This window comes from Mustela lutreola, chromosome 11 (genome assembly GCF_030435805.1).
Source record: "Mustela lutreola isolate mMusLut2 chromosome 11, mMusLut2.pri, whole genome shotgun sequence".
Taxonomy (NCBI): Eukaryota; Metazoa; Chordata; class Mammalia; order Carnivora; family Mustelidae; genus Mustela; species Mustela lutreola.
The window spans coordinates 91252835-91322722 of NC_081300.1; the positions used below are offsets into that span (position 1 = coordinate 91252835).

General features: G+C 50.9%; 2 protein-coding genes across 3 annotated transcripts; both read left to right on the forward strand.

The window, feature by feature from the left end:
- Window positions 1–13026: 13026 nt before the first annotated feature.
- On the forward strand, window positions 13027–27334 carry TBX3 (T-box transcription factor 3). 2 transcript variants are annotated; one of them, XM_059140668.1, is made up of 8 exons: window positions 13027–14839; window positions 16458–16725; window positions 17718–17777; window positions 18054–18200; window positions 20032–20108; window positions 21203–21360; window positions 22742–23415; window positions 25193–27334. In XM_059140668.1, the coding sequence occupies exons 1-8, from the start codon at window positions 14451–14453 to the stop codon at window positions 25652–25654; spliced, it is 2235 nt and encodes a 744-aa protein (XP_058996651.1). In that variant the 5' UTR covers window positions 13027–14450; the 3' UTR covers window positions 25655–27334. The 2 variants fall into 2 exon arrangements, with proteins under 2 accessions (XP_058996651.1, XP_058996652.1); XM_059140669.1 differs by lacking the exon at window positions 17718–17777 and having other exon boundaries at window positions 13035–14839.
- A 78-nt stretch (window positions 27335–27412) lies between these two features.
- On the forward strand, window positions 27413–38672 carry LOC131811809 (uncharacterized). The gene is made up of 4 exons (XM_059140670.1): window positions 27413–30108; window positions 30750–30900; window positions 34782–34946; window positions 37960–38672. Exon 1 carries the CDS (start codon window positions 28374–28376, stop codon window positions 29460–29462), a length of 1089 nt encoding a protein of 362 aa, XP_058996653.1. The 5' UTR covers window positions 27413–28373; the 3' UTR covers window positions 29463–30108; window positions 30750–30900; window positions 34782–34946; window positions 37960–38672.
- The last annotated feature ends 31216 nt before the right edge of the window (window positions 38673–69888 follow it).

The window sequence follows — 69888 nt, forward strand, 5'->3', positions numbered from 1 at the left end:
TCAATAAATAGCATTTCAGAAAAAAAAAAAACCCATTTTGTTAATGAGGAAGCGGGGGCTACAGAGCGCAGACCTGCTGCATAACGATCCTGGTGCTTGATTCCAAGGCCAAGACGCTCCAGAACGAAATCTACCAGGGGGTTTCTCCAGCACTCTGTGGGCTGGGTGCGAGTGGGGAGTGCTCTCCCGGTCTGATGGACCCAGAGGCTTACTCGGAGGGGGCTGGAGGGTTACCCCCTCTCTCCCCTCCCCCCCATCCTCCCTTCAGTTCAATACCGACTGCAAGGATCCAGAAACTCCAAATCCCGAAAGCTTCCGGTTGGAACCCAGAGCGCGGCTCCGGCGGTGATTTCCCAGCGGTTGTGGGGGCCTCAGCGATTGTACTGACCTCACGGTAGGTCAGCTTGTCTCCTTCATCGATCAACCAAACGAAGTCTAGGACTAAAATATAGACGCAAGGGAATCACAGCCGTCTTTGCAAAGCTAGTGGGAAGTGGCCTCGCTGTGCCAAAGCGCACGGGGGACCCAAGCCGGCCCCACCCTCCGTCACCGCGTCAGGAAACGGAGCTTCTCACCTCACTCCCCTTTATTCAATCATTGTTTCATTTTTTTAGTTCTGTGTTATACTAAAAACAAAACAAAACAAAAAGGATTAGTTTATTCAATCAACAAACACTTGATAAACACACCGACTAAGCCACACTGCACTGGTCACTGGGGTACTAATGAGGGAGGAGGGTCTGCCCAAAAGCATAAAATCCTAGCTAGGAAGGGGTTGTAAAGGCTTTTCTGCTGTCACTTTTTAGCAAATGCGACCTTGGGCACGACTCCCTAGCTATCTGTCCCACAGTTTTTTGCCCATGAAGAGCGACAACACCGTCTAGTCCTAGACAAGGTGTAGGCGCTGCGTGGTAGAAACGGATAAGGGAGTGTAGAAGTTAGATCCTTCCGCACAGCCCGGGGCTCAGAGCTGCTGTGAGCAGATCTGGGTAAGTCCTTTACGAAGCCTGGAGTGGGTGTAGGCTCCTTACTCCTGAAAATTGATGGGAGCCCAAGATCGCAGCTTCCTCTTCTAGGGAACAGAAAACCACGGCTGTACCAACCCCAGCAGGCAGAAAAGCTGAGGCTGGACAGAATTTGGCCTTCCTGTCAGAGACCTTGAACGGAATCCCTCTCCCACCGCACCTTTCCTGGGCCTCAACTTTCCTCATCTTTAAAATGGAAATGTATAGGCAGGTACAATCATCACAGTGAATAAGGCTCAGGACAATGGGCATCAAACCAGCCAGGACCCAGGGTCTCCAGCGCTTAGCAGGGTACCTGGACCAAGAAGCCCCTTAGTCAATATCTGTGGGATGATCTGGTGGATGTTTCTGTCCATGACCCCAAACTTCCCAAACTCCCCTTCCCACGACCATCCTTACACTGTTGCGCTTTACATATCAGAATGTTTGCATTGTAGCCACTCAGTTTGATGCTGATTTTCTAAAAATGCACTTCTGGAGTGATCATTTGTTTCCAAATGCACGAAGAAACCCCTTTTATGCCTCTACTGAAAGATATTCACTGAGCACCTTCATTGACTTTTATGCCTCTACTGAAAGATATTCACTGAGCACCTATCAATTGCCAAGCACTGTAATCTGTGATTGAAGTTGGAGATAGGATGAGTCAGTCACTCCTCTGCTTCCAGGAGCTTACAAAATAGAGACCTAATGTTAGACACTCCTGGCTGGACCATGTGGCCAGCGAACCTCTTTGGTTATGGTGGATTTTTTTTCCCCCTTTCCTTTCTACGTAACTTTGACCAGATCATAAAGTCTAACACCGTGCCTGGAACACAGTAAGGGCTCAGCAAGCGCCACATGAATTTATTCTTCGCAATACTGTAGCCACACTCCTCCTTTGGCTGGTGCGAGAGGTCTTCTCTCTTTGGTGCCTTCAGAGACACTTCCAAATGAGGGCTCCATTAGATCGGGGCGCAACTCGAACCCTAACATTTCCAATTCCGGGTAATTCAGGCCGGTAAGGCCAGCCCCTCCGACTTCAACTGAGCATGTCTGGGCCCGGTTTGCAAAAGAGGGTGTACCCGTTTTGCATCTCCACACCTATCTGGCCGTCCTCCTTTCCAGATACGACCCCCCCCCCCCGCACACACGTACACACACACTTTTCCCGGTAAACAAGAGCTAGTACAGGTGGCGCCTAAGAAACGAGGCGCCAGTTTGCGCTGAGAACCCTCGTCCCCTGCATCCCGGTTCTACCCTAGCCTCTCGGGATCCAACTTCCAAGTTCGGCAGACTGTGAGCGACCCTCTCCCGCCCCAACCTGCAGGAACAGGCTTGACCTCTCGGCGCATCCGGAATTGGCACTGCGGAAGCTCAAAACTGAGGTCCCAACCCCGCGCGCGTCGGTGGAGATCCGCTCAGGCCCTGCGGGGTCCTCCGAGGACCGAGGTCCGCCGCCGCATCTCCCCCCGAGCGCCATCCAGCGGCGAGAAGGCAGGGGCACCTTCCGCCGAGGTTCCGGGCGAACTTCTCCAGGAGCGAGGAGCGCAGGTTTCCAAGTGGGAAGCAGCCCCTTCCTCCACCCACTACCTCCCCTCACCTCCGAGATAGGGGCACGTCTCTCTCCTCTGCCTCCCCACGTACTTCCCGCGCTGCTTGAGGCCGATTCGGGTTCACCCGGCGTTCAACACCACCTTCCCCCTTTTATTTATGCCCAACATATGCACTGGACAGGGAATTTTTTCAAGGCGAGCAGAAAGAAAAGAAGGAAGGAGGAAAAATTAAAAAGGTGTTTGCACCGCCATTGTCTGGGAACTTTCCTGTGGCGGCTCAGGGGGTTTCATCCCAGACCTGGTGACTCTTGTTCTCCCTTCGCTGAGAACGGACGTGTTAAGTCCTGCCTTCCTAATTCTACACCTATGACCTTATCCTGGTTGGAGTCAGGCGCTCTGACTCCCTGCCCTTGCATGCAACCCAGCCTGGAAACCTCCCCCGCGACCCCCATGGGCATCTGCCCCCCCCCCAAAATGGGTGTCCCAGAGTGGCAATGCAGCACGCACGGAATCTTAAATGCAGAGGGAGAAAAACACCATTCTTCATACACCCGGAATGTTATCGCTAATTTTTTGGAAAAGTGCCTGTGTACACACATATTACATATATTATGAGCGGGTTAGTGCAAGACTAAGAATACCGAACGACAATGGGGGGGGGGGATATTCTCCAATTCTCTGGTAATTTGTAACAGGCAGACTTGATTGCTCAGAGAGAAAAGGAGTAGCTGTGTAGCTGGAAAACAAATTTAATTCTGTCTATATTGATCAAATGGGAGTCTGCCCGTGGGGTGTGATTGCAATGCATTTTTTAATCTGATATTTAATTTCATATTTCGGGCTACTTGGAATGTCCATATGTACACACTTGTACCCACATAGGACAATTTGGAACCACACCTGCATATTCTATTACATTTAAATAATGCAGTGGAATATGGCCTTTAAGTCGGGCCCATACATGGTTCAGCAAGCTCCCCAGACATTAGGAAGATCTAAAATGAAGCCCTGGAAAGCCGGGAAAGCGGGGCCCTCCTCTCTTCCAGATTCAGTTTGGGGCAATCTTCTGATACCCCAACTACACAACATTTCTTTGGCCTCTTACCTCTCCTTCACCTAATCTCTCCAACTGAAAAAGTTTATAATAACTCAACTCCAATATCCCTGATATTGAAATCCGTCTCATTCCCTAAAAATAAAAAAATAAATCACAAACCCACACTCAAAAGGCCTTTCTGTGACTCCAACAATTCTCCAATTCTAGACGGAGAAATGAAACAGAGGAGTTGTCCTGGGTATTCACGGCATTAATACACGGACATAAAAGTGAGTGCAACATCGTATTTTAACTTGTCTAATAGAAAAATCCTGACTGCCTCACTGGTCTTCCTCCTCCCCACTTTCCTCTAAAGGAGCAGAGTCTTGGAGTTGGGGGAGCGGGAAGAGGGGGGAGCAGTGAAATGAAGTCGCTTGGAAAGGGTAAAAAAAAAAAAAAAGCAAGAGCATTATTTACACCTGCAAACTTGGATTGCTGTGTTCGGCCCCAATTGGCTTAATTGTAAATCTTTTCCTCATGGCCCCGATTCCTGGACGGAGCGTCTGGGTTTAATAATGTGCCCCGGCACCCCAGCAGGGCCGGGCTGAAAAGAGAGAATCCCCCCGCCCCACCCCCACTCAGCGCAGAGGTAATTAGAGCAGCCCCCCTCCCGCTCCCCACTACCCAAACCCTGCTTGAGGTACCAGAAGACCAGAGTCAGACATGTGGGGAACTCATATTTTACCGTCTGAAGACAAGAGGAGCTATTTCAGAAGCAACTATACCCTCCAAGTCAGAAGTGGAAAGTAGCTCCCTCCACCCCCCGGCCTTGCCCCCCGTTCGCTTGTAGGGAAAGAGAGGCGTCTGCACCCGTAACCAGACACAGCCTCAAACTCCCTCGGCTGGCAGTGTAGGGCTGACCTGTTTATAGAACTTGCTGTTAAGAAAACATGTAAAAACACACCCCAGCGGTGGGAGAGGAGAACGCTCCCTCGCACCCCACCCTCTCTTTGTACGCGAAGATTCTCCCAGGACTCGGCTCCGTGGCCTTGTTTTTCTCCCCAGGAGGCTATCTCCTTGCAATTGTTTTTCCATCAGTTAGAGAGCCTGCGAGGGCTATACTAGTCCTTTATTTTTGGTAACCCCCGCACCCCCTGCGCTGGAGGTCTTTACTAACCACCCCGGCTTTGTCCTTTGCAAGCGGACTGGAGGGGGGGAGGTGGGAATCACCCCTGTAAAAAGACGCTGGGTGCTGGGGCGGGGGTGCTCCTCACCGAACCCCGGTAACCCTAGTTTGAGCTCTCGAGGAGCAAGGCCTGCGCTCCGGCGGAGGGGCGGGCGCGCCTTCTGCACCCGCACCCGGAGCCTGCTCGCCCCGCCCCGGGAGCTGCTGAGGGAGAGCAGGTAACCCGAGCGCAGGGAGCCGGGGCGCTTGGTTCGGGGACTCCGGGGCCTGGCAGCACCTCCTCGCGACCGAGGGCCGGGGCAGGCCAGCCAGTGCGGGGACCCTTTTTGCTCCCCCGCTGGCCGGGCCCGGCCGGACCTGAGCCTCGACCCCGCCACCCCCGGGTGCGGATGTAATCCGAGGCAGCGAGCCTCTCCTCGGGTTCCGCGCTGGGCGAGGCCTGCAGCCGCACGGAACACGTCCAGCTTCCGTATTTGGAACCGGGGTAAGGCGGGTGCGGCGGTAGGGGAAGCACCCCGGGGCGGAATCCATCGCCACGAGGACCTGATGGGGCGCTCTGAGCGGTCTCTGCCTCACACCCCTCATGGGGGTGGGCAGTGGGGCGGAGGCGCAAGTTTTCCTTTTCCAGGGAAAAGTTGGAAAGGACATTGCCAGGAAAGGTTCCTAGATCTGGAAAGGCCGCTCCTCTCTGCCCTCCCGCCCGCCTGCCAGAAGGATTTTTAATATTTGGCTTGGAGATGAAATGAACTGAGGTTTGCGAGCCAGCAAAAGCAGCGCTTAGGAAAAGCGCTTTGACAATTCCAAACATTCCCTCTTTCTATGTATGTGTGTGTCTGCCTCTCTCTCCTTCCTCTTAAAAATAAATCAAATTTTAAAAAGAAAAAAGAGAGAGAGAGACTTCTCTAGTCCTCAAGTAGTCAGATCCCAAGCTGGAGACCTTTAAAGGCTTCTGGGGTCGCCAAGGTCAGCCTGTCTCCCAAACCTGGAGCTCAGGTTGGGAGACAGAGGACAAACGGTCCCTCCAGCTCGCCCCCCATAGCTCCCTGATAATCCAGTCTAAAAGATTTTCGTGTACCCTTTGCAGGGGGGGGGGGGAGGTGTGATGATCTGTTTGGGAGCAAGGCACCTCTGACTTAAAGACACATTGTTGAGGCCTCAAGTTTCTTTTACCCCCATGGAGGAGGCGGCAGCTACCCAGATTGTCAGGTAATGAAGACTGACACTGGGGTTCAGCGATGCCTCCCCCCAAACACCCGTTTTCTGAGCGGCCCTGGTCCAGAAGATCACAGAAGATCACAGAAGATCGAACACTGAAGGAGCTGTTGCTTGGTCCCAGATTGTGAGGAGCCTGTATGGTCAAAGAGTTTCCCTGCGGGGGGGTGGGGGGCAGCTGCTCAGGGACAGACCAGACCTGCAGTCAAGATCCCGAATCTAGGGCTCACCCCCTAGCCTAAGCAGCAGGTTTCAGTCTCCTACCTGCCCTGGGTATGCCCGAGAAGGAGGTGAAATCACTCCCTACCAGCCTGTGTCTTGGAATCACGATAAGTTGCGTTTTCCTTAGAATTGTACAAGGGAGAAGGGGTTTTAGCAACTTTCACCGGGACAGTAAGGCTTGGAACCTTAAACGCTCACACCCCGCCAGTCCTCGAAAGCCCGTGCCCACAGAGGGAAGGCAGACCCCTGCCCAAAGCCGTAGCTCCCCCAGGGACAGCTACCTCTTGGGGGCTTTGCTGGATAGAAAAGACTCTCTTGAGTGTGTTATCTGCTACAGGGTTGCGGAGACATGAAAACATGACTTTGACTACAGGTGTGGCTGGCAAGGAGCAGCTACGCATGCATGTGCACACACACACACACACACACACACACACACTCTTCTGTGTCCACTGTTCCTTTTCATTTATCTCCCGCCTTCCCTCTCTGCTCCCACCCTCTCTAATCGAAATCCAGTACAGGGAAACGGTAATGGATATTGTGTTCCAATTGAGAAAACGTGTCTGTGGCTAGGAGTGGACAGTTAGTTCAGCAGATCTGCAGGAGCCCAGCTTTTTTGGCCCTGTCAACCTTCCTGGCAGTAGCAGAATGTCATTAGCCATGCCCCACCTTGCTGACACACCTCCCTGTTCCCTGGGCCCCATCTGCTCTCGGAGGGCAAGACCCCACTTTCCCTATCACCACCCCCTCGTGCCACCGCCCCACGCACCCCTGGCACCAAGCAACACCACCCGTGTGTGTAAAACCGGGAAGGAGCGGGGAAAGATGACAGTCTGCTCTTCCAGGTCAGAGGAAACCCCCCCATCTGCCGTCGTCGGGGGGGCTGGAGAGTATCCTGTGGTGGTTTTCCTCCAGCTTTTTAAAGCATTCTGTCCCTTAGACCCCCCACAAGCCAGATTCCTGGACTGAGTCGCTGAGGGACCACTGACACCCTTACCTGTCTCGACTGAAAATCTGGAAATAGGATGTTATGTTGGATAAACAAAGGTGTTGGGTGGTCAAAAGTGCCCCAGGGCCAAGCCAGCTCTGGCCTGCGCCTTGCTGATTCTGAGTCAGATAAGATGAGGAAAAACTCCCCCAGCCTCTTCCTCGCAAATTCATTTCTGCTGGACTAAGAAAAGTCCATGCGTTTTTTTTTCTTTTCTTTTTTTTAAGTAATCGGGTAAAACATACAAAGAGAACATTGAAGATGCAGATTGGTTTGAAATTAGGAAACCACAATTAGTTCCTTTTCCTGAGAGAAAGAGAGAGAGAGAGAAACCCTTCACAGATGTATAAAAGGCACCACACACACACACACACACACACACACACATACTTCATCCCCCCACCCCCTTGTTTCCTTTCCAACTTATCTAAATCACTAGCCATGTACAAATTTGCCATTTTCCAGAGCGATCGGCTTTGATGAAAGGTAGGTGCTAATAAGAATGATGCAGAGGGTGAAATCCTTCCATTTTGTTTCTGCCAAAACCATATTTACATTAGAAGGAGGTACGATAAGCATGGATTAAGGGAATAACAGATGACGCTCTAGAAACAGCATAAACCAACTGGCGCCAAACTGAGTCTCCATACTAAAAATACTGCCTCCCCAAGCTAGACAACTTTGACAATCTTTTCTCACACACACACCCTTCAGATTCTTGCCCTGAATCGTCCTGATCAATAATTTAGAGGGCTGTCAGAGGACAGGGAAATGTGCCTTATAGGAAAGCCCCGTGCTGCTGGGGCAAGGCAGGGACGAGTAGCCCGGGCTTGAGGGCAGACGTGCCTCCTCTCACCCCGGGCTCCCGCCTTCCAAAGGAGATCGAAAGGGAAGGGGGAGAGATCCTGGGGTTGGGGTGGCTGACTTTGGGGATCCCAAAAGGAGACGGTGATACTTCCAACCTACACCAGGCACCCCAACCAATTTCTAGTCTCAGGACACCTTATCTTCTTCTTAGCCAAGGGCGTGGAAGGGAGGTGTCAGCTTGAACCCCAAGAAGAGGTAGCTCCAGCCTGTCTTGGTTACTGGCACAGATGGGGGGGGGGGAATCCAGAAACACAGAAAAGCAAGAGAGAATTCAGAGAGGGCCAAGAAAGCCAGACAAACTAGAAAAGGGGAAAGAAGAAGCAGAAAAAGTGGGAAAGAGTCCATCAGAAACAGAAGGGACAAGAGAAGTGAAAGGCTGGGAGGGGGTAGAGACAGACAAGAAGAGGAAACAGAACAAGACAGATGCAAGGGAGAGAAGAGAAAGTTCAAGGAAACAAGGCAAGAGGGATCATACCGATCTACAGTCCCAGAGTCCTGAAAGATGAACAGAGAGAGACAGGGACATTACCCAGGAAGGAAGGAAGGAAAAGAGAAGAGAAGAAGAAGGAAAGAAAATTGAAGAGAAGAAGAAACAAAAGATTGGGTCTTCAGTCTGGTCCAAGGAAGGGCTGGTACCTGCCCCCAGAGGGAGGAAAGATAGGGAGGCTAATTCCATCAAACTTCATGATCGGGCAGCCTCCTGGCCAGGGAGGAACCCAGGTCTTTTTTTTTTTTTTTTAATCCTGCTGAATTTATTTATTTATTTTAAAAGATTTTATTTATTTATCTGACAGAGAGAGAGAGAGAGAGATCACAAGTAGGCATAGGCAGGCGGGGGGGGGGGCAGGCTCCCTGCTGAGCAGAGAGCCCGATGTGGGGCTCGATCCCAGAACCCTGAGATCATGACCGAAGCCAAAGGAAGGGGCTCAGCCCACTGAGCCACGCAGGCGCCCCAGGAACCCAGCTCTTAAAGCAAGCTAGAGGCGGGGGAGCGTGCAGTGAATGTAAAGCTCCAGGAGGAAAATCTAGCTTCCCTGGTCTGTCTAGAGGTCCTCCACTGGGTTCAGAACTGCATATAGCAGAGTCAAGGTTTGGGGTGCACCGTCGTGCTAATGTGAGAGGGGTGTGCTAGCAGCATTTTGCAGGACTCACAAACAGTAAGGGAGGTACGCGTTGGGCCGGGTGGGGTGGGTGGGGGGAGCAGATTCCTCGAGATCCGGGGTCTGAAAATCAAGTCTCAAGTTAGCAGAATGGAGAGCCAAGGCGGACCGGAGCCCTCCAGCAGAAACTTAGTTTCAAAGCTGATCAATTAAAAAAACAAACAAACAAACAAAAAACCTAGATCCAAAAGGGGGGACCATTGAGCATAAACGGAGACTTCCCTACTCCGCCAGGTGACCAGAGAGCCCCTCCCCAGGAAAAGTTTATGTATTGACCGACCACCGTAGGAAACTTCTTAATTAGGCCTCAGACCCCTGGAGAAACACGGATGTCCTTATGTCAACAGAGTTTCCAATTTAGTGACACCTCGGACTGAAAAAAGCTCCGCAGCAAACGGGGGGCGAAAGTTGAAGAGGGAATAAGCGTGTAATAGTCCCTCGCCAGACCTCACACATGCTGAAGAGAATATTTACAGCAAACTTGCCAAAGTAAACCTCCCCGCCTACCCACCCCCTTTGCCCCCCTCCTCCCCCCCCCCCTTTTTGTAAACTGCAGATAAACACCATTCAGTCACCAAAGGGTCTGTTGGTCCCCTTTACAGTTGGAGTGCCATGGGGGAAAAGGAGAACGGAGCAGAGGCTTCCCTGGCAACTCTGGCAAGGCTCGCCTCTCTGCCGCATCTGTGGCCTGGGCAGTGGCTTGGTTTCGCATTTGTGTGTGTGTGTGTGTGTGTGTAGGAAATTTCCTCTGCCCCTTCCCCATTTTACCATCTGCGTACACACACACATACACACACACAGCTTGGCCTTAAACACTGCAGGCATTACAGATAGGGAGACGCGGGGCTTTTTTAATTTAAAAAAAAAAAAATCAGGCCTGCAAAAAGGCGCGAGAATATCTGGAGGACATCAGACATTCTGTGGGTTCCCTGTGATCCAAATTTTAGCCCCCCGCCTCCCTTCTCCCGCCCTTAAGGCAGGGCTCCTCGGACTCTGCCCAGGGGCAGACTCATGCAGTGTTTCCCCGAATGTCTTTTGTTGAGCACGAGGTGGGGAGAGAGTGACTACGGTCTGCAAACCGAGAGAGAAGGCTGTGTAGACCCTGCGCCTGGACCCTAAAGCTGCCCGCCGGGGCCCCAACTAGCCTGGTTCGCTGCCGCTGCTGCCAGGCCTGGCACAAGTCTCCAGAAGGCGCTGGCCAATGTTTCACCCGAATGCGATGGCCACCAGGCCGCTTTTGTTTGTTCGCAAATTAATCACCCAGCGCATGGCCGGCGCCAGAGAGGGTTTATCACCCACCGGGAGGGGGGCGCGACGGCCCTGCAGAGACAAAGAGGAGTTCGCACCTTCCTGCTTTTGATCCCAAGTTACCGCGGCCTCCCCGCAGAATACGAGCCTCCTGGGGCCGAGTCTGGGAGGTCAGTCATAATTGGCGGAAGTTTGCAGACCATTAGCAAGACGTGGACATTTTCGAATCAGAACCCCGCAAACTTTCCTCTCCCCCCACCACTTGCGAGCAAGAATGGGAGTGGGGCTATGGAGTGGCAACTGGGGTAACCCCGGGGTTAAGTTAGAACTACGGGCAAAAAATAGGCAATGGAGGGAGGGGGCGGTGTGAGGGTCAGAGATCCCGCTTGGTCCACTCTGGGGCCAAAGGCGAGTGGAGATATTTACAAGTGAAATTAGCAAGCTCCCTTCCCACGGCCAGGACCGAAGGGAGGCCTGGAAGCCGAGGACTTGGTGAAAACGTCTCTCCCTTGAGCATCTGGACGCTTGGGGCAATGAGAGAGGATGCGTCCAGTCACACTGTGCCTCCAGAACTGCTTTCCCTCTACTCTGGGCGGCCGGGCAGAGACTGGCTGGCGAGCGCAGGCAAAACCAGATCGCGGGGATTTGGGGCCGCTCCTGAAAGCGCCGCGGGGCTGCCCCGGGCTCAGGCAGCGAGCAATGTGGGGGAGGGGGTGGGTTTGGGCCTCCAGAGACTCGCGAAACCCTGCAGTGACCTCGGTGGACGGCGTAATGAGGGGGAAGGCCTGGCCTCTGGCACCCTCCAGGATCCGGCCGCTAAGGGACGCGGGAGGGGGGGACGTTGTGAGCCAAGACCGTGGGCGCCTTTTCTCTCTCTCGGCAGAGAGACCCCGAGAGGACGCCAGAAAAAAAAACAGGCGGAAAGGAGGGAAAAAAGGGGGCGAGATGGCGAGCCAGACAAGAGTTCGAAAAACCACTCCATTCTCTCCGGTGACTTCAGGGAATTCTTAGCGCTGACGCCAAGCGCTCTTAACCATGTGCGTCAAAAATGCGAGGCTGAAAAAGCTTGTCGCCTCGAAAGTTCCGCCCTATCTCGAGGCGGTTGGCTCACAAAAGAAGTGCATTTTCACCTTCCACTTGCTCCCACTTCGGAGTGTGGGGGCTGAGGGTTTGGGGGTCCGCAAGGCAAAATGAAAAAGGACGGATCTGGCTGTCTACACACACACACACACACACACACACACACACACACACACCCCAAGCCTTGGTTTTCTTAACCCCCTAGGCCCCGAAACCAGCCCTCCTTTCCTTTCCACTCGAGGAAGCTCTCCACTCAGGAAGGGTAAAAGAACATTCTCCCCAAGAATGTTCCATCTAAGCAGGGAGGGCCTAACTCACTGCACCCCCCCCCCAAAAGCGAGAAATGCGGGTTTGGGGACTCCTCTGACCCAGACAGGGACCTGCCTGCGGTAACAGATACCCGTTCCGCGACAGGTCTGATTCGTGAGTGACCTCCCTCCACTCCACCCTCGCTGACGCCCCCACCCTACCTGAACTGGAACAGCCACCTCGCCTCTGGGGTGGGGGCGTATCACGGTTTGTTTTACAAATTCACCCCCGACTTCTGGTAAGATAAGTCCCCGGGTGCCCGGAGAGATAAGTGGGATGCCTGGAGAAGATACAAAGAGGACGTACCTCCCCCTACCAGCTCTCCCGCGGCCTGGGAGGTGAGGGCAGCGGCTCCGCGGGGGCAGGCCCAGAGCCCAGTAGCTTGCTGCGCTCCTTCTGTCCGGGTCTCCATTCTCTGCTCTACACTCAAGCACACATTCAGGTGGAACTCCCGGGGAGCCCGGATTCAGATAAAAGAGAGACCTAAAAGGGCTGGTAAATCCATTCCAAAAAACCCCCGAGTCCGCCTCCCCGGGGGAGGGGGGAGCGCAGCCAGGGCCAGCGGCGCAGGCTGTGTACGTGTTTGCGTGTACGTGTTTTCCCGCGGGTGGCTGGGTCCCAGGGTGCTGGCGCGAGTCCGCGTGCAGGAGTGCCGGGGTGTTCGGGTCTCCGCCCAGAGTTTCGGGTGGGGACGGGGGAAGAGGGAGCCCCCCCCCAGCACGCCTGTGCCCCGGAACCCCACGAGCCCAGATGCCGGGAGCCCGGCGCCGAGAGCCACCCGAGCTCGGGAGCCCTTCAGCGGCGGCCGGGCGGAGCTTGGCTCCACGTGGGGCTGGGGAGCACGCAAGCCCGGAGTCTCGGCGCTCGCCTCTCCGCCGCTGCCGCCTTTTGTGGCGCCCGGCGGCGGAATGGCAGCTCGCGGGGGACTCAGCCGCCCGCCTGGCTCTCCCCGGGCCGCCGTGAGCGGGTGAGCCGCACGCAGAAACGGCGGTGCCGGCCCGGAGAGGAGAGGCGAGCCTTGCGCGCGAGAGGCGAGCGCCCCTGCCCGGCGCCCGGCGCGCTCTCCGCCTTCCTGGCCTGGCTCGCTCGCTCGCTCGCTCGCTCGCGCACTCACTCCCTCCTCCTCCCCCTTCCTCCGGGGCCCTGCCTCCTCCCTCGATCCCGGGCTGGGTGACTGAGGCATTTCAGACGTGGGCTGAGCCTGCGCCGGCGAGCGAGCTCCGGGGCTGCAGCGATCTCTCGATAAGCCACCTAGAGGCGACTTTGCGCGCGCTCCCCTGTGGCTCCCCGCCCTCCCTCTGATCATGTTGACATATTCACAGGACAGGCAGTAGTACCGATGCGGCGCTGCGACGTTACAGTTTCCGACACCTTCTTTTTATAACTCGGCTCTATCCCCCAGCACTCGACCTGTGAAAACCACGCCTATGCAGCAACACAATTGGTCCGAAAGCGTCAAAGAGCCAATCAAGAGGCCTCCGGCTCCCCGCAGCCCACAGCAGAGACCGACCTTCTAGAGCCGCCGAGCAGACGCCCGGGGAATTCTAGAGGCGGAGGAGGGTGGCGCGGAGCTCTCGCTCGCTCGCTCTCGCTCCCTCCCTCTGCTCGCGCTCCCTCTCCCACTCCGTCCCCCGCTCTCCACTCTGTTTCTCTCTCTCTCTCTCCCTCTCTCTCTCCCCCTCTCCCCCTTTCATTCCCCCCACTAAATCCTCCCTGCCCTGCGCGTCTGGACGCAGATTTAGGAAGCGATTTCGCTCACGTTTTAGGACAAGGAAGACAGGCGCGGGAGGAGAGCACGGCAGGACTCGGATTGCAACCCAGACACCCTCCGGAGGCTCCGGAGCAGAGGAAGGAGGAGGAGGGCGAACGGAAGCCAGTTTGCTGGCTACCAGCAAGTTTTGATAGCGCTGGTAGAAGAGAGCTTAAATCAGAGAGTTGTTGTTGTTGGCTTTTTTTTTTTTTTTTTTTTTTTTTTTTAAAGGCGAGAGACTTTTCCGCTCTCTCGCTCGCTGGGGAAGCCGGGTGTAGCGCAACTGCGGGCGCCTCCAGCGAGAAAAGAGGGAGAGGAAGACAGACAGGGGGGCGGGGAAGAAGAAGGAGAAGACAAGGTAAAAAGTCTCCGAGCGGAGCGGTTCGCATTTGCAACAAAGAACTGGGGGCTGGGGAGCCATTCCCGGGACCTGGGGCTGCGGTGTCTCTTTCGGCGAAGCCGCGGGCTCGGGCGCGGGTGAGACCCTGCTCGCTCCCCTCGCCCCGTGAAACCGACTTCCAGGAGCGGCTTTTTAAAAAAACGCCAGGCACAAGGACAGTCACCCAAGCGACTATGTCTCCTGACTTCTCGCCTTGTCCTCTTTGAAAGCGGCATCCCCCTCCCCAAAAGACACTTTTCCTCCCTCTTCCCTAGAGTGCTAGAGTGGTGGTTCCCCCCGTTTCTTCTTTCTTTTTCTTTTCTTTTCTTTCTTTCTTTCTTTTTTTTTTTTTTTTTTTTTCAAACTATGTGCTGCTGTTAAAAACCAAAAACAAAACCAAACAGCAGCTGAGGACTTGTCCCCGGCTGGAGCCCAGCGCCCCGCCTGGAGTGGATGAGCCTCTCCATGAGAGATCCGGTCATTCCTGGGACAAGCATGGCCTACCATCCGTTCCTACCTCACCGGGCGCCGGACTTCGCCATGAGCGCGGTGCTGGGTCACCAGCCGCCCTTCTTCCCCGCGCTGACGCTGCCTCCCAACGGCGCGGCGGCGCTCTCGCTGCCGGGCGCCCTGGCCAAGCCGATCATGGATCAATTGGTGGGGGCGGCTGAGACTGGCCTCCCTTTCTCGTCCCTGGGGCCCCAGGCGCATCTGAGGCCTCTGAAGACCATGGAGCCCGAAGAAGAAGTGGAGGATGACCCCAAGGTGCACCTCGAGGCCAAAGAACTTTGGGATCAGTTCCACAAGCGGGGCACGGAGATGGTCATTACCAAGTCGGGAAGGTAAGCAAGTGGCAGCCCCCCCCCCAAAGTATTGCACTCCCCCCCCCTTCCCACCCCTTCCCTTTATCTGTTCCCAGCACGATTGGTTTGCCGGTTAATTTGGGCTTAAAGAAAAACTTAGGTCCTCCGAACTGTGTGTAGACATTCTCCGGCCCTGTTTCTGTGGCAGGAAATTTCGGCTTACCTGGACGTCTGCAGGGGGGGTCGTTTCTCCTACCTAGCTCTGCATCCTGGATTTCCCAACAGGCTGGATAGACTCTCTTCAAGGGAGCACAGACACGATTGCAGGAAGAAAGAAAACCACCCCACTCCAGGAAATTCACTGTGGCAAACCTTTCTATGCCTATATTTTTGTTGATGTTCTGTTTGGTTTGTCTCATTTTGTTCTCAGAGAGAACAACTGGACACCCTTTTCTTTAGTGTGGTCGTGGGAGACCTGACACTAGGCTCTCTACTTGCCCTTTCTGCCCTCCAGCCAGCCTCTGGGTCTGCAGGGGCACCTGAGTGTGCCTCTGGAAGGGTCACAGAGAAATTTGGGTTTGTGTGTCCACACCGATTCACGTGTCTGTAATCCGAGGGAGAGTTGAGGCAATTTTGGATCATTAAGATTATGTTCGCAGATTCAAGGAGCCAGTGGAGACACACATGCTGGTTTTTTACGTGTGAATCTTATCAACCATATTTCATATAACTTTCACAAGGCCCTTGCCTGACCGAAACCTGCCTGTCCCTTAAAATCACTGATTCTTTTTTTATGGCCTTGAAGCCCATATGAAGGCTCAATATTACAAGAATAAAAACAAAATTCCTCTCTTCGTGTCTTGAGCTTTCAGTGTCTATCCTAGCTAAAAAGGAGGCCAGCGTTTGGCAGAAAATTTCTCAAACCCAGGAGACATTTCCTCAGTTTCACATCGAAGTGCTTCCTTTTCAGCCGAGACTCTAGAAGGCCAACACTCCTGGGAAGTAAAAGTCAGTTTGGGGCCGATCTGAGCCATGGGAGAAACGCGGTTAGCCCGCGTGTTAGGCGAATTAGTTATCAGGCCCAGGAGTCCAGCCTGCGCTACAAAATTCGTTTTGAGAACTCACGAAGGCCGCTTTCATTTCGCCAGCGGCGGGATTCCTGTTCCGTAGGGGAGGGTGGCGGTATATTTCCTTGATAAGTTTAACATATTCTCATCAGTGGAGTGGTGGAAAATTCTAGCCTCGACTGACCTCAACTTTACTAAAATGCTACTCCAAGCTATTTAAGTAGACACTCAAAGGGGAGGAGCACAGGCAAGAATTTGTCTGCAAAGAGGGCCATCTGTGAAGTCCTACAAGAGGAAAAAATTGTGGAGAAAGTATTAGACACTGCAGAGAATTGTAGGGCAATATTCACTTGTTTTGAACCTTGGGGCATTCCCGGATAGAGAAACTGGGCATTTGCAATGCTTGGGACATGGAAGGGATACGATTCTGCACTGAGTAGCCCTCCTCTGACACCAAAGCCTCATCAGTCAATCACAATAGAAAAGTTTTAAGTTTGATTTAAACATTTTAGGGTAAATAAGGAATCTGACCCCAGAGTCTGAGTGATTTCTTTTTCTTTTCTCTTGTTTTCTCTTCCCTCCAATTGTAGGCGAATGTTTCCTCCATTTAAAGTAAGATGTTCTGGGTTGGATAAAAAGGCCAAATATATCTTGTTGATGGACATTATAGCTGCTGATGACTGTCGATATAAATTTCATAATTCTCGGTGGATGGTGGCGGGTAAGGCTGACCCTGAAATGCCAAAGAGAATGTACATTCACCCAGACAGCCCTGCTACGGGGGAACAGTGGATGTCCAAAGTTGTCACTTTCCACAAACTGAAACTCACCAACAACATTTCGGACAAACACGGATTTGTAAGTTTTCACCGCTCACGCTCTAGTCAGTAAAATTTCCTCTTTCTTCACCCTAGCAAAGGCAGTGCTTCCCCTCTCTTTGCAAAAATCACCAGTTTCTGCTCAGACCTCTCCCTTGCTCTCTGTTGCTAAGCATAGCAAAGTTGTTCGATCCGAAACAGCCAGAGAGAGGATTCCCCGAGTGTTTCTCTTCGGATAATGGAAGGCCTGGCGTTCCTTTAAAAAAAAAAAAAAAAAAAGAAAGAAAAGAAAGAAAGAATCGAGGGCCAGAACACTGACCGCTCACGTTCTGTGGCAGTCCCAGATCTTGGTAAATGGCTGACAGTGAAGTTAAAAACCAGTTAAGATAACAAAATCCATTTTAAAGTTCCGTGTTCTCCAGGGATTGGTGCTGAGCTCTCTGAAAACTTCTGTTTTGAACCCAGCCATATTATTTCTCGCGGGAGTTTTAAGGTTAAGGAGTTTTAACCAAGGGCTACAATTGTTAAAGGGGTGACTGCATTTTTTGAAAGATTTCTTTCTTTTGTGAAAATAGTATATGGGCCTGAGGTGGAAGTCAGGTTTACTAGAAATGAGGCTGGAGTTCTCCAGGATGAAAATTGCTGTGCGTGTCTGTGTGTATTGGGAGTGTATAGAAATTGATTCCGTGGGAAAGTCCTTAGAAACTTTTAGGAGACCAGAAATGCTTATAAAAATCAAAACACCTTTTGCCCCCAGCCCCCTACCTCTCCCCAACATTTCAGTAAAATAAAGCTGAGTGATAAGGGAGGAATCAGCAGAGAGATTAGGCCCCAGAAGAGTGAATGGCACGGAAGTATCTTCAGCGGGCCAGGATTGCCTTTGAAGCCCTTGATTTGATTAAGGCATAAATATTCCCTCTCTAGAGTTCAACCTTTCAGGGCTTTAAGTGGATTGGGCTCGTCAATTAGTGGGCGCTTAAAGGACTGAATCATTTTGTAAATTAAAATGCATGTTTTTCTCTATCTTTTAAGACTTTGGCCTTCCCAAGTGATCACGCAACGTGGCAGGGGAATTATAGTTTTGGTACTCAGGTAGGCTAGGGTTCAAGGTATGAACGGACCTTAGGTGGTGAGGGTGGGGGGTACCCTTTGGAAATTGAAGAGCAATTTGGATTCTCCAGAAGAGGATGTCTGTGGAGCGGAATGTGCCCAAAGAGGTGCTCCGAGGAGGTGGGCTTGGCCTAAGCCGTCGGTGGGGTAGACGTCAGCCTGGCAGGGGTCCTGAGGTCCCGTTGGTCCTACTAAACCACCCCCCCCTTTTTTTTCTGATGTCTCCCTCATCCCTGCCTACCTGCTTCCTTCCCGCAGACAATATTGAATTCCATGCACAAATACCAGCCTCGATTCCACATTGTCAGAGCCAATGACATCTTGAAACTTCCTTATAGTACATTTCGGACTTACTTGTTCCCCGAAACCGAATTCATCGCTGTGACGGCATACCAGAACGATAAGGTAACCAAAGGCGCTTTTCTTTTTCAGGGTGGTATTTTTCCCCTCCCGCCAAAGGCCGCTCCGGGGTGAGGTGGAGAAAGTTAGGAAAGATTAGGGATGGCAGTCTGAGGTTTTTCTTCCGTGATTTGGCTCTTCCATGGAGCTTTTGGGGAAAGGGGGTCTGGGCCATCCCAAGAGGCAGGGAAGAAACAGAACAAAGCAAAACAAAAAACTTGACCAGCTAGGAATCCCACACGGAGCGAAAAGAGGTCAGACTAACTTTGCTCCTCTGGGCTGATATCCGCTCCCCCAGGGGGGGGCTTTCTCTTGTTTTGAGGCTCAGCCCCTTCTCCTCCAGGAGGAAGGATCAAATATCAGGTTCCAGGTTCTAAAGGAACCCCTCTAAAAATTGAAGGTAAAAGCCATTTGGGATCTTGGAAGGAGAATCCCATTGGAGAGCAGCTTTTCTCCCCTAGCCAGAAATCCCGAGTAGCTGGTCTGGTTTTTATTACCTTTTATGCTGCTGTGTTTTTTATGGTGTGTGTGTGTGTGTGTGTGTGTGTGTGTGTGTGTGTTTGGAAAAACCTTCTCTGATCACAGGGGTCATGCTAATCGAGTTGTCTGAGGCTTTTGAGATGAGATGACCAAAGTCAAAATCACTTCATTGGAAGGCTTTTCCTCCCTTGGGCCTCAGACCCGGGATTAGGAGTACCCCCAAATAGAACAGCAGGCAGCCCCTGGTATATAAAGTTATGGTGGTTTGAAGGTCATGGGCATGTGCACAGAGACACACAGAGAAAGTGACTCTTGGTTATCTGACAACACCTTGTATCTTGAACTCAGGGTCACCGTGGGTGGGTCCTCTGGCTGGCCCTGTGGGGATATTCAGGTATGTTTCCTTAATCCGGAGACTGAGACACCAGCAGTCTTAAATACAGGAGTTTATTCCAAGAAACAAGAATCCATCCAAGGGGCCTTTTTCCCACCTCTGGGGAAATCTGTGTATATCATGTGTTTTTTGACCCCCCTCAAAGGGAAGGGCTTTGAAAGATTACATACCATAGTATCCATTTTGCCCCAGCATGCAAACAAAATAACATGCTTCCTCTAGACCCAGAACCCTGTGAATGTAAGTTGTTAATGTAATAATAAAATGTACCATTTCTGATCAGACAGAGAAGCCAGAGGCCTTCTCCAACCTTCTCTGGTGGCAGAGTAGATAAATGAAAACAAATGTTTTCAGTGGTCATTCAGTCCTTCGACATCTGTAATTGTCAATATTGTAATTCCTCAACCCTCCCCCCTCCCCACAAAACCCGGCAAAAAAATCAAACCCATTCTGGCACAAGGGTAGTGAAAACCCCATAAATCATTTAATTAGATTTCATAGAAAAAGTTGGTGTGCGTGCTGTGGGATGTGTGTGGGGGGGGTAGGAAATATGCCATAACCTACTTTATGATTAATTGTGCTATATTAAAAAAAAATGAAAGCACAATTTTAAGATCTACAGGTTGTCCTGTGGACAGCTTTTGACAATCTTTCCATTTCTCAGCGCATGCTCTCAAGGCTGCTACAGAACAGAATGAGGCATTTCCTAGACAGTCTCATTTCAGTCTGCAATCCCTGGTTTGGCTTCCTATGGGAGATGCAAGCCATTGGTACAGTTGCTTTGATTTTTCTCTTTGTCCCCTCTGACTGGCAGACTGTGATGCCCTCTTTCTTGTCTTCAGCCCGGCATAGCCGGGTGAGTTCCTCGGGCCGTCAGATCTCTAGTAGAAAGAGTTGGGGGGCAACACCACATTCTGGAAAATGAGGCCAATGTCTCTTGCTTGCTTGTGTCTCCTTCTCTAGATTACCCAGCTAAAAATAGACAACAACCCTTTTGCAAAAGGTTTCCGGGACACTGGAAATGGCAGGAGAGAAAAAAGGTGAGTGGAGACACTCTGTATTATTTTCTCAGATAATTTGGAGAATCACTTTTCTGGGGCCCAGATCTCATCCTTTAGAAGTGGGATGCAGGCACATCTGTAGTAGTTGGAGGGGTGGGGGCAGTGGGAAATAATTTACTCCCACCCTTCCCCCTGCCTGTGGACCTCAAGACACTGTACTTTTTCCTGCCTCCTACTGGTTACCTTAAAGGAGATGAACTAGGCCACGCCATTCTCGTCTCTGGAAAGAAAAGTGTCAGGGGTAACAAATTATATAGAGATGCCTGTTAACTCCTAATTAATTGAGGTTCATCCCAGGCAGGTCCCAGGAAAGGACTAAACCATTCACAAAATACTTTGGAATTTTTGCAGTCTTGTCTTGCAAATACCATCAGACAGAACTGAGGCCCCTTGAGAAGTCTATGGCTCCCTCCTTCATGGGTATATGTATCATTTTGCATGAAGCAGACAGCTGGAGAGTGTATGGAGGACGCTCTCCCCTCCCCCACCAGCTTTCAAAGAATTTCTAAAATCCAGTAAATCAGTCTAGATCTTTAACCTATCCCCTTGCGGGGTGGGGGTGAGCATGGCAAAAAGAATTTCTAACATCTAAATGGATTTTTTTTTTTTTTTACTCCGGTTACGATTAATTAATGCGCTGGTAAAGCAATTAAAGTGCACCACGAAGGAAGCCACTTCCTCCCAGTCTTAGCAAGGAGTCGAGTCAGGAGTGTGTAGGCTGCTGGTGCTCACCAGTTTGGGCACCCAGGTCCCTTCCTTCTCTGTAAGGCCTGCCATTCACCTGTCTCTGGCCCATGGCTTTTCCCTAAAAAAAAGGCACCTTCCTCCAACCCCCACCCCTCCCCATCCTGTGCCATACTCTTCAGCCTAGTTACAGCGTCAAGAACCATGCTTGGGTCTCTGTGGCTGCCTTGGAGCAAGCAGGTGTCCGAGACCACTTGATGTGTTGTCCACAGGTGGTGGGCAGGGTGAGGTGAGCCCAGGCCGGGTCTTTGGAGAGGGTGAGGCAAACAAAGGGGAGGGGTCTAGATGTACCTTTGGTCTGTAATGACGGGTGTGGGCTTCTGCCACAGAAAACAGCTCACCCTACAGTCCATGAGAGTGTTCGATGACAGACACAAAAAGGAGAATGGCACCTCAGATGAGTCCTCCAGCGAACAGGCAGCCTTCAACTGCTTCGCTCAGTCCTCATCTCCCGCTGTCTCCACTGTAGGAACTTCGAACCTCAAAGGTAGGCCTGGTCACCTCTGGTTTCTCCACTCCAGGTCTGTGAGGGGAGGTGCTGGAGTGAGGGGTGGGTATCTGGGAGAGTTGGGGGCAGGGCGCCCACCAGGGAACCGGCCCTTCAAAAATGTCAGGTGCTTCTAGAAGCTTCTAAGCAAGAGCCAAAGTTCCAAAAATGTGGCCAGATATGTCCCCCTCTGGAAATTGTATACAGGAGAGCTCAGAACCCCTTCCCCCAAACCTTGATTCGGCTGAGGGTGGGGTGTCTGCATGTTTCAACTCTGTGGAGCCAGCCTTGAAAACTTGTGTCAAGCACTTAGGTCTCTGTCCCTCCACTGTCTCCAACCAAGCAACTGCTGACGTCTTGACTATCTTTGAGCTCTAGATTTAAATGTGTTGGGGGGCACGTAGGGGGAGAGGCAAGGGATTCTTTGTGCCACCTGGAACAAGGAAGGTGGCTGAGAAAACATCCAGCCCCAGAGCAGCAGTGGGCACTGGGAGAGAAATCAGAGCCCTAGGGATCTGAGTGGGGGGAGGGGGGAGAGGGGGAGGGGACAAGAAGGTTCAAATCCCCAGTTAGTTCCTGTGTTTAAAGAGCAAGCACTATTTATTTCTCTCCCTCTCAAGGGGAGGAAACCTGTTTTTAAGTTAATCAAAATGAAAGCCCATTATGACTGCCATCCTTTTAAACTTTACACATAAAATTGGATCCCTTTTTCTTTCTTTCTTTTCTTTTTTTATTTTTTTTTTCTGGTAGGACACCCACAGAGGGTGTGGTGACAGCAAAAGAGAATCTGTGATTGTCTCTGGGCAGTGAGCAGCAGGCTGCTCCCATCTCTGTCTGCGGGGACAGGGGCACACAGAAGGCTCCGCAGAGTGTGTTGGGGGAGGGGAGTGTTTTCATTTCTGCCACTACCAATTCAGATGCCAGGGTTCAAACGAATCCTTCTGAAAGAATTCACAAATTTGTGAACAAAGACTCTGAAGAGTAACTAGGTGTTCCCAAAGTGCGTTTTAGGAGGAGTTTAATTTTTAAGAAAAGGAAATACAGTGGAGTCGGGGAAAGACCGGGATGGGCGGGAAGCTTTGACACAGGAGGAGCTCAATGGATGATTGTAAAAAATAGTAAAATCCACTAGCGATTGGGAGAAGAGGTTCATTCGACCTAAATATTTTAAACTCATTCATTGCTAGTTTATTGATACATCCCACTAAAGTTGGGAGCTATCATCGCTCCCACTTTGCAGATGAGGAAACTGAGGCACAGAGAGCTTAAGGGGTGTGCGGAGGGACCACCCAGCTTGTAAATGGCCGGGCTGGAGTTCCCACTGGCCCCGATTGGAGCTCACGTCCTTCCGCTTGGCTTTTGTTCCCGTGTCCTCTGGTAGATCTGTGTCCCAGCGAGGGTGAGAGCGACGCCGAGGCCGACAGCAAAGAGGAGCACGGCCCGGAGGCCTGCGACGCGGCCAAGATCTCCACGACCACGTCGGAGGAGCCTTGCCGCGACAAGGGCAGCCCCGCGGTCAAGGCGCACCTCTTCGCCGCCGAGCCCGGCGGCCGGCCTCGGGACGCCGGGCGGCTGGACAAGGCGTCGCCCGACTCGCGCCACAGCCCGGCCACCATCTCGTCCAGCACCCGCGGCCTGGGCGCGGAGGAGCGCCGGAGCCCCGGCCGCGAGGGCGCGGCCACGTCCAAGGCCGAGGAGGCGCGCGCGCTGCCCGGCAAAGAGGCCTTTGCGCCGCTCACGGTGCAGACGGACGCGGCCGCCGCACACCTGGGCCAGGGCCCCCTGCCGGGCCTCGGCTTCGCCCCGGGCCTGGCCGGCCAGCAGTTCTTCAACGGGCACCCGCTCTTCCTGCACCCCGGCCAGTTCGCCATGGGGGGCGCCTTCTCCAGCATGGCGGCGGGCATGGGGCCCCTGCTGGCCACCGTGTCCGGGGCCTCCACCGGCGTCTCGGGCCTGGATTCCACCGCCATGGCCTCCGCCGCGGCGCAGGGACTGTCGGGGGCGTCGGCGGCCACCCTGCCTTTCCACCTCCAGCAGCATGTCCTGGCCTCCCAGGTAATAATGAGGGCTCTACCCCCGCTCTCCATGGTTTCCCAGACCCTCACCCAGAGCCCCTCGGTGAGGAGCTTTGAAGAAGAACGATGATAATAGTACTAGTAATAATTGTTAAGGCCAAGAGTTGACCTCATGGACTCGGCATAATCTCACACTCTCCCCAAAAGCTTAAAAAAATTCTTTCCTAAGTTCAGGACTGTTTATGGTAGAGTAGCTGGGTAGTAGTAATGATAGTGAAGCTGTACCTAGCACTGAGGTCACATTTGGTCTATTCTGACTTCAGTGGCCTACCGTCACCTCCACTTAATAGAGGAGGTGGCGGAGGCCCAGAGATGTTGGGTAACTTATCCAAAGTCACACAGCTGGTAAGTGCTGGGGCAGAAACTCTACCCCAGGGCTTTTTTCAGGGTCTCTGATTCTAGCTTCAAAGTGGGAATGTCTCTTATCTCTTAAATGGCTCCTAGCCAACCAGCCACCAGGAATCAGACAAGGGGGGGACCATGGCCTGGGGAGGGGAGCTGACTCTCCTAGGGTGGGAGTTGAGTCCTGAACCTTTCCTGCCAGTGGGAACCTTGTCCCCTGTCCCCCAAAGGGTTAACAGTTTGTGCCTAGTGGGAAATGTCAGGATAGGGGCAGGCCTGGCAGCCTCTGTGTGGTTCAGACAGCTGTGCTGGGGTGCAGGGCAGCTGGGGAAAAGTCCTGGGCCTCTGGAAACGCTCTGAACCCAGCGACGAGGTTCTGTGGGGTTTTCTGCACGTCCTTTCCTTTGTTTTGTCTGAGTACATTCGTCTCCCTTCTCTGAGCCAAGAAGCAATGTTGTCCTCCCCTCTTGGGGGGGATGAGGGAACTGAGAACGGGGTTGGCTGGCTTCTGGCCTTTTCCCATTGCTCTCCTGTCTGTGAGCCCCTCCTGGGTCACCTTGTCCTAAGTGGGCTGTGGACAGGTGGGCGAGAGGCTGCCTGGGCACACAAGTATTAATGGTACCCCAAGGCCAGGGTCAGAGAGAACTAGCCCAGCCCAGGCTGGGGTGCCTACATTTTAAATTCTGCTTCTGCCACCGAGGGAGGGACTTTCTGCTCCTCTGGGGCTCACCTCAGTTTCTCCATCTGAAACACCAATATCAGGCTGGGTGATTTCTTTGTCTTTAGAGCAAATGCCTTTTGCACCCTCGACCCCCAATTTCCTTTAGCTTAAGGATCATCTCTAGATTTTGTTTTTTCCCTCATTTGAGAAACTTCTGGAATTAGAGTGGGATGGCTGTGTTGGGGGTGGGGGAGGAAGAATGAAAGAAATGTATGTCCCATAATGTATGCCCTGTGGCAGTTTTCAGTCAGCTACCTTAGCTGTGGCTGGCCTAGACTGCTGCCCCATTTAACAGGTGCAACAGCTGACCCCCCAGTGGGAGAATTTCTAGCAGTTCTATTGGCCAGGTGCCCCGTGGAGCACATTGCAGGCCTCAGCTCATTTAATATCCAGAGTCCCAATCACTGCATGAACTATTTAGTATTGCTCTGGATTCCACCCCCCCCCCCCCAAGAACGCTGAGGCCTAGGGAGTCAGGTGGGCCTAGAGAAGGAAGTTTGAGTGTCCCCACCACCACCACCACCACCACCGCACAAGAGATCAAGGATTTGCCAGAGGTCCCAGGGTGGAGGTGGTGGGCTTGGGGGTTGGGGGTGGGTAGATGGACGGAGGAGATTGGCTCCTCCCCGTCGCGCAACCCCTGCTCACCGCCTGCGTTTCTCTCCTCCTGCCTCCTCCCCACCCTTCCCCGCAGGGCCTGGCCATGTCGCCCTTCGGAAGCCTGTTCCCTTACCCCTACACGTACATGGCCGCCGCCGCGGCTGCGTCTTCGGCCGCGGCCTCCAGCTCCGTGCACCGTCACCCCTTCCTCAACCTGAACACCATGCGCCCGCGGCTGCGCTACAGCCCCTACTCCATCCCCATGCCGGTCCCGGACAGCAGCAGCCTGCTCGCCACCGCCCTGCCGTCCATGGCCGCGGCCGCGGGGCCCCTGGACGGCAAAGCCGCCGCGCTGGCCGCCAGCCCGGCCTCGGTGGCCGTGGACTCAGGCTCAGAACTCAACAGCCGCTCCTCCACGCTCTCCTCCAGCTCTGTGTCCTTGTCGCCCAAACTCTGCCCCGAGAAGGAGGCGGCCACCAGCGAACTGCAGAACATCCAGCGGTTGGTCAGCGGCTTGGAAGCCAAGCCGGACAGGTCCCGCAGCGGGTCCCCGTAAACCCCTCCCTAGAAAAATCTCTTCATTCCAGCCCAGTCCAGTCTGCCGTGCACTTTGTTGGATGTAAACTAAACCACGGGCGCTCAGGGGGGTTGGCCGCTTCTTTGTGCAGTCCTGCCTGGGAAGGGGTGCCGGACTCCCTCTAGAGAATGTGCTAGAAACAGGCCCTGTCGTCTTGGCGTGGTTTATATATCCGGGATCTGGTTCAGATTCTGGGGCTCAGAAATGTCTGTTTCGTGGAGCTGTTTAGGGTGGGAGCAAAAGCGTTTTATGACCAGAGCACCTCCAGCCAGGCTGGTCTGGGAGCTATGGGAAGGAAGCAAAAGGTAGCCAGGCCCATCAGGAGGGGAGGTGTTGAAAGGCTTCTCCCCCAGTGCAGATTTATATATTTTTTTCCTTCACCGTGTCAAGTAGAAACAAAAAGAAAATTTAAAATATATATATATATATATATACTGGGGACAAATGAATACATAAACATGATTCTGTTTGTGAAGATTAAAAACTTTATAGTGACTTGCGTATCAGTTCTAAATAAATGACTGAGCAGCGTTGTGTGGGGAGGGAAGTCATTGCCACCTTGTTTGGTCTCTATTAAGGAAATCTGTGTCTTTTTAATATTCTTGTGATGTTTAGAGAGCCGCTATAGGTCTCTCCTTGCATGTTCCACAGTAATGTATTTGTGGGTTTTATTTTGAAATGCTTGCTTTTAGAGAGAAAACATGACCCCACACCTTTCTCCCCTCCCCCCCTTCTCTGCCCTCCCAACGGCAACCCCAAGGGGGAGGATTTAAAGGGAAGGGGTGGGGAAAACACAAAAAATGAATTTATTTTATCTAAGCTATGTAGCAGGATTTATGTCCTCTGTCAGTTCGTTCTCTTTCCTGTATATGCAATAACAAGGTTTTAAGAAAAATAATAAAGAAGAAGCGAGACTATTAGACAAAGTATTTATGTAATTATTTGATAACTCTTGTAAATAGGTAGAATATGAATGCTCGGAAAATTAAACCTTTAATTTATTGACGTTGTACATAGCTCTATGTAAATAGGGTCGCAGCTGTCAGGTTTTGTCGTCTTATTTTGCTTTCGTCAATTTTATTTCAAGGTAAAGGATCGCTTTTAAAACCAGAAAACACTTTCCTGCACCGACACCAACACACTTTCAAGAGTTGCCTGCAAAAAAAAAAAAAAGAAAAAAAAAAGAAAAGGAAAAAAAAGCTGTTTTTTTTTTTTTTTTTTAATGTCCAAGAGTGGTGGAAGGTGCCATTGCCTATGTCACCCCAAACTGGGGAGGTGATGCCACATCCCAGCTCACCTTAAAATTCCTTAAAACACCCCAAGTGTGGTTCTGAGATTGCTTAGGGGTGGGTTTGGGGGGGTGGGGAGTGCAGAGGCTGTGGTTTGACTTTCTAATTTTTCTTTTGTATTTGTATTTGCTAGTCTGATTTCTTCAAAACGGAGTGGGATTGACTACTGTCTTCAGTATTGGTGGTGTTTTGAATTGGTGCCTATAGAGAGTCACAGTTCACAAGTCAGGTGCTGAGAGATGGTTTAAAGACAAAAATTCATGAAGGTATATTTTGTGTTATAATTGTGGATGAGTTCTTTGGTTTTCTGTATTTCTTCTTCCCTCTTTAAAACATCATTGAAATTTCAATAAATTTTTATTGAAATGTCTCTGGGCCTCGTGTTAAGTGTTTTCTTGAGAAAACTTTGCTGCTACAGGAGTCTTTCCAACGGTGCTCGCTTCCTCTCTCCCCCCTTGCTTTGCCTTTAAGTCATTAAGACCGCCCCCACGGAACCCAAATGAGCTGTCACTCAAGTGGCAAAGCTAAAAACAAAAGTCCCTTACTGGGGCGAAGGGAGCCGCTTCAATCTGAAATTACTTTTCCTTTAAATTAGGGAGCAAAAGGAGAGACGGAAAGAGGGCGGATTAGAATTGGGTAGAACAGCAATTTCAGATACTTAAGTTCTAATGGAAAAAGAATGCTCTGCTCCCCTAAGTCCGTGGTTCCCACACGAATCCAACCAAGAATAAGTTTTGAGGACTCTGGACGATTTCGTTTTGGGCTCGCTCTCCCTTCGCACGTCGGTATGGGAAACGCAAGGCAAAGCTATCTTGAACCAGTGTGCAAAAAAAAAAAAAAAAAAAAAATCTTTTCGCTGCCAGACCTGGCTTGGCAAGGCAGGGACCCTCCGGGTTGTGGGAGAAACGGCCGGGCCCGAACGCCCCCCGAGGTCCCCGGTGTCGCGACTTGGACCCCGCTGACCCTAGGCGCTCCGGCGTGCCTGCGGAGTGCGGTCGGCTCCGCGCAGACTTAGGTGTGTCACGCGAGAGAGGAGGCAAGTTTTCCCCGCAAGGGAAAAGTATAGTTGACACCCCCTCCCAGGGACAAGGCACCCTCCTGCAGCCCTCCCCTCCAGCCAGCCTCCAGGCTGTTTGGGCAGTTGCCTTTTGAAGCTCAATTTATTTTTGAAACATTCAATAAAGAAGAGCGCGGCCGTGACCGTCTTTTGGTTTCCTAGCGTCCCCACCCCCGGCGGAGGTGTATTTGTGCGGGGGGAGGGGGCAAGGGAAGGTTCTCGCGGCCTTTTCTGGCCCTGGGGGCCGTGACGTGAGGACCCAGCCGGAGCCTGCCTGGCGGCTGCCTCCCTCCCCCCCTCCCTGGAGCCCGCCAGCCCGGCCCCAAGTCCCTGTCACCTTCGGGCCTCTTGAATGGCCTGCGAGGAGGATCGCCCTCCCCTCCCTATTCCTGTACTTGGAAGGGGATCGAGGTCGGGACCTTTTGGAGAGGGGGGCCGAGCCCCTTGCTTCTGCATCCAGGCACATGGGGAGCCCCACACCCTCTCCAGGGCTGTCCCCCGGGGTGAGAGGGCAACCAACCAGGGTCGGAGCTGGAGGGTGGGGTTCTTGCAGGAACCGGGGACCTTTGGGACGCTAGGTCCCCCGAGAGCCGGTAGAATGGCAGGGCGCGGGCCCACTGGGGCGGGCCGGGCCCAGGGGTTCCGGGCGGAGCCTGCGCCCCAGAAAGGTGGTCGGGGGCAGGGTGGGCCCAGCGCGCTCTGCCTCTGGGGGAGGGGGGCAGAAGCAGAGAGCCTCGGCCTGGGAGAGGGAGGGAAGGCTTTTCTCTCAGCCCATATCTGCTCCCCCCCACCCCGAAATTCTCGGACAGTGCTCAGACGTGTGGCGAGCCTTGTCCCCCGCCCCTTAATCTCCTGTGTATCTTATTTGTATGTAGTGATGTTAATGAATAACTCTTGTGGCGCTGATGGACCGGGGGTGAACCGCTCGCAATCTCTCTGGATTTCGTTGCCTATTACTCACCTGGCGCCGGTCGCAATCTCGCCGCGGGCTTTATGGTGGCGGCGGCCGCCACGGAGGCCACTCGGGCCGGCGCCTTCGGCTTTTTTCCGGGCTTCGAGTGCCACCTATCTGTCTGGCCCACGAATGCGCCCAGGCCGCCGCCGCCGCTGGCTCGGCATTCCAGCGCCTCCCGGGCTCCGGAACTTGGGCTTTTCACCTTCGCCCCTTCTCATCCTCCCCACCCCAGCCGGCGCGCTCCTCCTTCTCGGACCCCTGCTCCCCAGCCCCCCGCATCGGAAGAAGCCGGGCTGTCTTTCCTGGGTATCACTTTCACTCTTCTTTGGGCCCCAGATGAGAAAAACAGTCCTTCCCGTCTTTGGGTTTCCAAACAGTCAGGAAATTCCGGGAGGGGGACCCTCTCATCATTTTCTGGCCAAGCACCCTGCTTCTTGGCGTAGAAATCCCCCGCAGTCCGCCCGGACCCAGCCGGGCGGGGGATAACCTGTGCGATCTCGGTGGGCAGATGGAGGGAGCAAGGACTCCCGCCTCCCCCAAATTACATAATTCACATTCTACCCTGGATGCGACTTCCCTTTGCCTGGATGCGCTTTCTTTCTTTCTTACTTTAGAACTCTGGAATGTTTCGGTTTTTACCCTGGCCGCGTCTACAGGGACAAAGGCCGCGGCTCGAGGGAGCAGCAGTCCGTAAGGGGCCCGCGCGGGGGTCAGCTGCGGCAGCCTGCAGGGCCGAGCGACTTCGTGATTTGTAGATTTAAGGTGACAAATGCGGGTGCTGGCCGGAGCCCTCCGGCCCCAGCCCCTGGGGGAGGTCGGCTCCAAGCCCGGCTGCGCCCTGGCGTCTGAGGCCGGCCGAGGGGCGGGGGTGGGGTCGCCTTTGCTGTGCTTTGAGCCGCGGGTAAAGGCGTCCGGGTTCCTGCTGACCTCCCGGCGCTAATTGCAAGGGCCGAAGGGCGCGCTCCGGCAGAGGCAGGGGTCACGACCCTGTGCGCTCCCTCCTCCCGGATCGGGCAAGCCTGAAGGAGCGAGGTGTGTGCAAGCGGGCGTGTGTGTCTGTGCACGCGCGCGCGCACACACACAGCCTCCCTCTGGGTCTCCGCGGTCCCGGAACCCACTCTTTCTTTGTGGGGTAAGTTCCCGCGCGTGGGCCCTCAAAAAAAAAAAACCACCACCACAACAAAAAGACCTCCATCCAAGAAGGAAAACCCTTGTTCTGACCTTTCCCCTAAGCCAGCAGACAGGCAGCCGCCTTCGGGCGCTGCAAGAGGCTTGACACGCTTGGCGTCCGCGCGCTTTCTGCCTCGCTGGTTTCCAAATTCGACCTCGCGGCAACCAGCCAAGAGAGAGGCCGCGGGGGTGTGGGTGCCCGGCTGCGTCGTGGGCTCTACTATACAGAGCCGTAGATGTGTGTCCCCAGGGGTAGCTCTTTGGGTGCTGGCGCTCCAGGGAGAGGACCTGCAGGTGTGTGTGTGCGTGTGTGCGTGCACTTGTGCGTGCTCCGTCTGCAGACGTCTCTTCCAATTTAGCCCTAGAAGTGCACGCGCCAGACAGTTCCGGATGTCGATGCATTTGGTTGTTTTACAATCAAGATGCGTATAATCAAGATGTATATGTTGCAGATGTCGGCGTTCAAAGTACACGTAACAACGATAATAAAAAGAGCTGGCGTGAAAGAGGCGCGTGCGCGTGCCAGGCACTCGGTTAAGCACCCCACAAAGGTGACCTCTTTTCATGCTCACAATTCACCGGACTTTTATCCCTGTTTGACAGAGGAGGAAACTGAGGCACCGGATCGTTAAGGCGCTTAACCGAGATCAGCCGGGGGAAACCCGGAGCCAGAATTCCAGCCGAGATGGGCGCCAAGAAGCCACTTGACCGTCGCCATACGTAATTCAGGTGGCGGCGTACGTACCTGTAGTAGGTATGTCCCGGATGTGGAGAAATCTAAGGGCGCGTTCCGGATTTTTGTGTGTGTCTCGAGCGCTCTGCAAAAGAGAACACTGTACTTTCCCGGCCACCCCGGTGGTGCCGTAGAAGAGCGCCGCTCCTATTTTGGCGTCTCCGTTCTGGGGCCTTTTCTCCCCCGGAGGACCCGTCGGGGCGAGGACCCAAGGCTTGGGGCCTTTGTTCCCAAGCAGATGAAACTGAGAGGTGGCCTGGGGACAATATGCCAGCGGCGGGACGCTGAGGCCGAGACCGCGTTCTCCTTCGGGATCTGAGTCGGGAGGGAGCGGGAATGACAAAAGGGCTAGCGCGTGCCAGGGTGGGCAAGGCGACCCCAGCTAACTCCAGAGGGTCCCTTTCCCGCGGGATGGGAGAGCCCCCTTTCCCACCCCACCCCCACCGCACTCCCGGCCTCGGATCCTTCCCCACGTCCCTCCACTCTCGGTGTCCCATCTGTCCAGGAGCAAAGGCCCAGCCGGCAGTGGGGACTCTGCCCGCACAAGGACCATTCATTCTCTCCTGCTTCCACCCTGCCCAGCTTCCAGGACTCTAAGCAAATTTATTTTTTCCTGCCCTCTTCCTCTCAACTGTCTGGCCTCAGCTGGGAGCTGGGCCAGTGGGGAGCCAGATTCTGCTGGGAAGCGGGAAGAAGGGGTGTGGAGAGCACAGCCCTGCGTAGGAAAGGGGATGCCGCTTCTGGTTCGCGGCCCAGTTTCCCGCGGCCTGGGCAGCTGTAGGCCCCACGCACCTGGAGAGCCAAGGCCGGGGTCGGGAGGCAGGCCGGGCAGCGGTGGCACAACGCGCTGCCTGGTGAGGAGCAGGGACCCTTCTTCTCTGCCCCACGGGCTTTCTGCCCGGCCCCTGAGAGGCAGTCAAACTGCCTTTGGGTGTTGCATCGCTCAGCTTGAGCGCGATCCCTGGAACGGGGGACCGGTGAGGGTTTAGCGAGGGGGATATTGGTACCATCCGAGCTGTCCGGTTCTCCTCTCCGCCCCCCCCCCACTCCCGCCCAGTCCAACGTCCCCGGTCAGCTAGACTATTGGAGCGTTTGAAATGCGATCCCCGGACCACTTCGGGTTTCCCGCTAATGACCCGGGCTCCGGTTTCGGGTTGGGGAGTCGCATCAGGAGATGAAGATTGCTTCCTCACGCCCCGAGCCAGCCAGCCCTCCCCTAGGCGCTCTTCCCGCTGGCGCTGTGGGCCCAGGAGAGTGCGCCCCTCCACACCGCCCCCGCGAGGTCCCCAAAGCGTCAAGGACACCCAGGCACGGAACTGACGCGCGTGCGCCGACTTCCTTTTCGCCCCTTTTGCGGTGCGGTTCGCCCCAGTCCCCAGCGCCGGCACCTTGGCGTAGCACCCGGACAGCGCCGGCCGTCTTGGGGCTGTTACTTTAGTCCTAACAATGCCGAGGCTGAGAGCGAAGGCGTGAGCCTGTTAGGGGACCCAGCCGAAAAGTGTCCCCATCATCTCAGTCACCTCCTGGCCTCCAGGCCTTCAGCGTGGCGCCCCACTTGGATAGTCTCTAGGGTGGGTGCCCTTAACCGAGGCCAGACCTTCTGGCTTCAGTGAATCGGCAGAAATCCCACACAGAAGTTTGTTACTGTGCATACATTTGGATCTGGGGACAGTGGGGGGAACCCTACAGTTACGCTCAGGTTCTCAGAGATGTGTGAGCCCCACCAGATGAGGGACCTGTCCCTGCTCTGGGGACAAAAAGAAATGACAGGAAGTTCTGGGGTGGTCTCTGGAGACCCTTGTTTTGGCCAGGCCGAATTTAGCTTAGGGACTAACTCCATTTCTCTCACCTTCTAGAAGGACACTGTTTCCTTGCTTACTTTGAATCGAAGCTTCCAGACCCCCAGGGTCACAGCCGGATATTGTCTAATTAGTGGACTAATTAATGATATTAACTCATCAGGCAAATGATTATGAACAATCATTATCACCCCTAATGAAGTCTGTGTTCATCTCCTGTTGATAGGCTTACCCCCACTCCATGGGCTCACAGGCAATAAAAGGAAACCACTTTTCATAAAACGATTAGCTTTTACTACATTCCTCCCACCTGGAGATCTAGGGTGGGGGAGCAGTGGGGGGTGCCCTTTGTGGACAGACTGCTGGGGTCCAGGCTGGGGGCTCCTGGATCTCTGTACCCCTTCCACAGACATCACAATGATACGGATATATATATATATATATATATATATATATAGTCAGGTTTCATCTTTGTAGGATTTACTTAGTTTTTCCATTAAAGTCCCATCTGGTGGAATCAGGGGCTTGAATTTTGGAATACAGATGTGTATGTGTTGTTAGGGGGCTCTGGAATCTGAGGGTCCCCTGGACCTTTTTCTCAGGGCAAACATTAACAAGGTGAAGGCTGGGACCTTGGTGGATGCTGAGAATTCTTTTGAACTTGACTGCCCAGCTCAGCCTAGAACAAGGTGGACAGCTACCCAAATCATGTATGCGGGTCAAGTCTAAACGTGCTCAGGGACCCCACTAGCTTGGAAGGCAGAGGTGGGAGTAGGTCTGTTTTGAAAGCCCCCTGCCTCTCTACCGCGCTTCCCTCTCATGTCTTTCAGTTTTTACTCAGGCAGACGCCTCCACAGCCTGGGAAAATTCACAAGCACTCAAAGGGACATCCTAGACTTCACAAAATCTTCAAGGGGAGAGGGAGCTGTCCCTCCTTCCTCTCCTCTGATAAAATGGGATCCCGGGGGAAGCCCCCTGTCACCCCTAGTCCTGCCTAAATAAGTCCTCTTTGGTTGACCTTGGCCACTTAGGGAGGGACTTCTTCCTGGCGTCAAGACAAGATTGATTTCAAACAAGATGTTGTAAGCTGAGGCTCCCTACTTCTCTGCGTCGCCACCATCTGGGGGAGGGGGCCCAAATCAGCAAAGCCTCTGCCGGCCTCTACTTCATCCGGATCCCCCCCCCCCGCCCCCCCACACACACCCAGGGCTTTCGAAGGCACATCACAAGACAGACGGGAGGATGATGAGGCCCGTGTTTGACCACAACCTGGGTCTGTCTCAGGGACCCGCGGACGTGGCGCTTTTTCTCTGTTTGCTGATAAATGGGCCATTTCTGTGCTGGTTTTATTTGACATGAAAGCCCTTCTGGCCTTATTTCCCGGATTTCTTGATCCATCCTGGTCTCTGAGCAGAGATCTGAGGTGAGAGAGCGTAAACAGGAAGGGGGAACTGCAGTCCGTCATCAGTAACGCTAGGTTCCTCGCGGGGCGGGGGAGGGGGGGGAGTGCAGGGAGGGGGGAGTCAAGCTACCTGTTTTGCAGAGCTCGGGGAAGGGAGGATCCATCCATAAACGCAGCTAAACCCCAACGTCCTCCTGCGCCTTTGCTTGGCCGTTCCTTTGCCGCCATCTGCTGGTTGTTCGAGGAAGTGCATGCGCTTTGCAAGACCTTTTCTTTTTCTCTTTCTTTCTTTCTTTCTTTCTTTTCTTAGGTCTCGGTTCTCCTGAGATTTGCATTCCAGTAAAGCGAGCTTCATGGCCATCCCTTGAAAGTAAGATACAGAGGGAGTAAGGTGTCAGAGAAAAGAGCTGGAATTCAGAGGCGGAGAAGTGGGACTTCGCAGAATTCTGAACTTTCCCTCTATTCGCTGGGTGCCTCTTGGCCAGGCAGCTTAACTTCTCTGGGTCTCAGTTCCTCCAAGTGAAACTGGAATAATGATATGCACAAACAGGTGTGCTCGGCAGAGCAAAAGATCAATCATTTTTGTAAAGCACCTGCTCCACTCATATTCCCATTCTCTTCCCTTTTTGGAATCATGTGACTAAATTTCAACAAAAGCAGGGTTTATTTATATACTTTTTCTCTCTTCTGGGTTGTTCCAGAATACTGCTTCCTTACCTCTGCTACATGATCACCAGCAATGGAATTCAACCAGTGTTGATTGAGTGGGGATTCGGATCTGGGTTTAAAAGAGTCTAAAGGGAATGAGATGAAGCTGGTCTTCCAGCTCCCCATCCTCCTTCTGAGCCCTCCTGCGGGTCACACAGGTATGGAGAGTTGTCCCCAGTGATTATGACAGATCCAGCTGTGGTTACCATCCTTTCTCACCTGGTGGCAATCCTTATGTCTGCTCCTGCCTGCCTCTCCTCAAATCCACTGGCCACAGGGTCACAGGACTCATCTCATGAATGACGCTCAGCAGCTTCAGATTCAGTGACGCCAAGAGGCATGTCTGCCCTGACCTCTACTCATCTCCCCAACTTCACTTTGCCCTGTTCTTGAAAATCAAGCCACACAGGGCCCCTGGGTGGCTCAGTGGGTTAAGCCTCTGCCTTCGGCTCAGGTCATGATCTCAGAGTCCTGGGATCGAAACCTGCATCGGGCTCTCTGCTCAGCAGGGAGCCTGCTTCCTCCTCTCTCTCTGCCTGCCTCTCTGCTTACTTGCAATCTCTCTCTCTGTCAAATAAATAAATAAAATCTTTAGAAAAGAAAATCAAGCTATAATGGTCAAGCCACTCTACTCCTTCTACCCGACTGAAGGTCTTTGCATATACTGTTCCCTAATAGGGAATTCTCTGTTCACTACTGACATTTTTTTTTAAAGATTTTATTTATTTATTTGAGAGAGAGAGAGAGAGAGCCTGAGCCAGGGTAGGGGTGGGAGGAGGGGCACAGGGAGAGGGAGAAGCAGAGTCCCTGCTGAGCAGGGAGCCCAAAGCCACATGGGAGCCCCATCTCAGGATCCTGGGATCATGACCTGAGCCAAAGGCAGACGCTGAACCGACTGAGCCCCCCAGGCACTCCTCACTACTGACATTTTGAATTGGATAATTCTGTCATGGTAGGGGGCTGTCCTGCGCCTTCTGGGATGTCTAGCTGCTTGTGTCCCCAGTGTCTACCCACTAGAAGCTAATAGCATGTCCTCCAGTTGTAACAGTCAAACCACGCAAAAATGTCTCCAGGTGTTGCTAGGTGACCTGGGGGGTGGGTGGTAGGGCGGAAATCACCTCTCAATGAACACAGCTGCCTTCTCCTGAATGCCTTGGCCATCTGTCTCCTTGGTTCCTTTTCTTGACACTCAGATCAGTGCCCCTCCTTCCAAAAGCCTTTCCTGACCTCCCAGACCAGACTAGCCCCCCCAATCCCTTTGCAGGCGCTCAGAGCCCTTAAGCCCTCTTCCATGGATCAGAAAACAACGTAGATCACGGATTTTATTTTCCTACTTCTCTCCCCTAAGAGAATGTAAGCAATCAGAGGGGGACCTGGGGGGCCTTACTCACGGAGCTCCTCAGCCCCGTGGAAGCCTTGAAAATGGTAGGCGATTAAAAAAGCTTTCTGGTACAATTGTGTGCTACTGATAAAGGCTGGCTGGCCTCGAGGTTTGTGTTTGCAGAGTTTCACCTGCTGGGCAATTGGGACCTTTTCCACCTGACACTCCAGCCTCTCTCTGATGTCCTTTGAGGCTTCGAGGCTTCGATGGTCTAAAGCTGATGTCACCAAGGTCCACAGACTGTGGCCTGCAGGCCCTGTCCAGCCTGCCACCTGTTTTCATACTGCCTGTAAGCATGGAAAGGCATATATACAGACACACACACATATATATATATAATTTATATATATTATACATATAAATAACAGGAAATATATATAGGAATAATAATATAGGAAATATATATTTATATATTATATATATCTTTATATATTTATATATATATTATATATATATCTTTTAAAGGCATGTGTGTATATATTTATTTATTTTAAGGTTTTTATGTTTTTAAATGGTTAGGAGAAAAAAATCAGAGGTTTATGACATGTGAAAATGACCTGCTGAGCAAATTTTGGTGTTCATAAATGAAGTTTTATCGGAATCTCTACCCCCGTTCCCACACATACAAGCCACGGCTTTCTCGCTAGGATGCTGGAGTGAGCGGCGGGAGCTGCAGAAACCAACATGCTTCCTGTGGTCCTTCGGGGGAACAGCTTTCCCCACCCCAAGCCCACGGGGAGGCGTGGCTACTGCGCCCAGTTCTCTGAATGGAGAAGAGCCACCCATCCCCAGAAAGTCTGGGGTCCAGTTTCTGTTCTATGGAGGGGGAAAAGAAAGTAGAGACGGGGGCCCAGTTTCTTGATGGCTGGACTCCAAACGCATTAAATGAAGCCAATGATCATTGAGAAGTTGCTCTGAAATGCAGACAAGCTCCAGGACGCGAAGACATCCAGCGCTCAGTAAAATAGGTGTCCAGGGGTGCCTGGGTGGCTCAGTCGTTTAAGAGTCTGCCTTCAGCTCCCGTGAATCCCATGTCGGGGTCCCTACTGGGCGGGGAGCCTGCTTCTCCCTCTGTCCCTCCCCCTGCTTGTGTTCCCTCTCTCTCTGACAAATAAATACATAAAATATTTTTTAAAAAATTAAAAAAAAAAAAGTTGTTCATTCACAAAAGGTCGCCTCTGAGGGCAGAAGCCCAGGATCTTGAAGAAAAGGCAAGACAGAGGCAGTTTCCATTTAAAATGCCTCCGCCCAAGGTTAAAAAGGACAGACTGCCAGAGTCAGAGGACAGTGAATGGGGGTGGTTGGCGCACGTTCAAGAGGAAGGCAGCTTTGTGCTGGACCCCATTCTCCGCGAAGTAAAAGCAGAAAGCCTAAAGGTGCAGGACGAGGAGGAAAGCAAGCCGAGCCCTCAGGGATGATGCTCTGGGGGATTCGCTTTTCTTTTGGATGAAAGAAAACATAAAAGTTGTGTTTATTTATTTATTTCCTTTTTTTTTTTAAAGATATTTATTTATTTATTTATTTATTTATTTGACAGAGATCACAAGTAGGCAGGCAGAGAGAGAGAGAGAGAGAGAGAGGAGGAAGCAGGCTCCCTGCTGAGCAGAGAGCCCGACGTGGGGGGCTCGATTCCAGGACCCTGGGATCATGACCTGAGCCCGGGGCAGAGGTATTTCTTTACTAATGCTTTAGCAATTCACAACACAAAGGAGGCTCCAACTATGTTCTTAATTTTTTTTCTTTTCTCCCTTCCTCCCCACCCCCCCTTCCTTCCTTTCTTCCCTTCCTAGTCCAGATAACTGGCCATCACTCCAGGGAGCTCAGAGAACAGAAGGTTGGCCCAAGGCTCTGCGTCCAAGACGACTGCGTCACAAAGCGGGGGTCTCCCCTTCTGTGTCCTTTCTCTAATAATGACGCTTCGCCTCCCTCTCTGCTTCAGCCTACACAAGAGCCTCCTTATATATCGTCCGAAGCCCCAGGATTTCCAGAGCCGAAATCCAAGCTGAAAATGCAGGCAATTACCCAGATAATTTAGGTAAACGTTGGGGCTGTGTGGTGAGTGTTTTAACATCCGTGTCTGAATTATTGGAGTAATTGTTTCCACTCCTCCTTCTCATTGTGAGGTTGAAGAGGCAATTCTCCCCACGACAACCCCTGTTTGTTTTGTCTGGGTTGAGCAAGGCCAGTAGCTGAGGAGAGAGGGCTGAATAAAACTCCTGGAGAACCGGGCGGCCGGGCGAACTCCGGAGGGCCGAGCCAATTTGTGATTGAGGTCAATCACCTTTGTGTTTCCATAAAAACCCCATCCAGTTGGCACACTCAATCCCTAACCAAGTCCCCGAACATGCCCCCAACGTAGGAAACATCAAAGAAGCGAGGGCGCGTGTGTACGCATGTGTGTTTGTGTTTAAAAAAAAAAAAAAAAAATCAAGGAACTAAAGGAGATTTTTTTAAACACTGAAATCAAGTCTTTTATAACTTTTTTTTAGGAAATGAGAGTGAATTTTGGAGTCGGGTACTTAGGATCCCCTCCATCCCTGACCCCACTCCCCCAGACCCATGCTTCCAATTTCCTTATAAGCTCCGTGACCCCAAGAAAAGCTTAAACTCCTGGGGTCTTCACTTCCCTCCTCTTAAAACAGGGCTGATAATGACCCTTGCTTTATAGGGTTGCTGGGAGACAGTACAGACCCCGCAGAGAGCCCAGGACTGGTACCCTGTTAAGCTTGATACGTGCCTGCTGTTATTACCGATGGGGTCTGGGGTCCCATCTGCTACCGCGAACGTAATCACAAGCATTTCCAGGAACGAGGCAACCACCCTCCAGACCTCCCAGCCGGCTTCTTTCCCGGTCGGCACGCCCACCGACCAAACAGGAAGGCATGTGCCCCACGGACACCCGAACAATGGGAAATCCGTGCATTAAAGTTTTATAGACGGCAGTAGCCCGGTTCAAATGAAACGGGCTCTGGAGAAAAGCAAACCGGTGTCCAATGACATCAAGGAGAACCAGGAGCCCAGAGTACACAAGCTTCTTGCCTCTGTTCTCATTTATTGCTGCTGCTCAAGCCAGTCCGGGCTGCAGGAGGTCAGAGGGCTCCTTCCTGATGAGAGATAAGGAAATGAAGGCCCGGGAAGGTCAAGGCTTCATGTCAGAACCAGAGAACTTGGCGCTCAGTAAGCGCGGAGTCAACACAGCAAGCAAAGGGGAGCAGGAAAATGCTGAGCATGAATAAAGACGTTTTTGCGGTAAACTCAAGACAGGTGTACTGTCCCTGATCCCTTCATGGCCACGCCAAACTCCGATCCAGGACCCACACTCGTATCCTACTTGGGCACGAGATACATCTCCAGGACCCACCCCAGGCTGGTTGCATCGGGCATCGGGGTTCGGGGGATAATCCCTGACCTCAGTGTTTTTTTTTTTTTTTTTTTTTTTTTTTTTTGAAAGCTCTCCAAAGGGTCCCAAAGAATAGCTAAACCATTTGGAGCTATTGGTCATCCCTACAGGTACTCTTTTTTTAAAAGATTTTATTTATTTATTTATTTGACAGAGAGAGATTACAGGTAGGTAGAGAGGTTGGCAGAGAGATAGAGAGAGAGAGAGAGAGAAGGAAGCAGGCTCCCCGCCGAGCAGAGAGCCCGATGTGGGACTCAATCCCAGGACCCTGAGATCATGACCTGAGCCGAAGGCAGCGGCTTAACCCACTGAGCCACCCAGGTGCCCCACCCTACAGGTACTCTTAATGTAAGTCATGTTTAGGAGTGAAAAACAGAAAATTAATCTTTTTTTCGGCTTTTCGAGTCAAAAGATGCACTGAAAACAAGAGAGAAGCCCTGAAATCCTAGCCCTAATGTTTATTAATTTTTCTTCCCTGGGGTCTATCTTCAGTGGGTCCCCGACACCCTGGAGCCTTGCAGTTCGCTGACGATGCGTAGCTGTCCATTGTTCTAGCAAGGTGGCCCGTGGCATTCAGCAAATGCTCAACGGAAGGGGAAAGCTATGCCCTTCTCCCCCAAAGCTTCAAAGTCAGTGCACCCAGAGGAAGTCAGAGTGAGTATATTCCAGGAACAGATTGGGGAGGGGGCTCAGACTCTGTCTCCTGCTACCGAATCCACTGCTGACATGCCCAGCACAGGGCCCGAACTGCTCAAGGCCACGGCCTTACCTTCTCTGACCATCCTGGCCCCATGCATCCTTGAAGCCTCTCTGTTCCCTTGATCTCAAGGCCTTCTGGTTCTCCCTCCAACTCCACCGCCTTCCTGCTGAGTGCCCCTGTGGGGTCTTCCTCTTCGCCCATCTGTTCCATGATGTAGCCTGGAAAGTTCCACGTTCAGCCAGCCCTCCTCGGCTTTCCTCCTTGTTCCCAGGGCTCCCTAGTCATCCGCATGTCAGCCATTTCAAAACTGGTCCCTCTTTGGGCAGACCCTTCTTCTGAGCTCCCGGCTCGTGGACCTTGTCGGTCTCTACCTAGACATTCCAATCATACTTCCAAGGACAGTAGATTCAACCGGAATCCAATATCCGTGCTGCCCACTGCCCCGAACCGAGCATGTCCACGTCCGTTGGTCAGTATCCCTCCATCCTTCCAGCCCTCCAGCAACTACCTCCCGGGCCCCTCCTCTGTGCTGGGCATTATGCGAAGGGTTAGGAATCCAGCCAGAGTTGCCCCAAGCCTATATATCTCCACTCCAATGGCATTTACAGCCCACAGAAGACAGTCCTTAAGCAAGAAAACACACAGATGGCTACAGACCATCACACTGTAAGTTTCTCTGACAGAAGGGTATGTGGTCCCAGGTAAAGACACAACAGACTGACTTCACAGTCCCACCTGGGACAAACGTGTGTGCATGAGAAGTCCAAGATCAACGTGGACATCCCAGGAAGATGTGGGAAGGTTTCCTCAAGAAGTCCTTGGGGTGGCTCAGTTAAGCATCTGACTCATGATTTTGGCTCAGGTCATGATCTCAGGGTTGTGAGACTGAGTCCTGAATCGGGCTCCATGCTCAGCCGGGAGTCTGCTGGAAATTCTCTTTCTTTTCCCTCCCAACTCTCTTGCTCTCTCTCTCTCAAAATAAATAAATCTTTAAGAAAAAAAGAATAGAATGAAGTTCATTTATCTATTGATTCTGTAAGTGTTTATTGAGCTTCTACTCTGTGCCTTGCCCTGTTCAGTGATAACCAGACCCTACAGTGATGGGGCTCATTGCCTCTTCAGTTCCTGCTTAAAGGAAGGAATGTTACCCGCCCCCAAAATTCTTAATCTTGTTAAAGCCATAAACACATTGGATACATTGGGGAAGCTGGAGAACCCCTTCTCAGACAGAGGCTTTTAAGTGGACAAAATGGAATACACAGCGTTTCAAAGGAAATCACATACTTGGTTAAGTATATTGAAATACTTTTCTTGGGTGCCTGGGTGGCTCAGCCGGTTAAGCGTCTGCCTTTGGCTCATGTCATGATCCCAGGGTTCTGGGTTCAAGTCCTGTGTCAGTATCCCTGCTTAGCAGGGAGTCTGCTTCCCCGTTTCTTCCCACTTGTGCTCTCTCTCTCTCTCTCTCTCAAATAAAGACTTAAAAAGAAAGAAAAGAAAGAAAGAAAGAAATATGCTTCTTAAGAGCTTCGTTATTTGGACTTAGAGGATATGTCCAAGGTGAAGGTGATGACCAGGCTGTCAGCCCTGTGAATCCTGGTGCCATCTCAACTCGTCCACCTGACTCCATGCTCTGAGTGTGCGATTACCAGGCAACTTCAACTGTTCAACTCCTTCCCCCAGGAGTTGTTTTTGTTTGTTTGTTTGTTTGTTTTTCCAAGAAGAGGATGGTTTGCACAGGGGACCTAGATTCTTTCCTTGGCAACTGTGAAGGTCCTCGTGGATTCATAATTTCTGATGGACACATCTGACTTGGTGACAGTCACTCTTGTGAATGAACACGCTGGGTGTTGGGAGCACCTGTCACACGCCCTAACTCTTAGCCTTCCCAGTGACCCCGTGAAGACGGGAAAGCAGTTAGTTCTCTTGTCTCCAGGAGAAGGCGGGGATTGGAAGAACTAGATCGATTGTCCAAAGCCACATGGTTACAAAACAGCGTCAAATTCAGAGTCCCTGTTTCCACCTTGCTTCCCTCTGTGGCACGGTCACGATTGGACCAAATTTGTTCTGTCCACAGGGAACATGAAGCGTGACAGAGAGCTTTGGGTAGGAAACACCTGTTGACGGAAGCAGGCATTGTGCTTTGGGAAACCAGAATGTACCAAGTGCTGAGCTCTGGGAGGCAGCCTCAAGGAAGCCCTTCTTCTCCTCGGAGCCTCCATTTCTGTCCCTGGGAAATGGGCACACTGGACCAGTGAGATTCCCAAAGCTCTTGGCGACAAGACTCCAGGCCAAGTGTCTTGCCCGTGTCAGTTAGCTACTGCTTCTAGATTTGCCGCAGTGACCCCCAAACTCCGGTCTCACTCACGGAGCTCCGTGTTTCACTGGCTGCCCCGCCATGGGAGCTCTGACAGAAAAAGGAAGGCACACATTTACAGCCAAGGAACCCCGTAACTATCGTGTGCTCTTTCCTCCTGACTTCAAAAACACCCCCGTGCCATTTCCTTTCTGGGGCAGTATTCGTTTTACGAGCCCGGCAAGGACTGCGGGTCGGGGCGGGCGGGAGGGGGGGGTTGCCGGGGCGGGGGTGGGGGGTGAGGGGGGGTGTCTCCTCCCTCATCAGGAATGCCAGGATGGGCTTTGTTGTTGAATGGTGGGACGGGCGCCCGCACATGGGGGCGTCTTTGGCAGGAGGTTTAATGAGTTTTCCGTCTTCGGGGTGGTGGGTGCTTCCTTGCTTCCCTACCCTCTCTCTCCCAGGCTTGGATTGTGTGCTCTGCCGCCAGGCGGGAACCCAGAACAATCCATCCTTTCTGAACTGACATCAGTTAATGGGAGTGGGGAGGAAGTGCCCGAGAGCAGGGGTGAGGGGGTGGGGGGGCGCAGGGGAGCAGATCCTGCTGACACTGGGAAGGCCACTGAGGCCAGCATTACAATGTCATCCCCCTGCCCCCCAAGGGGCTTGTGTTGAGTCCCTTTTCTGAGGGTCAGGAGAGACACAGGCTGGAGCGGAAGTGGAGTAAGAATGCTGTGCCTTTGTCCATGCTGGGGAGGCTCGAGTGGGCCCCCTGGGACTGCCCCCCTCAACGAGCCTCTTGACATCCACTTCAGACAGACTCCGGAGTCTTCAGAGATGAGTGAAAGGCAACTGGGAAGTGGGGTGAGAGCTCCGGGCCCCGCCTCAGGGCTCCTGAGGGCGCGAGGTTTTGACTTGGAATCAAGAAGCGCTCACACTGTTCCCTTTTTTTCTTTTCTTTTTTTTTTTTATGACCTCCCTTCCTCACCCTTGAGATCTCAAGACGTGAGGCATCTGGGCCAAGGACCAGACTCAGAAATGATACATGTCTGGTATTAGGGACAAATCCCACTTCCTGAACACAGAGGGCTAAATGTGCTCTTGGGACAGGACCTGTAGCTAACGAGGGTCTGTATGTTTTAGGGGGGCAGGGCAGCCAAAATATCCCTCCACCCAGCTCCCCACCAACCAGCATTAGCACAAGAGTGAAGGTAGTGAGCTCCGGGCATGTGTTCTCAGTGGGGAAGAAGACTGATGGATTCCAGGTGAGGTGCCGGGAGGGGGGGCAAGAATCTTACTGTTTATGTATAAAGCACAAATATGCATATAGTTCGTCAGGCCACTATCTCCGACAGACGGGCTCCGTACCTCGGGAATGTTCCCCGTGAAAGCTTGAGCACTTCCGGCGAGGGGTTCTCCCCACCTCGCCGATGAGGACACGGTCTAGTAAGCGAGGTGGCAACGCCTCCCCTCCCGCCCCCGGCCCCGCAGTCACGCATCTGGTCCAGCGAACGAGATCTGAACGAGATCTGAACCGGGATGTCCCGGGTTCCCCAGCTCGCTGCACAATGGCATCTTGCATACAGGCTCCGAATGAGCGAGTTGAACCAGAATGACGATAACTCCCCAGTAGCGACACGGGAGGCCCCTGACAGCTCCTGAGGACCGAACCCCTGCGTCTTCAGACATGTGCTGAACACGGGAGCTCTGGGATCGTGAACTCTCAAGGCCAGCCTTTGGGTTTCGTTTTTCAGATGGAGAAACTGAGGCTCAGACAAATTGAAGTCATTCGCCGATGATCACAGAGTCACAGGGAAGCAGGAGTGATGGGGTGTGAGTCTCAGCCGAACCCCTGAGGGCAGACTCCCGGTCATTTCCCTCTGTTGCGTCCTTGGTCCGTTCATCTCCCCTTCAAGCTAGTCTGTCCTGAGCATTTCAGAGACTGTGAGCTTCCCAGAGCTTTCTCTCCCTGAGACTTTTCTTTCTTGGCTCCTCGTGTCTCTCCCCCTCCATCCCGAATGTGGCTGGAAAGTGAGAAGTCCTGTTGCGCGGATCAGAGGAGACAAACATTCTGGAAAAGGTGTCCCCTTCTTCCCTCTGACTCGAGACGCAGGCCAGGCCTGGAGCCCCTGTGTTGGTTCCATGAATGGGAACAAAACACTTTGCTATTTTGGGTCTCTGCTTCCTCATCAGTTAAAACAAGTGTGATAATATTGGTCCCCAAGCAGGGAGGGGTGGGTGGCTCAGTCATTGGGCGTCTGCCTTCGGCTCAGGTCATGGTCTCGGGGTCCTGCGATGGGGCCCCCCATCAGGTTCCCAGCTCGGCGGGAGCCTGCTTCTCCCTAACCCACTCCCTTTGCTTGTGTTCCTTCTCTTGTTGTGTCTTTAAAAAAAAAAAAAAAATTGGTGCCCAAGAGTCATCATGAAGGGCAGAAGGATGGGGTGTGTGCCAAGCACTGGTGAGAGGTTCTTCCTTGGGGACAGAGACCCGCTCCTACTGGCATTACTCGATCGGAGTCAGCTAAGAAGGTGGAGGGGCCTGGGGAGGTGGGCTCCAGACTCCTGGGATGTCCCTCTGTCCCTCATGTTCTGACTGTCCCCCGTACACAGCAACCCGGTCTGGGAGAGCCCCGCATCGCTGAGCGATGTGCAGAGGGTCCCGCCGACGTCCAGTTCCGCTCCCTCTCTCACACACGCTCATTCGTGTCGTCACCCGCTTACTTATCCTAAAATAGTTAATAAACCGCCCTTCATCACTTTATACATGACATATGGTGGCTCAGGACTCTCTGCCATGAACACGATGGTCAAGGTCAGTGCTCACACTGCAGAGGGGGCAGGGAGAGTGAAATACCAAGTGAAAAATGCACTTGATAAACACGGATTGTGATAAGTGCAAAGCAGGACGTCAACAGGCAGGCGGGAGGCAGGGAGGGGCCAAATCCCACAGAAGGGCCTCGAGGAGATGACGTTGGACGTGATGTCGCACCACAGGAGATAGCCAGGGGAAGGGCTCAGATCAAAATCACAACACCTTACCGATAACTTCCCTCTTCGTTGTCATTAAAATGCCATTCAGGATCTTTCTTTTAAATCTGAAAACAAAAAGGTTTAATAAAATAATGCATCAGCAAGTGCCTAGTACAAGCCTGGCATGGTTTATTTTTAGTAAAAATATTACTGATTTGCAATCAAATTTCTTTCCTTTTTTCTTTTTCTCTTTTAAAGATTTTATTTGACAGAGAGAGAGAGAGCACACAAGCAGGGGGAGTGGCAGGCAGAGGGAGAGGGAGAAGCAGGCTGCCTGCTAAGCAAGGAGCCCAACTCAGGGCTCAGACCCCAGGACCCCGGGATCATGACCTGAGTTGAAGGCAGACACCTAACCAACTGAGCTACCCAAGTGCCCTGAATTCTTTAGAATAATAAAACCATTTTTTCCCAAGTCCACACCTGCAAATGCCTCTCCCTCTCCATCATTTTAACACTTGCAAAGCAGGGCAAGATCAGGACTTTTATCTAAGTATTATACCCATAGGAATAGTATTTACTTTGCAAGTGAATTCATTTTTCTCCTCTTTAAATGCCTGTCTGCTTCCTTTTGGCAGTTCCACCTAGGGGATCCCTCCAGGGATCAATCCCAAGAGGTGGGGGAGAGCAGGAGGTGAGATACTAGGTTTTGGGTTTTTTTTTTAAGGTTTATGACACGTTTCACCCAACTGACCTTCACGGGTTTACCCTCCCAAAGGAAGAGAATGTCCAGAGAGACCTTTCTCCCTTCATTCCCTTTTTCCTACTAAGGAGGGAAGGAGTGAGTTCTTTCCTCGGATCCCAGGATCCCCATCAGTCTGCCTGCTGGGGAGGACTAAATTAGGGCTAATGATCTCCTGTCTTTGTCAGCACAGGCGTTGCTACTGGGTCGGGTCTCCCAGGGTGGAGGGACACCTTCCTTGACATTGAAATGCAACCACCAGTCTTGGAAAACAAGGGTGGGATCGCTTAGTTCCTAAGGGACTGGGCTCCAGAGTCTTAGAAAAACAAAGGTAAGAGGCTGCTGGGGCTAGTGGTGGCTCCTGGGTCCCATCCTGCCAAAGGGCTTCTCATTTACTCATTTGCCACCTCGTGCCTTCCGGAATTTTAAAAGAGGAAGAAACACACATTTGTTTATTCATTCTTGTCTCCTGCGATCTCAAACCCAAACCGTGTTTAGGTTTAGGAGCGGAGGAAGAGACTCACCAAAATAAGAAATACGTCAAACTCCACTAAGCTGAAGGTCATTTGGAGGGAAGAATGGGGAGGGGTTGGAATTTAGGGGACAAGGGTCTTTTAAAATACATTTTGGAAAGTCTGAAACATTCCCAAATAGAATGAATTCCCCAGTGCCTAGCAACCAGATATTACAGTCATCCTAACTTTGGACGAAGACCTTTTTAGCATTCTGGCTTTGGGTGGGGGGACCCTCACGCCACACCTTAAAATGCACACGTTACATAATAAATACAGTTTTCTGTGGCTAATGAAGTTGAGTTTTGGCGAGTGGACCTAAAGCCCCATCTTCCTCATACCCGAGCATTCATTTCCATTTGGAAAAGGACCCACCCTGTGTCCAGAGGTGAGATGGGCCCCACTTCAGACATACAAAATGACATCCAGATCAACAAAAAGAGAGATTTTACAAACTTAGAACGTCTTATGATAATAGGGCTTTAGGGCCGAGGGGCCTAGAGGAGGAATTGTCAAAGACTCAACCCAGACTTCTAGGACCGATGAAAAAAAATATCAAAGCTGGGAGATTTTCACCACCTTTATTCCTTTATTTTTTTAAAGATTTTATTTATTCAACAGACAGAGATCACAAGTAGGCGGTGGCCATGGCGGCAGCGGGGGGGGGGGGTGGGCGTTGGGAAGCAGGTTCCCCGCTGAGCATAGAGCCCGATGCGGGGCTCCATCCTAGAACCCTGAGATCATGACCCAAGCCGAAGGCAGAGGCTTTAACCCACTGAGCCACCAAGGCACCCACCACCTTTATTTTTGCTATACTATCTTGAGCGCTCGGTGCCATGGATTACGCTAAAGTCCTGGCCATCACCATTTTATAAACAGATGACAATCCCTCACCCCTGCTGCTAGGGGATATTATTACTCTTCCCATTGTGTTTGTTGTTCTTATTAATGAGCCTGCGTCACTATTATGTCGCATCTTCATAAGGAAATATGGGCTCAGAGCATTAGACTAGCCCGTCTAGATCACACAGCATCTGCTGGAGTTGAATCCAAACTCTGGTCTTACCCCCTCACTGATAAGCTCTCATGTGATCTCCGCCGTCAAAAACCCAGCCCCTGGGTTCAGAATTTTGTCTCCTCTGCTTGCAGATAAACCTGTCATTCACCTTCCTGTCTCTGAGTTTTTGTGTTCTTTTTGTTTAAGCAAAGATAAAAGTAAGACCTACGGACGCAGTGGCCCACAGGCTTGCCACAGGTCAAGTAAGTTGCCTGGAGTCCCCTTGTAGTCGTGATGTCTCCCTGAGATGTTACTTATTCTTTGATCTTGGTTGCTGCATTCACAAAGGCGGCCAGAAGTAGGTGAGCAGGGGAGTATGACGGAGAAAAGAATACTGAATGCTAGCAGGTGACCCTCTGATGGGGACTCTGGCACCTGACCTACTCGTGGTCTGGAGCCTACTATGTGCTCAATAAACATTTACCAAGGGAAAAAAAAAAAAAAAGAATTTCTAACTGCGAGCAGGAAGGAGTTCCTCACTTGTGAGCTCCGAGAGGTCGGGGGAGGGTGGTCAGTGGTGGGTTTTGGGGGGTGATAGCTATGAATTTCTGCTGAAGGGGAAGCCCCCTATCTTCTGGGCTCTGAGAAAGGGCATTTTCTTGCGAGGAGAATGGCAAACCTTCCTGGGGGTCTTCAAAGGGCCTGCGACGCCCCAAACTGGGGAATGAAGCCATTCCAGCAACATTTTTTCTACAGAATTTGCCCCTTGGCAAACTTCCTCAAAGTGCAAAGTGGTAAGAGCCGTTGGACAAGGTTTCAGAAATAAATATACACGCACACACATAGATCTGCAATTAGAGAGCTGTGTGTGTGTGTGTGTGTGTGTGTGCAATTGTTAGACCTTATCCAGCTCATTGATATGTGTGAATCTAAATATTACACATTAATTTCATTTCTTGTAAAAAAAACAAACAAACAAACAAAAAAAAACAACCACCTAACAGCAACCCGAGATCCATAAACAATTTTACCAAAAACTCAGGGGTCTGCCTTTCTGTGTTTCCTGTCCTGGCCTTCAGAAATTCGAAGTCCTTGACCTGGAGTACATTGGATTTTGCAATTTACTACTTTTGTCATTTTACTCAGTGTGTGTGTGTCCCTAAACAATGTTCACATCCATCAGGCCATCATTTTAATCACGACACCATTGTCCCCCGCCCCTTCTGTAATGACTCGTTTAATACAGGGGTCGTTATGAGACCGAAGGAGAAGTGAGCCGGGAACAGGATCTGGCCTATGTTGACCGCCCCCTAGAGAATATCACTTTTTAAAAAAGATTTTATTTATTTATTTGACAGACGGAGATCACAAGCAGGCAGAGAGGCAGGCAGAGAGAGAGGAGGAAGCAGGCTCCCTGCTGAGCAGAGAGCCCGATGTGGGGCTCGATCCCAGGACCCTGGGATCATGACCTGAGCCGAAGGTAGAGGCTTTAACCCACGGAGCTACCCAGGCGCCCCGAGAATGTCATTTTAATTTCATTCTCACGACAACTTTAGGAGGTACGTGTTCTGATCGCATTTCGCAGAGGAGAAAACGAAAGTGTACGGGAGTTCGGGAACTCGTCCCGGGTCACCCGGCGAGTCAAGAGAGAGGCCCAAGAAATCCGCCCGGGAAAACAATTTCTGAATTCCTGAATCTTCCTTCTGGCCCACCTCTCACCTTGGGGCAGGACTCCCTACAGGACAGAGAACCTAGCTTTTGATGTGCTAATCCCATTTGTTTGCCTGGAGATCAGAAGGGGATACTTGGATTTATTTATGTAGAACCTGATTCCTGCAGGCCTCTGGAGATTACAGAGATTAGAGGTTCGAATTGTGTTGTTGGGTTAGATTATTGGCCAGCAAGGTCAAGAATCTCCCGCTCCCTCTGATGGTTTGACGACCTCAAGGCAACACGTTTAATTTTCTCCGTTTGACTCACCCATTCTTTTTCTCTAAGATGGGTACTTTCTCCCCGGAGGGGCTCCACGGTCACCAGCTACCTGGGTCTGGCTCCCTGTCCCCTCCCCCTTCACCCATCCAGCACCCCAAATTGAAATTCATATCCCAGAAACTCCATACCCTCCTTGCAATGGCTTCCTGTAATCCCAGGAGTAAATACCCTTTCCTCATCTCTTTGTTGAAGCCAGGAATGCTCCTTCCGGGCAGAAGTTTTGTTTTTTTGTGGGTTTTTGTTGTTGTTGTTGTTGTCTTGTTTTTAAGATTTTATGTATTTGAGGGGCGCCTGGGTGGCTCAGTGGGTTAAAGCCTCTGCCTTCAGCTCCGGTCATGATCCCGGGGTCCTGGGATCGAGCCCCGCATCGGGCTCTCTGCTCAGCAGGGAGCCTGCTTCCTCCTCTCTCTCTACCTGCCTGTTTGCCTGCTTGTGATCTCTCCCTCTCTTTGTGCCAAATCTTTTTTTTTTAAAGATTTTATTTATTTGAGAGAGACAGCATGAGCCTGATCAGGGAGAGGCAGAGAGAAGGAGCAGCAGTCTCCTTGCTGGGCTCCAGACACAGGCGCTCAAGCCTCGATCCCAGGACCCTGGGATCATGATCTGAGCCGAAGGCAGATGCTTAACTGAGCCACCCAGGCACCCCCCGACAGAAATTTTAATGAGGATAGAATGATAAAATAGATTGAAAGCACAATGTGTTGCACAAAATTGCTACTCAAAGTAAGCGGAGTGCCCTCATTCTAGATGGGGAAGGATTTTCTCTTCTCCTGAGAAAGGAAAAGACAGTGGTGGGGTTGTGTGGGAAGGTAGGGGGTCGGGGGGATTAACAGGCCATCCAAAAGTCAAAATCCCAAAGAAAACCACAAGATGGTCCTCCTGAGAGGCATGGCTTCTATAAAAGCCAGCCTTGTTCATCCATGCCTTTCCTTGCCTCCGTCTTAGGATTCTGGGGTCCCCCTCCCCCAGCCTCTCTGCGGCTCTGCCCCCTCAGGCCTGTGCATCTCTTGGGAAATGTTCTGGGGTTTCATGGGCTTTTCTCGATTTCTTGCTGGACAGGCATTTTCAGGGCCCTGACCTCAGACTCTCTAATGTGGGTTGTTTTCCAAATTTCTAGTATGTGCATATGCAGAGGGTGCTCCAGATAGCTAATCACTGCCTCTCACCAGCCCTTTCAAAGATGGAAAGAGATGGAATCCAAGAATCCCCCAGTTGTCCCAAACCTCAAACGCCTGGTGAGCTACGCTGGGGAAGACAGCCTCAACCAGCTCTCTTTTGGGTGTTCCCGGCATTCGGGCTGATAAGGGATTGAGGAGCCTAACCGGCCTGCCCAGAGGGCAAAGTGGGTAGAAGGTGTGACGGTGATCACCTCCTAGCAGGCATTTTCCAGAACTCTCCAGCTTCCTTTGTCTCTCGCTACTTTCACAACAGCCTGCCGGGGCTGACCGTAGACCCCTGGGATAGGGGAAGATACCGAGGCTCAGGGAGGTTAAGAAACACACCCAAGATCAAGTGGTGGAACCAGGACACACGCCCAGAATTTCTCCACTTAGCCAGTGGTTTCCAACTTCTGGTCCTTAGTCCTCTGTGTGACTGCCCCCACCCCACATCCTACTGCCCACCATCGTCCCCAAATTGTCTTGTATTTAAAATCTGCTGTTGGAAACCAGGACTTTCAAGAAAGAGCTGTTTCACCTTTCACTGGTTCTAAAGAAAACAGGTCCCAAGCTGTGTGCAGGTGACAAGGAATTCAGGGACTGTGGTGCTGGCGCCAGCCTCTCTGGCATTGGCGTGCATGCAAAGATTCTGGAGAGATGGGAAAAGCTGTGTAGGATAGGGTCCCTAGTGGTTCCTGTGCTTTGGTGGTTGACTTACATTGGACGAACCCAACTTGAGAACCACCTAGAAGTAACTAGGGAATATATACTATCTCTCTTCACGCCATCACGGATGGATTCCACAGCAAGAGCCTCTAGATTTTTTTTCTTAAAACAGCAATGCAGTCAATTTAGTCATGACCAAAACGTGAATGAATGAGCCATGGATTCAGTGCTGGGCAGAGAAAAACCACAGAAGTATAGTCCCGTATTTTTCTTGGAAATACGTTATAAGCAGCCATTAAAGTTAATATGCGTGTGTGTTGTCACTGAACGATTCTAGGATTGATGTCCTTAGCTGTGGCCAAAAGACTTTTGGAAAGATAAGTAAATCGTCTTTAGAGGTTTATTTATTTTATCTTGGCTCTGGATTTTATTTGTAATGCATTTTTTTTTTTTTTTTTGGTTTTGCCATTTAAAGATCCCCCCCCCGCCCCATAATTGGATGCTCTCCAAATTATATCCTGTAACTGCAAAAGCAATGTGTGTCTTGTTATTAGAACCCCCCATGTTCCAGTTTCCTTGGAGTAACAGGGGTCCATGTGTGAAGAGGATCTTTTTAAAAATTGGGTGAATTCAGGGGTGCCTGGGTGGCTCAGTCATGAAGCATCTGCCTTTGGCTCAGGTCCTGATCCCAGGGTCCTGGGATTGAACCCTGCATTGGGCTCCCTGCTTGGCGGGAAGCCTGCTTCTCCTTCTCCTACTCCCTCTGCTCGTGTTCCCTCTCTTGCTGTGTCTCTCTCTGTCAAATAAATAAAATCTTTAAAAATAAAATAAAATAAAATTGGGCAAATTTGGGTAACCCTCTCGGGTCTCCTCCCTCTTTGGGAACTTTGTACTGTTGCTCAATAAACTTTACTATCACTCAATAAAATAACATTAAAAAGTGAAATGAAATAAAATAAAATAAGGTGAGTTCTCTTGAATGTAAAATTTTGCAAACATTCAAACACCTTCAACATGCAAACAGAAGTCTAGACTCTTCTCTGGGGCACTTGAAGATCTCGCTTTTGGGGTGCCTGGGTGGCTCAGTCATGAAGCATTTGCCTTTGGGTCAGGTCGTGATCCCAGGGTCCTGGGACTGTGCCCCACATGGGCCTCCCTGCTCCACGGGAAGCCTGCTTCTCCTTCTCCCGCTCCCCCTGCTTGTGTTCCCTCTCTCACTGTGTCTCTCTCTGTCAAATAAATAAATAATACAATCTTTAAAAAAAAAAATCTCTCTTTTATCTTTGTAATCCACACGTCCATCACTTTCACTTTTGAAAAAAATGCCTAACACCTACCAAGTGCCTACTGTGTGCCAAGCACTAAGTATTTCTCCATATAGTTCATCCTTCCTGCAAGCCTGGAATGTGGGTGCTGGTACTGTGTCCCGTGATACCGAGTGGGAAACTGAGATTTAAAGAAGTGAAGGTTTTCTCAAGATGCTTTAGGGACAACGTGGCCCATCCCAGATTGATCCCATGCATCTGCCCTTGGGAGGACCCTGGCCTCCTAACCTACCTCTCCAGGCCCAGGATTTCTCTGTCTGGATGCTCTTAGCATTTTGGACCAGATCATTCTTGAGCATTGTAGGATGCTGACAGCGCCCCCCTCCCCCCATCAAATACCAGCACCAACACCCTCTCCCCAGCATTTGGGAGAACCAAAAATATGACCAGACACAGCCACATGTCCCCTGGCTGGGGGTGGGGGTGGGGGTGGGGGCAGGGGTGGTGGTGGGAATCCTCTCACACAAAAAAAACCAGGACGCTACTCCAGGCGAAGATCTCATTCCCAAGGAGCTGTGTGTGATCTGCGGGGTGAGCCAATCACTCATTGAATCTTGAGCTGGTTTATGAGTCTGACCCCTGGGAGGACCTCATCCAGATACCCTGGACCCACTGATAGGCTCCCTCTTACCTACAGGGCAGCAAGACATGTTCCTTTCATTTTCCTTTTATTTTTATCCTTGCTACACTTAATCCATGTTCCTGGGGTTAAGGTCATGTTATGGCCTTGTCTGAACCTTCCCGTCTTGGCCGGACATGAGGGGCAAGGGCGCCGTGATCCTTACTTTCCTTACATATTTTTGATCCCAAAGTCTAGGGCAGGATCTGGCAATGAACATAGGTAAATATCTGTCTGGTCAATGGAAAGAAAGATACAAGAGGGATAGCCAGTGAGGGCACCCTGTGGGAATAGGGGTGAGGGTCAGGGAACAGTGAGTTTTCTCTTTCACTTGCGTATTTTTGCATATTCTTTGACTTGAAGTGGGGGGAGAAAAGTATTTTTATAACATTAAAAGAACTCCAAAAATATTCAGTAACTCTGAATACACCGTATGCTACCAAACTAATTTTTAAAAGAATGTGTATGCAAAGACATGGGAAAAAATACAGCAAAATGTCACCCGGGGTTGTCCTTGGATATAGGGTTCATTTTTCTTCTACGCGTCTCAGGGATTCTCAGGTGATGCATTCATTGGAGGTCCCTGCCCTTGTTTGGGAATTGGGGGTGGGGGTGGGGCGGATCCTGGCCTTGAGTGCGGCGCTGCGGCTCCCTCTGTGGGTGAGCATAGGCAAAGATCATCTTCTGAGCTTGGTTCTATCATCTGCTAAATGAGATGATAATGCAGGGATCCCACAGTGAGGATTTGGAAAGATTAAAAGGGGTAATAAATGGAAAACAAAGCATGTTAATAAAGGCTCCATAAATGGCAACAATCTCATCAAAATGCCTTCTTTCTCAGGGGCCCTTGGATGGCTCAGGCGGGGAAGCATCTGACTCTTGATCCCAGCTCAGGACATGAACTCAGGGTCATGAGTTCAAGACCTGTGTTGGGATCCACATGAAGCCTACTTTAAAAAAAAATGGTGTGTATGTGGGGGAATGTATACTTTTTCTTTTTAACAAGAAAAGATCAAAGCCAATAAAATTTGTCTTTTAAAAAATCCTGGAGGAGGGCTATCAGACCAGATATCCCCCTCCCCACTTCTGAGGTTGGGACAGTTGGTCAACCAGTGCCCCAGGGGAGGCCCCTAAGAAGTGGTCAGGGAAGCCTGCGTGTATCCAGCCTCACAGCTGAGGCTAATAAACCCAGAAGCTTTATATAAATACACTTGCACTCATCGAGGAGAACCAGCGTTGCAGAGAATCCCCCAAGAGTCAAAAGTCTCAAATGAATTCTTTTTCATTCTTTTTTTTTTTTGTCGTTGAGGTCAACGGGCTGATATTTTCTTTCCTTAGCTGTAGTCTGTTAAGGAATCTGCTGCTCGCCACCCATCAGCCCGAGTGGAGACCCTGGGGCCACCGAAAAGCAGCTGGATTTGGCCATTTAGAGCCAATGAAACAAACACCAGGGCTGCTGTTGGTCATGTTCTGACGGCCTGACTTAACATGATCCCGGAGCAACCCCACTGAGATCGGTGCTTTTGGCCTCTAGTACCGGTGAGAACAAGGAAGATGAACTTGGCAGTGAGACGACCGAGGCCGTGTGCTGGTAGACAGAGCCAGGGTGTGAATCGAGTTTAGTGGTGCTAGAGACACCTTCAGGATACCTGGCACAGACTGCCCAGGTCGTGCAGAAACTAGCTGCAACTCCAGGTGTGGTCCCCGGACCAGCAGGAGAGCTCCCCGGACCAGCAGGAGAGCTCCCCCTGTGCTCCTGCGGGGTCTGTAAAGGTGGGAATTCTCAACCTGCCTCCCCTGCTGAGTTCGAATTATGTTCAGAACTGGCTTCCTGGGGTGCCTGGGTGGCTCAGTTGTTAAGTGTCTGGCTTCAGCTCAGGTCATGATCGCAGGGAGCTGGATTCGAGCCCCGCATCAGGCTTCCCGCCGAGCAGGCTTCCCCTACTTGCATTCCCTCTCTTGCTATGTCACTCTCTGTCAAATAAATAAATGAAATCTTAAAAAAAAGAAAGGAAGAAAAGAACTGGCTTCCTTTGCCTTTTCTTTCCCAGACTCCCCATCTCCTTCTGTGGCCTTAGACCAAGCCATTGTCATCTCTCATCTGAATCACCCCACCACCCTACTTCTTGCTCCTAAACCCATCAGACACCCCTTGCTCTATCACCTGCCATGGCTCCCCATTGCCTTCGCATTAAGCACTTCCTATTCTGGGCCCTCCTTGCCCTCTGCGCTCCCGTCTCTCATGTCGCTCCTCCACTACAGCGCACAGCCGGTGGTCCAGCCTCATCAAATGACCTGCCTTCCCTGCCCTGCACCCCGTCCCTGGAAATTTTGTGCACTGTTATCTCTGCCTGCGGCAGGTTCCATTTTCTCTATCCTGGGATTCACTGCGCTGGCTCTTTCGCTCTCATCGGGTTGTTTCTTCTTCAAGGCTGTGTCCCAGCTCTTTGAACTCGCCCCATCCTAAGTGTCATTGTGTGATACTGTGGTGCCTTGCTTGCCCCTCTAGACGGGAGTCTTCTTGTGGACAGAAGCCGTGTCTTCCTCACTCACGTGGCTTTGGCAACCTTCCGCCAGCCCTGGGGCCCACGGCGTTCCCCGGAGTGGTTGATCAAATTAACTTAAACAAGGTCTGACATTCTGTGTCTTGCAGCTGGCAGGGAGCGGGAAAGCTGCAGCTGCCAGACGCATCTTCCCGGGATGCTGTGGAAGCCAGGATTCAGGGGCTGCTTTCAGGCTTTTGCACTGTGCTTTGTTTTCTGGGCTTGTTCCAGGAAACATAACTGCATAGGATACACACAGTTTAACCGATAAGTGGACTTCAGTGTTAACAGCATGCAGGACACAGCGTCTCTGATGTCCCTTAGGACCCCGCTCTTGGTCCTTACAAGTACTGACTACTCTGGCTTTGGGGAGAATCATGTTCTCACTTTTCTTTATAGTTGGAACTCCTCTGTAAGTGTCCCCAAGCAATAGGGAGCCCTATCTAATAGCGTCTCATTTACTTTTGAACTTTCTACAAATGCGACCATGCCCCAGGAGTTCCTTGGGTTTGGCTTCTCCCCTGCTACAAGCTATCTGTGAGGCTCCCCCGGCATGTCTACTGGTGGCTGGACACCCCAGTTTTCCTTGGGCAGAGACTTTCTTTGTATGGATACTATGTTTCTCCATCTCACTGTGGCTGGGCCTCTGGGCTGTTTCTCGTTTGCGCCTTATATAAAAACAACACTCTTGGCTAGCTCTCCTGGCGCAAGTGCCCTTGAGTTTCTCCAGGAAACAACCCAGGCATGGAAGTGTTGGGTTGGAGGGCGCACCTGTCCTCTCCCGTGGTTCTAGAGACGTCGCCCATGGTCTCCTGGGTGGGAATCGGAGGTACTGGAATTTTCTTCTACATCCTATCTGTCAAAAAAAGATACTTTATGAGAAGACTTCTATCTAGTCCGTAATCTCAAGTTGCTGGAGGGTCCTTCCATTGACATGCAGAACAGGTGGGCCAAGCTGGAATGCAGGCAGGAATGGGATAGCCTCAGTTTTCCATGTCTCGCTCAGTAAGGTTGGCACAACAGATGGGCTCCTCCTGTGACTGAGCCAGGAAGAAACTTCTCCGCTGAGATCCCTTGCCACCCACCCAAGAAAGGGAGACCAGAAGCTCTCCTGGGCAGGGGTGTGGGCAGGAACAGGGCCTAATGGCCGCCTCTGGTCTCTCTCTCTCTCTCTCTCTCTTTTTTTTCTTTTCTCTTTCTTTCTTTCTTTCTTTCTTTCTTTCTTTCTTTCTTTCCTTCTTTCTTTTCTTCTTCTTTTTTCTTTTTTTTTTTTTTACAAAAACCCCCCTCTCTGAGCTGTATTTCATAATTTTCTCCGAAAGGCAATACCTTTATGGTCCCTTCTAATCCTGAAGATGATTTTTATGACCTCAGGAAGAAAAGAAACAAAAAATCAGAATTCTAAAAAGTATAAAAAGGCAAATAAACATTCTCACCATCTAGAAATGTATTTATGTCTGTGAGTAAGCAGCCCTGTGTACACGTGTGGAGGCACTAGTGGAAAATTTGCATGTGAACGGGATATTAGGTAATAGAAAGAGCCGTCCCACGATTATGCAAGAGAATGTTCTTGCCCTTAGGAGCGGCATGCTGGAGAAGTAAGGGGTAAAGGACCCCTATGGCTACAACTTTCATATGTTCCCCCCAAATCACAACTGTAACATGCATATGGGTATAGAGTAAGTATATGGATGTCCAGAGATAGCCATAAGTATAAATTTAGATCTAGATAGAGTAAATGTAGCAAAATGTTGGCAATGCCGAATCTGGCCAAAAGGACTGTGGGAGTCTGTTGTGTAACACTTGCAGCTTCTCTGTCAAATTTGATTTGTTTTGGCTGTATTGCAAGTAATTGACATGCGGTATTGTGTAAGATTAAGGTGTACAATATAACGAGGTCATAAGTGTGTATATTGCATAATGATTACCACAGCTGAGTTCGTTAACCTCTCCACTACCTCCTACAATCACATTGTGTATGTGTGTGTGTGTGTCTGTGGTGAGAACATTTAGGGTCTAGTCATTCAGCAACTTTGAAACATGCCGTCTGGTATTGTTAACTATAACCACGATGCTGCACCGTGGCTCTCGAGAACTTACTCATCTTATAATTGGAAGTTTGGGTCCCTTGACTAATATCTCCCCACTTCCCTCACCCCCAGCACCTGCTAACCACAACCCTAACTCTCTCTGTTTCTAGGAGTCTGACTTCTTCTTTTTTTTTTTTTTTTTGGATTCCATTTATAAGTGAGATCATAGGGGTACCTGGATGGCTCAGCTGGTTAAGCCTCTGCCTTCGGCTCGGGTCATGATCTCAGGGTCCTGGGATTGAGCCCTGCATCGGGCTCTCTGCTCAGCGGGGTGTCTGCTTCCCCCTCTCTCTGCCTGCCTCTCTGCCTACTTGTGATCTCTCTCTCTGTCAAATAAATAAATAAAATCTTTAAAAAAAAATAAGTGAGATCATATAGTATTTATCTTTTTTCCTCTGACTTAATTTCATTTGGCGTAATGTCCTCTAGGTGAACCCATAGAGTTGCAAAGGGCAGGATTTCCATTGTGTGTAAATCCATTGTCTTTATTTATCTGGTTTTTTAAAAAAGATTTTATTTATTTATTTGAGAGAGAGAGAAAGTGAGAGTGAGCATGAGAGAGGAGAAAGTCAGCGGGAGAAGCAGACTCCCCACGGAGCTGGAAGCCCGATGCGGGACTCGATCCCAGGACTCTGGGATCATGACCTGAGCCGAAGGTAGTGGCTTAACCAACTGAGGCACCCAAGTACCCTATTCATTCATTTGTTAATGGGCAGTGGGGGCATTTCCATATCTTGGCTATTGTGAGTAACACTGCGGTGAGCATTGGGGCGCAGCTCTTTCTTGAAGACAGTGATTTAATTTCCTTCAGATACATACCCACAAGTGGGATCGCCATATCAGAGGGCCGTTCTATTTTTAATTTTTGAGCAAGCTTGATACTGTTTCCCAGACTGGCTGCACAAATTTCCATCCCCACCAGGATAGCGTGGGGGTTCTCTTTTGTCCACATCCTGGCCTGTTCATCTGTTCTCTTTTATCTTTTTGATTACCGCTGTTCTAATAGCTATGACGTGATTCATCGTTGTGGCTTTGATTTGCAATTCCCAGGTCATGAGTGATGTTGAGCACCTTCTCGTGGACCTGTTGCCCAAGGTATGTCTTCTTTGGAAGAACTGTTCGCTTACCCTGAGCATTGTTAATTAGATTATTTATTTGTTTGTATTGGGTTGTATGAGGTTTTATATCTTTTATTTATTTATTTATTTTAAAAGATTTTTATTTATTTATTTGACAGAGATCACAAGTAGGCAGAGAGGCAGGCAGAGAGAGAGGAGGAAGCAGGCTCCCTGCTGAGCAGAGAGCCCTATATGGGGCTCGATCCCAGGACCCAACAATCATGACCTGAGCCGAAGGCAGAAGCACCAACCCACTGAGCTACCCAGGTGCCCCGTTTTTATATATTTTAGATATTAACCTCTTCTCAGATATATGGTTTGCAAATACGTTGTCCAATTCTATAGGTTGCCTCTTCACTTTGTTGAATTTTTTTTTTCTGAATAAAAAGCTAAAAGTGTCCTCTGAATCCCACTACTCAAAAGTAACTACTGTTTATATATGATAAATTCCCACACAACTCCTTAAGAATTCACATACGAGGGGTCCCTGGGTGGCTCAGTTGTTAAGCATCTACCTTCAACTCAGGTCATGATCTCAGGATCCTGGGATCGAGCCCTGCATCAGGCTCCCTGCTCAGTGGGAAGCTTGCTTTCCCTCTCCCACTCCCCCTGCTTGTGTTCCTGCTCTTGCTGTCTCTCTATCTCTGTCAAATAAATAAATAAAACCTTAAAAAAAAAGAATTCACATACATATGTGTGTACACACGTAATTCTGTATACATGGGATTGTGCTATGCTTCCTGACTCAAAACAAATTACATTTTTTTATTCATTAATATATTGTGCTCTCCTCATGTCAGCATAAAGGCCAAGGCTGTCCATGTCATGCTTAAAGCTTTCCTAGCATCCTTGATATGAATCCTCTCTTGTGTACTTAAATCAATTCCTCTCAATTGGTTTTCCCCTACTGTTGGACTTGTCATTTTTCCAGCATTGGCCCTATTATAAACAACACCGCGGTGAACATCCTTGTGCGTTGACCTTAGCGTCTATGTTCCAATAACTTCTTCAGCGTAAACAAGCACTTTTTAAGTCCAAAAACTTTTAAATCAAAATTTTCACTGTGTGCTTCTTTCTTTATTTTTGTTGATAAAATTTTTATCGAGTTTTATTGAGACTAATGGACATATAACATTGTATTAGCTTCAGGTACACAACATAATGGTTGGATATCGGTATAGATGGGGACGTGATAAACACAGTACGTTTAGTTGCCGTCCATCGCCTCACACAGTTACAGCTGTGTGTGTGTGTGTGTGATGAGAACTTTTAAGCTCTACTCTCTTAACGCCTTTCTAAACATTCCAATATGGTACTGTTAACTATGATTTGTGCCCATTTTTTCTTAATGACTACTATTTTTGGATCCTTACTCTTTCCCGGAAGTGGTTTCTTTGAGGTCCTTTCATTGCATTTTTACAATAATGCCATGGGGTTGGGGGGTAGTCACTGTCATTACCTATGTTTTAAAGATGAGGGAACTTGGCGAGGTTAACGACTTGATCCAAAGACAAACAGCCATCCTGATTCCAGAAGTCTGAGGCTCGTTAAAACAACTGGCCCCGCTTCAAGCACGATGCACCTGCCATTTCCTTTTTCTGACCAAACCCAGCAAAGACAAAGCTGGTTCGGTTACAGAGGATCCCCCAAAAGGGGAGGGGCCAGAACTGGGCCGAGGGTGCCGGGACCTGCCGCTTCTGCTGAAGCTCTGCTGCCCCCTGGTGGCAACGCTCTTGCATTGCTCGGCCGGTCAGTCCCTTGGCAGGGGCCAATTGTCCTTGAAGTCACCACCTTTAGGCATCAAGGACACTAACCACGTAACTGTCATTCTCTAAATATTCTCCCTGAACTGCGAGTCACATGCACTGTCAGCACAAGCCTTGCAACGTGGTGGTCATCCCCATGCCCCGGAGAAGGAACGGGGTCTCGGAGAGGTTAACCCAAGATCCCGTGGCTCGCTAGTGCCAAATACACATTCAATTCCAGTTCTTGCTGGTGCTAAAGTGAGACCAGTATAGTCCCCCTCCCCCCAGCCTGGCACAATGCAACATTCTTGAAACCCTTTGGTAAATTTAGTCTGAGTCCAAAGCAGTATGGCACAGAGACTTGGGGTATGGGTTCCTGGGTTCGACAACCCCATATACTAATCTGCTTCTGCCACTTCCTAGTTACATGGCCTTGAGGAAGCCTCTTGCCCTGGTGGTTTTGCAAGGAAAAGGGTTCAGCCTTGGGGTGTGTGGGGGGGGGGGGTGGCGTACAAGAAGCAGTCAATAAATTAGAGCTTCAAATCAAGATAGTGTGAAGGGCCCTGGAGAGTGAAGGGCCCTGGAGAATCAAGGTCTTGGATTCAGGTTCTAGCGCTGATAGTGACAAGATGTGGGCAGGTCCCTTTGCTCTCTGGGACTGTTTGCTCTTCCGTCGGAAACATTCTCTCAAAAGCTGCTTCTTGATCTGCAACCGCTGCTCTTGGCCCTGAACCCAATGCTGAGGCTCCCAGTTTCCTCTCCTCTAAGATGGGGACAAAAAATGCACGGCTTTTCACCGTGTTCCTACAAGGCAGCAAATTCGGGGGTGCTGTGCTGGTGTAGTTTTGTTAATCATGGGATAGATGAGGCTGGTCTCAGCAGCCAAGAAGCTCGAGCTCTCCTATGGGCATATTAGTAGGAATCATACTGAAGACTAATTTGTTACATGCTTAATATTTGCCAAACACCCGACCAAATGTTCAAAAATATCAACCCATTTGATGCTCTCACATCTGCCTATGGAGGGAGGCTATTTTATTGGGCGTTATGGGGGGGGGGGAGCGTGTGACCCAGATTTGGCCAATCACAGTTTCCCATTCCCAAGGCTCAATGATTGGCTGGAGGGGGGGGCGGGCATAAAACCCAAGCCTAACCAATCAGATTCTTCCCTGGCATTGTGCCTCTAGATGCTGGAGGAAAACGGGTTTGTCTTAGCTCTGGAGAGCTGGGGTAATGTCAGCCCAAGCTGTCTGCGACTGTGCTGTGCCCTCAAAGAAAACAACTAAGGCATGTGAGAATGAGGCTTATGCGAGGTGAGGAGACGTAGAAAGGAGTTGAGACAAGCTAATGTTGCTTGAATCCATGTCCACTTCTTTTCCCAGTACCTGACCTGGACTGGTGAATTTCATGTTTTGTTTTGTTTTTTAAGATTATTTATTTATTTATTTGACAGACAGAGATCACAAGTAGGTAGAGTGGCAGGCAGAGACAGAGAGAGGGGAGGAAGCAGGCTCCCCACTGAGCAGAGAGCCCGATGTGGACTCCATCCCAGAACCCTGGGATCATGACCTGAGCCGAAGGCAGAGGCTTTAACCCACTGAGCCACCCAGGTGCCCCTAAATCCCATCTTTTTCACTTTATAACTCTTTGACCTGCATCCAATCCCTTACCTTCTTGAACCTCAGTGTTCTCATCTGTACAATGGCCATAATAATAAAACAGACTACACAAGATTGACACGATTAGGTTAAATTGGGGTGGCTAGAAGTTCTCAATAATTGTTAGTAAATTCTTCAATAAGAATTTCTCTTGTGAGGGTGTTTCTTGGTAGTATTTGGGGCTGTGGTCAGGGTTCCATGGAGGGGGTGGGTTGGAGGAAATACTGTGTTTGAATTTTCCCATCATAAACCTCAATCTAGGTTAATCAGCTTGTATCTCCAGCAGCTCTGCGTAAGCCTTCATTTATCCCCAGGGAGGAAGGAATTCCCATAAAACCTTGGGCTTCCAAACAAACTTCTTCCCACACTCGACACGGCCCATTCCCACAATCGTGGGCCTCTCCGAGGAATACAACAGTGGGAGGCAGGACAGGAATGAGTCCCATTGTGGAGGGACCCTTGCAAGAGGTGAGACGCTGGATTCATTATTTGGGAAAATAAGACTTAACACAGTGAAGTGTCCAAGGGTCTTTCATCAGTTTGGGGGACAGTCTTTCAAGTACCGTTGCTCTGACAGCTGCTAAGTAATTTTGATTCTTCCCCCCTCATCTCAGGTAGGTGTTCCTTAACAAAAGCATGTGGGTTCTGCAACCAGAGACCCGGGTAGAGACTCCGACTTCTCTGCTTCCTTACCATGTGACTTTGGTCGAGTCATTTTACCTCTTCGAGTCCCACTCTACAACTGAAACACAAGGATGCTTCCCTTGCATAGATGCTGTTTAAAGATTTTATTTACTTATTTCAGACAGAGAGAGTGAGAAAGAGAGCACGAGGGGCGGTGGGTCGGGGGGCTTGGGGAGAAGCCCAAGCAGGGAGCCTGACACAGGGTTTGATCCCAAGACCTGGGATCATGACCTGAGCTGAAGGCAGATGCTTAAATGACTGAGCCACCCACGGTCCCCCAAAGTTGTTGTTTGAAGAGTAAATTCGACAGTCTCTTTGCCAAATGCCTTGACATCTCACGTCCCTGGTATTGATGTAGTGAAATTTCCCTGAAATTGATTTAATACCTTAAAAGAGCGACACCTGTTTTGCTCACAGATATGTACTACGGGCAGGGCTCAGTGAGGACATGTCTCTGAGCCACTCAGAATCAGCTGCGGTGGCTTGAAGTCTGGGGGCTGGGATCACCAGATGGCTCGTTCATTCACATGTCTGGTGTTGGCTGTTGGCTGGCGTCCTGAGACCATGGGTCCAGACACTACCTGTGACCTCTCTGTGTGGCTTGGGCCTCCTTACCACATGGCAGCTGGGGTTTCGCAGTGAGTGTCTCAAGAGAGAAAGCCCAAGAGGAAACTCTCTCTTCTTGACCGAGCAGCTGCAAAAGTTTACTGAGTTTCAAGTGGAGGGGAAATAGTTCTACGTTTTGTTGGGGGAGTTCCCAGGCTCTGGAAACGAGTGTGGGACAAGAAATATCAGCCTGGCCTTTGGGGGAAAATACATTGCCTCACCTAGTGAATGCTAAAGAAACAGCAAATCCTAAGATCTCTTTCTCACTCTCTCTCTCTCTGCCTTACATTTCTAATTGGAGACAGGAAATTAATTTCTAGTTTTCTAATCAGAGACAGGAAAGACTAATAGTTATTTTGTAGAGAAGTTGAAAAAGTTACAAAGCATATAAAGAAGTTCCTGGTATGTGTTATGTGCTTAATAGATAGTTCATTATAATTGCAACTCATATTTAAAAAAAAAAATTTCCTTTATTTATTTATTTATTTGAGAGAAAGAGAACAAGCATGGGGAGCAGCAGAGGGAGAGAGAGAAGCAGGCTCTCCACTGAGCAAGGAGCCCGACGTGGGGCTCGATCCCAGGACCCTGAGATCATGGCCTGAGCCAAAGGCAGACGCTTCACCAGCTGAGCCACCCAGGTGCCTGCGACTCTTACTTCTTGAGCCATTGCCAAGTAACAGGCATGGCCTCCCGAGCACTTCCTTGTGCTTTGTTCCATTTCATCCTCGCGACAGCCCTGTAATGCAGGTTGTGTTCTTGTGTCTATTTTGAAGATGAAGCAACCATGCTCAGAGAGGATAAGTGACTGGCCTACGGGCCACACAGCTCGTTAGTGGGGCTTCCAGGATTCACACCCAGGCAGAGGGGCTCAAGCATGAATGCTTTTAAACATTATCCCACAGCATGTCTCAGTGACAGTCGTGATCCTCTCTGCACCAAGGGTACAGTGTCATCCGCTGTTAAACATGAATTCCGCAGAGGTGGGGGACAGAATGTCGACAAGGTGAGAAAAGAGCAAGATGTGATGGTCACCTGGTGCCAGGGAGGGGAAGACGGAGCTTTAATGGTTTGTGCTTCCCCAAGGTATGATTGGTAGAGCCCACAGGTGACACCCTGACCTATCGCCTACACCCCCTGCCGATTCACACACCATAAAGCCCTAAAAATGGAGAGCTGCTGAGAAACAATAACTAGCTTCAAAGCAGTGGAGGCTTTCCCATGGGAGCGCAGAGGGTAGCACCAGGTGGAAATAAGCAAACAGAAGAAGAAAGAGCTTTCAAGCAAGTAGCTGCTCGAGAACTGAAAATGGACTTCAGGGGTAGATAATGAGCTCCCCGTCGCTGGAGGCATCCAAGTACTTATTGTGAATAATGTAGCATTATTACATTATTTGGTTGAGGTGAAGCCTTCATTGGAAGACAGGCGCCTTTTAAGACTGGTCTTCTAAGTTTGTTTGTTTGTTTGTTTTTCTCCCGAAGAAGAAAAACTCCAAATGCTTAGTAGATTTAGTTGAAAATCCCGGAGGAGAGGGAGCAGCCCACCTGTCTGGTCCAGGATATTCTGGCTGACCCATGGTGAAGAAGGTTGGAAACAGAGCCAGGGTTCTCCTACTTTGGATAGCATGCTGGCACAGGTCTCCCAGCCCAGGGGAGCTCACTGACATTTATTTTCTGTAGACCTCTGCAGCTTCTTATTTTTTTAAAAAGATTTTATTTATTTATTTGAGAGACAGAGATCTCAAGTAGGGGGAGAGGCAGGCAGAGGGAGAGAGAGAGAGGAGGAGGAAGCAGGCTCCCTGCTGAGCAGAGAGCCCGATGCGGGGTTTGATCCCAGGACTCTGAGATCATGACCTGAGCCGAAGGCAGAGGCTTAACCCACCGAGTCATCCAGGTGCCCCTACAGCTTATTATGTTTACAAAGTTCACTCTGTCCTCAAAAGAACAGCTAAGAAACTCCTGTGGCGAGGGTATCTTTTCTCCAGGTTACACAGAATAGGAGGTCTTACCATGTAGCTCCCTGCACTTCCTCATAGAACAGAGTACGTCAGTGAGATAAATATTTGTGCAAGTATGCCCTTGGCGTCCTCTTCTGGGCTTAGGAGGAAGCTCCCCGAGGGCAGGCACGCTTGCCTCGTTCCCCTCGAAAACCATTCTAAATCAGTGTCTGGTGTATAGCAGAGGCTTGGGAAAACTTGCCAAATAAAGAGAAAAGACAGAGACAGCTGAAGATCAGGGACAAGCAAGCAGCTGGTCACTGCTGGGAGCTTTCAAGCTTCAGTGGCCTGGCAATACAAGAATTTGTCCCACCTGCTTGGGGGCAGAAGTCACCTCACATTCAGCAGGATGTCCTGTGGCTCCTTGCCATTGGCAGCAAGGATAGACACCAGGAAGCCCCTGTTACTTCTTGGACAAACCCTACTAGGTCTTGAAGCCAACCCCTCCTTGGATCCCTGCAGCTATCACCTTGTCCTGCCAAGAAGCTGAGCTTTTATTACATATATAATTTTGTCTTGGTTTTATTACATAGAGTAATACGGGCTTATAGTAAAAGTGCAGAGGCAAAAAGGCATATGTGGAAGACATAGTCTCTAAACCCTGCCCGATGCTCTCAGCATCCTGCTTCTTTTCAGTATTTTTTTTAAAGATTTTATTTATTTATTTGTCAGAGACAGAGGGAGAGAGAGCGAGCGAGCACAGGCGGACAGAGAGGCAGGCAGAGGCAGAGGGAGAAGCAGGCTCCCTGCCAAGCAAGGAGCCCGTTGTGGGACTCGATCCCAGGACCCTGGGATCATGACCTGAGCCGAAGGCAGCGGCTTAACCAACTGAGCCACCCAGGCATCCCTTAAGTATTTTTTTTAAAGATTTTATTTATTTATTCATCAGAGAGAGAGATCACAAGTAGGCAGAGAGTCAGGCAGAGAGAGAGGGGGAAGCAGGCTCCTCGCTCAGCAGGGATGCTGAGGCAGATGTGGGGTTCGGTCCCAGTACCCTGAGACCATGACCCGAGCCGAAGGCAGTGGCTTAATCCACTGAGCCACCCAGACACCCCAAGTATTTTTTTTTAAAAAAACAGAAAACAGGGGCACCTGGGTGGCTCAATGGGTTAAAGCCTCTGCCTTCGGCCCAGGTCATGATCCCAGGGTCCCGGGATTGAGCCCCGCAGCAGGCTCTCTGCTGCTTCCCCTCTCTCTCTCTCTGCCTGCCTCTCTGCCTACTTGTGATCTCTGTTTGTCAAATAAATAAATAGAATCTTTAAAAAATAGAAATTAGATAATACTAACCTTATTTTCTTGCAACTTGTGTTTTCTTCATTGAACAGGGCATCCAGAAACCTTTCTATTGCAGCCCAAACACCTGTTGAACGTCTCCTAATGTGGCTGTGCCACAGTTTTATTTTAGAAACCCCCTGTTGGTGGGCATTGAGGTGGCTTCCATCTCTCATTGGTCAGAGACAGTGCCTCTTCCTACACCATTGCATGCCTGTGCAAGTATATCCGAAGGATAGATTATTTGGAATAACTCAGATTGTGATTTCCAATAAGTCAGTGTTGTCAACAGATAACCGATCCTTTCTCTATAAGTTCTTGGCCTTATTGGGGCCTCTGGAGTCTCCCATTAATTGCACTTGGATTCTGCTGTGAGTAGCAAAAGTTCCTGGTGTCTCATCACATCATCTTGGCACTCCCTGATCTGTGCTTGCTGGGGACGTCCCCCTGTAAGGACTTTCCATCTGATAGCTTCCTCTGATGTGCTCAGCCCACGCTTCTTAAGTGCTGGGGACATGGACTTCTTGGAGAGCAGCCCCAGTCCATGGCAGACAAGAGTCGGAGCATCAGTGCCCCAGCTTCCTCCCCCAGCAGGTAGCCAACTCTGATGTGTCCTCTACCTCATCTCTTATGGTCCCGCCGGGATTCAGCCTCCAACACCCAAAGGAAACAGCTGCTCCTTAACACACCTTCTTGTGGGTTCCTTCTCTTGCCTCCTTGACCTCCCTATTCCCTACAGATGCTTCTTGGGATCACTTCCCGAATAAACCACTTGCCGTCACCTGCTTCTGGGAAAGCCCAACCCACGACAAAGCTCTTCCTGGGTAGTAAACCCTCCTCCCCCACCCAGCGCACAGAGGAGAAGGATGTGTGTCCTGCCCTGCGTCCCGCTGCTTCATCCTGACTCATCTCCAGTGCCAAAGTGCAGATGCTGACATCGGCGGCTTGTCCACAACGGTGGGTGTCGCAGCCTCTAGAAGGTAGCAGAGGGAGCTGCCTGCCTGGTTGTGTCCGAGCACCAGACTCTTAATCTCACAGTCGTGAGTTCGAGCCCCATTTTGGTCGAGGACCCTACTTAAAAATTTTTTTTGAATGTTTAAAAAATAGAGAACGGGGGTGCCTGGGTGGCTCAGTGGGTTAAAGCCTCTGCCTTCAGCTCAGGTCATGATCTCAGGGTCCTGAGATCGAGCCCCACATCGGGCTCTCTGCTCAGCATGAATCCTGCTCCCCCCCCCCTCTCTCTCTGCCTGCATCTCTGCCTACTTGTGATCGCTATCTGTCAAATAAATAAATAGAATCTTTAAAAAAAAATAGAGAACGTAGCAAAGAGGATGTAGGAGTATGTCTGCAGTTCTGGACTCCGATTCTTGCTCCTTTCCCATCAGCTGACTGATCTGGGAGCATTTGCTCATTTCCTCTGAGCCTCAGTTTTCGTACCCTCTCGCAGAGGGCTGTAGGGAGTGAAAATACGATCGCTTTATTTGACATTAAATATATTGAATCAAATATATTTGACATTAAGTATAATGAAAAATTCAGTTCCCCCCAGTCTCAGTAGACATATGTGGCCAGTGGCTAGAGTAGGGGGCATCTCAGCTCTAGAACATTTCCATCCTGGCGGGAGGTTTGATCAGTGCACAGCACTGATAGAGAGCCGTGATTTTTGACCTTTCAAGGGTCATCGACACCTTGAGAATTTAGGGACCTTCTCCCTAAAGACACTTTTCTCCCTCTCCCCTTTCTTGCACTGATACAGCTTTATCTCTGGTTCCAACAGGCTTATAAACAATGTGGGGCTCATCAGGTACCGCCAAAACTGTGTGTGTTGGAAGTACTGTAGAAATGGAATGTGACACGAGACACGGTGAAAAAAACTTACTCAACCCTCAGAGCAATCGTCTGGGTTCAAGTCTGTCTGTCCTTACGTTCCTTTGACAGATGAGGAAACAGACTCAGAGAGCCTCACAGAGAGCCCAAGGTCACTCAGCACCTAAGGGCAGAGTAGGGATGGGAAGCCGAGTGGGTCTGATTCTAAACCTCTTTGCGGTCTTCCATGATGGTGAAAGTGATGAGGGCATTTCTCACTGCAGGTCGAGAGACCCCATACCTCTGGTGGGGCCCTGTACCCACAGGCAAGGAGCCTGACCAGGGCAGTCTCCAGACCGTGGCTCCTGGCCCGTCAGAACGTACATTAGTGTCTCCCCCATCTCTCTGCCCCAGGGAGGGTGAAGCAGGGAGCACACACTTGCTTGCTCCTGCCGGGGCCCACTTCTGCCCACCAACACTTAGAAAGCTTTCCCGAGGGCGCCTGGGTGGCTCAGTCAGTTAAGTGTCTGCCTTTGGCTCAGGTCATGATCCCAGGGTCCTGGGATTGAATCCCGTGTCAGGCTCTCTGCTCATCAGGGAACCTGCTTCTCCCTTTGCCTGCCAGCCCCCCAATCCTGCTCGTGCCCTCTCTTGTAAAAAAAATAAAGAAATAAAATCTTAAAAAAAAAAAAAAAAGAAAAAAGGAAAAGGAAAAGAAAGCTTTCCCAAGGCAAGCTTGTGTTTTGGCCTTTATGAATTTGTTATTTCCCTCTGCTCCCCCTGATGCTCGAAATGCCTTTTAAATACCTTCCTTTAATTCGTGCTTTTGCTTTT

Bases quoted from the DNA above. Each gene is read 5' to 3' on its own strand.
- LOC131811809 (XM_059140670.1), top strand. From the start codon at position 28,374: ATGGCCTGCGAGGAGGATCGCCCTCCCCTCCCTATTCCTGTACTTGGA.
- TBX3 (XM_059140668.1), top strand. From the start codon at position 14,451: ATGAGCCTCTCCATGAGAGATCCGGTCATTCCTGGGACAAGCATGGCC. The intron at 17,778-18,053 runs GTAGGCTAGGGT...TCCTTCCCGCAG, and splicing joins ATTATAGTTTTGGTACTCAG to ACAATATTGAATTCCATGCA. The intron at 18,201-20,031 runs GTAACCAAAGGC...CTCCTTCTCTAG, and splicing joins CGGCATACCAGAACGATAAG to ATTACCCAGCTAAAAATAGA.